We start from the raw sequence: 72,089 nt of genomic DNA, 5'->3' as shown, positions 1-72,089 counted from the left end.
TCATCTGCAAATTTGCTAATGTTACTTTGAATCCCTTCATCCAAATCATTGATGTATATTGTAAATAGCTGCGGTCCCAGCACCGAGCCTTGCAGTGCCTGCCATTCTGAAAGGGACCTGTTAATCCCTACTCTTTGTTTCCTGTGTGCCAACTAATTTTCTATCCATGTCAGCACTCTACTCCCAATACCATGTGCCCTAATTTTGCCCACTAATCTCCTATGTGGGACCTTATCAAATGCTTTCTGAAAGTCCCGGTACACTACATCTACTGGCTCTCCCTTGTCCATTTTCCTAGTAACATCCCCAATAAATTCCAGAAGATTAGTCAAGCATGATTTCCCCTTTGTAAATCCATGCTGACTAGGACCGATCCTGTTACTGCTATCCAAATGTGCGGCTTTTTCATCTTTTATAATTGACTCCAGCATCTTCCCCACCACCCATGTCAGGCTAACTGGTGTATAATTCCCTGTTTTCTCTCTCCCACCTTTCTTAAAAAGTGGGATAACATCAGCTCTGTGAGGTCCCATTTTATAAGTTTCCACACATTGTTTGCAGTGAATGCAGGTAGTCATGACCATTGTACTGGCACCTGCTTTTGGGTAAAGCCCTCCAATTGTTCCTCATCTTCCTTACCCAATAGTTCTACAATTTCATATTTTCAGCATCCATTGTTTAGCTATCTGTTAATTTTCTTATGTGTCCTTGTCACAACACTCGGTACATTTAAAACTAAATCTCTTTGTTATGCCTCTGTTTTTTGACAGTTTTCTGGCCCAATATCTTTGTTGGTTGTTTGGAATGAGCCCTGACCTGGACCTGTTGGCACATTGATCCATGGCTTTTCCCAATGTGAGAATGGATCGGGATAGTTGAGAGTGATAGTTACCATCCTAAGTTGTTTATTTCTGCCAGGGCTGACCACAGAGCAGATGCTGAGGAAGGACCTGAAAGCTGTGTTTGGCGGAGATGTTCGCTTGGCCATCAGTGCGGTCTTCTTGACTCTTGAGGTAGGTTATATGGGGCAGTAGAACACTTCAATGGACGTACGTACGGGTGCCAGTGAAGCAGGAGGGTGAGACAACGTACAGACCTCGGCATGGATTTATAGGCCTTGGCTGTTGCAGCTTTTTCCTGGGTTTAAATTAGGGAGCAGGTTGCAGCGGGGCAGTGGAGGTAGGCTGCAATACCCCAGTGTAGGAGATGGAGAATTTCAGAAAGTTCTGTTGGAGAGGAAGTGTCCTCTTGTTGCTTTGGGAATGGGAGGAGGGCAGTGCGGTATAGATCAGCATTTGAGTCATAGTCACGGAGTCAGACAGTTTGGAAAGCATCATCCACACCAACCAGGGACACACATTAATTGCATCTTCCAAATCCTAGCCCCTAGCCTTCTATATCTGTATGTTTCAAGTACTTGTCCACATATCAATTCAACTCTGCTTTCTCCACTCTCTCCGGCTGTGTGTTCTGGGTCCTTGCTACTCTTTGGGTGAAGGTCTTCCTCAGATCCCCTCTAAACCTCTTCTTCCTGGCCCCAAGTCTGTGTCCTCCATTTTTATCTTCCGTCGATAAGGGGAAGTGTTCTCTGTAGTTTATATGTATATTTTTACATGCTTCATTCATGTTCCCTCTCAACCTTCTGCCCCCGCGGGTTCTCTGGATGCTTTCAAGAGAGAGCTAGATAGGGCTCTTAATAATAGCGGAGTCAGGGGATATGGGAAGAAGGCAGGAACAGGGTACTGATGATCCATGTACAGCCAGGTACAGCCATGATCACATTGAATGGCGGTGCTGGTTCGAAGGGTCGAATGGCCTACTCCTGCACCTATTGTCTATTGTCAAATTGCATTATCTCCCATTTATCAAGATCACATTTCATCTCGCATTTTGCTATCATGTCAGCAAAGTCCACCCTCCACATTATCAACAATCTTTATCATCTCTGAATTTACTGATCACGCCTCCTACATCCACATCTAAATTGTTCATGTATATAATGAACAGCAAGGGACCCAGCACTGATCCTTGAAGAACACCACTAGTTACAGGCATCTGATCACAAAACGAGCCTCTTTCACCTATTGCCTAGCCAATTGTGGATCCAATTTGGTGACGATACCCACAAATACTTCACTAACAGTGATGCCCCCAGATGAATGCTGATCAAGCAGGTTTTCTAACAACCCACCCACACCTCAACTCCCAATCTCTTACAGAGGGAGATGAATTGGAATTGTTATTGGTGCGAGTGATGGTTTGTTGGGGACCACGAGATAAGGATGCTGGGAGGTGAGATGGAGTTAATATATAGATTGTACCATTGAATTGAGGAAGAGAATGGTCTTTTGTTTCTGTGTAACAAAATTGTCGCATGTTTGGCATGTCATTTGTAATGGGATGTACTCGTCCTCAGTGCCGATTAAATATATCATTAAGATTGAATTCTTAAGGTTATGAGTGAATCTGTAAGAAATCTGGGATCTGACGTACCTGCCATAGTTAGATTACCAGTTTATTCTGAGGTGGCAGTATTGGAGCTGTACTGCATGTCCCTACTTTGCTCCCACCCCCCTCCCTATGCAGTGAAGTGTACAGGGTTGATCTACAAAATGGACTTGACTGTACTTTCACCTTTTCCTGCAGGAATTTCTGGCCCGTCCCCGTGTGAAAGAGGAATTGGAAGATTTCTGTCGGACAAGAGGTTATGACGTTCTGGTTATCATGACCGTTTCCTTCAATGAGAAGAAGGAACCTTCTCGTCAGCTAGCTGTCTACAGCCCCTGCAGCCATTTCAAGGAATTGGTAAGGTGCATTGGCCTGTAGTCAGATGATATATGTCTGCTCTACAATAGTTTACCAGACACTGATCTGACAGATAGAACCAGTGCAAAGTCTGTTAGGCAACACAGAATTAGCCTAGGCAACATTAAGTGTAACGAGGTGGATGAACCTGATCCTAGGTTGTATCTGAAGTTTCAAGTCAAGTCAAGTCAAGTTTATTTGTCACATACACATACGAGATGTGCAGTGAAATGAAAGCTGTTAGTTACTGTGGGTGTGTGTAAATGATGAGGTCAACACACTTTCTCTGTAGTCTTCAGGGAGATGAGTGGCTGTAGATAATGGAGAAGCAGTTGGTGTTAATGGAATTGATCCTTTCAAGCTGTCATGGCATTGGCAAAGTTATGGAATGAGCCCAGGATGAGAAGGTTTTGTTCTGTTCAGTTCTGTGAGCACAGAGGTTGGGAGATGAGAATGGTCAGCATAGCTTGGTTAGGGTGGGAGCTGAGTGAATATTTCAAAAAAATAATTATATGCATTAATGTAATGGCCATTAGGAAGGTTTTTGACAAGATAAAACATGGAAGACTCATTCAAACGGTAAGAGCCCTTGGGATCCAAACCCGTTCAATAAATTGAAATTGAAATTGGATTGATGACAGCAGGATGCAGGTGGTGTGTTGTGTTTGTAAGTCTATATACAGTCGTGTCATGCAGAGACCTTTGTTAAGTACATTAACAACCTAATATCAAAGGTAAGAAGTATGATAAATTTTCCGATGACATGAGAGTTGGTGATAATAAGGAAAGTAGTGATCAGCTGCAGAATAGTGTCATCAGTAGTGTAAACTATTGTAGAGCAATAGTAGTGATCAGAAGGTCAGATGGCAGAGCAATGGACTTTATTTCAGAAAATGTGAGGTGATTACTACAGCGGGGATATAGAGTGAACGGAAGAAGCTGAAGATCAGGATACACACAAATGCTGGAGAAACTCAGTGGGTACAACAGCATCTATGGAGCGAATGAAATAGGCAACGTTTCGGGCCGAAACCCTTCTTCAGACTGATGGGGGATGGGGGGAGGTGGGGAGAAGAAAGGAAAAAGGAGGAGGAGCCCGAGGGCAGAGGGAGAGTTAGGAAGGGGAGGAGACAGCAAGGGCTAACAATTGTGAGAATTCAATGTTCACGCCACCAGGATGCAGACTCCCCAAGCGGAATATGAGGTGCTGTTCCTCCAATTTGCCTACTCTGAAGATCAGGATCCCTGAAGGCAGCAGCACAGAACAATAAGGTGATTAATAAGGCGTTCATTACAAGGGCATAGAATATGAGAACAAGGAGGTAAACCATGAAAATACCATGTAAGCCACTGGTGAAGTTACAGCTGGAGCACTGTGTGCACACAATAAGGGTGTAGCAAAATCAGTAATGCGATTAGAATGCAGGTAACTAAGGAGCATTGGTCTTGCCAGCAATCCCACACTGTTAAATATGGAAAGTCGTGGGATTATGGGTTGTGGATCGGCCTGAAAGGAGCAATTCTAGATTGTAACCTTCAGACTCTGCAATTGCAGGTGAGCTGTGCATTGGAGAAATCTGAGGCTCCTTCGCTGCAGCTGTTGCCAATGTATAGCCCGTCCTCAGAGATTGCTGCCTACTCCCAGGGCAACCGGTTGGCTTCTCGCAAGAAGGTGCTGCCCATCATTGAGATCTTGCTAAAGGCCCTGGAGACAAAAGGAGCAACAGCAATGCATGGGTGCCACGGATGGAAGGAAACCAGCAACATAGCCCAAATGGTGCCAACAAGTTGCGCAGACATCTGCCAGGACGAAGACTTGCAGCTGCCTCCTACTCCCATGAACAGCCTGGTGGACGGTTGCCCGCTCGATGGTGGCTTGCCCAAGCTGACACCAGAGGACATCCTGGAGAAGATTAATCAAATGCCTGGCAAGAGGTTGGCAGGCACACCTTGCTCTGACAGCCATTAACCCTGGATTTGTGTAGTCTGACTGATTGTCGTTCTGTTCTTTTGACACAGTAGGTAGGAGAAGCCATTTGAACCACTTGATGTGGCTGACCCTTGCCAATGCCTTTAGGCATAAGTTGTTGTGAGTAGGACAATGGAAATGTGAGCTGTAAGCCCCATCCCCGGCTGCTGCCAAACGGGCTTCCTGAATCTAGGGCTGGGGCCAATCATTGCTCTTCCACATAATCCGACAACTCACACATATCTTAACAACGTAGAAACAGAAACAGCCCATTTAACTTCAAGACCTGTTCTGCTATGCAATGCAATTAGGGTGATGTGTGCCCTGAATTACTCTCTTTTCCCCCACCCACCCACCCTCCCTTCCCATCCGACAGTAAAAGTTTATCAATCTCAGATTTAAAAGCAATAGCTGAGCATCAATTTCCATCAGCAAGCGAATTCCAAACTTCCATCATACATTATGTGCAAACAAGTTTCCTATCATTTCTTAAGGATTTAGTTCCCAATTTTACAATTTGCTGCATCCCAGGTACCCCAACCAACAAAAATTGTTCTCTCTATCCTGTCAGCTCCTCTTTGCTAGTACAGGTATCAACGTGTCAATAAAACTACTCAACCTTTTAAATTCTAGGTATACAACTATCTCTTCTTGCAGTCTAGGTATTCCAAAAACCTAGGTCTTTCCAATGCCAACATGTCTTTCGGTGATAAGCCATTCCTCTGTAATGGAACAAGAATCCATACGTTGATGGTTTTGGTTAAGAGACCTGTATATTATTCAAAGGAATGTGAGATAAGGCATGGGGTAAGTAAACTATCTCCCAGTACCCCCCCTTCCCCCAACACCAAGTTGCCCAGACTTTGAATGAAAAACCCAAGGGAGAAGTAGACCAGTTCTAAATTTGGCAGTGACCACTCGCTGTCTGGGAGGCAGCAGCTCCTGATATCTTCTACATATCAGCAGGTACTGAGATTTTAGGAATTAGGAAATCCATTCTGCTTAAATCCCAGAAGCTGGAATTGTGTAGTCGGACTGGATATGTTCAGAACGCCAAGAAAGACAGCTTGGCTATACTTGGAATATTGTGTGCAATTCTGGTCGCCCCATGCAGGAAGGCATGTGCAGACTTTGAAGAGCCTTGGGACTGATTACCAGAAGCAGCCAGCAGAAGGCAGGATACTCCACTCCACCAGTAAAACTATGTTGGAATGTCCCTGTAGTGGGAGGGGTGGAGTTTGGCTCCAGACCAGCACCAAAGATACAAAACAGGAAGAGCAGAACAGTAATGAGCAGAATTCAGGAAGCTGCTGCTTGTGTGTCGCAAAACAAACCTGCATGTGAAGAAACTGGCTTGAAGAAAAACTTCCTCTTCCACCACTGGGTCAAAGGTGGGGAAAATAACCAAGGCTGGAGCTTCATTAGAACTCACTGCAGCAGAAATTACTAACCGCAATAAAAAGCACAGGTGTTCAATGATTTGGCTATCAAAACCTGCCCATGTTTTTTGCCTGTAATGATGGTTGTCCTGAAATGCCATCACATTAAAGATTTGAGAGGTCTCCCATTCATATTGTATTGGTCGCATCCTGATATCTCAAACACTTCACTGCCCATGTGGTGCCTTTGATGAGGTACTTCTGCATGTTGGAGAGACTCTGTAGGTGAGGTGATAGAACGGACTTCTGTCAGCCCTTTCTCAATGGAACCAAATGTTCACACCAATAATTTGAAGACAAATACACAAGGTCACCGTGATGCTTCAGGTCGATAGCAATCCCTCAACTATCATCGCACATGAGAGTTAATGTAGTCATCTCTCACAGTCCACCTTGAAGCTTACAAACTCCACCTCACTGACTACAAAGGTGCCCTCATTGCTGCAAAATCTGCCTACCTCTCCTCCATATTCACCGATCCCTGCCTAAACCACAGAACCCTCTTCTCCACAGTGGCCAACCTCCTCAAGCCTCGAGCCAACACTCTCCCTACCTCTACTCCGGATCTCTGCAACTCATTCCTCCACTTTTTCGCTGATAAAATCAGCACCATCTATCAATCTTTATCCCCTGTACCCGACTCCCCAGCATCTACTCCACCACCTACCAAGGCCCCTCCTTTCAACATCTCCACTGACCTCCTTACCCCTCCTCCACACTGCTTCCTCTCCCAGTTTGACCTGGTCACCCCTATTGAAATCTCCAAACTCATCTGCTCTTCCAAACCCACTACCTGCTCCTTCGACCCTCTCCCCACTCCCCTGTTGAAGTCCTGCCTCCCCGTTCTCTGCCCCTACCTCACTAATCTCTTCAACTCCTCATTGTCCCAAGGAATTGTCCCCTCCGCTTTCAAAACTGCTGCTGTTACACCAATCTTAAAGAAACCTGGTCTTGATCCCTCCTCTCTCATTAACTACCGCCCAATCTCAAACCTCCCCTTTCTTTCAAAAACCCTGGAGCGTATCGTTGCGTCGCAACTTCATTCCCACCTCCTTGCGTATAACCTACTTGAACCCCTCCAATCTGGCTTTCGCCCCCTCTATAGCACAGAAACTGCTCTCCTCAAAGTCCTCAACGACCTCCTCACCTCTGCTGACACTGGTTCCCTCAACATCCTCATCCTCCTCAACCTGAGCGCAGCCTTCGATACAGTGAACCATAACATCCTGCTCACCAGACTCAAAGACCTCGGCATTGAAGGCTCTGCACTCAGCTGGCTCCATTCCTACCTTTCCAACAGATCCCACTTCATCTCTCTCCATAACCACACCTCTGCTACAGTCACTCAAGGCGTTCCCCAAGGCTCCGTACTCGGCCCCCTCCTCTTCATCATCTACATCCTCCCCCTTGGTCAGATACTCCGCCACTTCAACCTGGACTTCCATTGTTACGCTGATGACACCCAGATCTACCTTGGCACCAAACCCCCCCCACCCCCCCCCCCCCCCCCCCCCCCCCCCCCCCCCCCCCAACTGTCAGCTATAAAAACCTGGATGCAACATAATTTCCTCAAACTCAACAGCGATGGCAGAATTCCTCCTCATAGGCTCCAAAGCCACACTCAGCAAAATCAATAACCCCACTCTCACCATCGACGGCACCACTGTCTCCCCATCTCCCCAGGCCCGCAACCTTGGCGTGATCTTTGATTCCACCCTCTCCCTTGAGCCTCACATCCGCCATGTCATTAAAACCTCCTTCTTTTATCTCCGCAACATCGCCAAACTCAGACCCTCTTTCACACCGCCCGCTGCTGAAAGACTCATCCATGCCTTCATCTCCTCCCGACTGGACTATTGCAACTCACTTCTCCTTGGCATCAGCTCCACCTACATCAACCGACTCCAACTGGTCCAGAACGCAGCCGCCCGACTCATCACCCACACCAAATCCTGGCATCATATCACTCCAGTCCTCAAACAACTTCACTGGCTTCCCATCTCCCACCGGATCACCTACAAAATCCTGATCCTCACCTACAAAGCCCTCCACCATCTGGCCCCCCCATATCTCACTGACCTCCTCTCCCCTTACCAACCCTCACGGTCCCTCAGATCCACATCAGCCGGTCTCCTCTCCATCCACAAGTCCAACCTCCACAGTTTTGGGAACAGAGCCTTCTCCAGGGCAGCTCCCAGGCTCTGGAACTCCCTCCCCCAACTGATCCGCAATTCCGTGTCCCTCACCATCTTCCAGTCCCGCCTCAAGACCCATCTCTTCACCTCTGCCTATCCTTAGCCCCACGTCCCCCTCCCTTTTCATCTGTGCATTAATTGCCTTATTATTGTGTTTTGTATTGAATTATGTCTTTACTTTGTGTACTAGTCATGTCTCTACTATTTATTTCATTCCCCTTACATGTTTTTCCTCTACCTGCAAAATTTTTGTAAGGTGTCCTTGAGACTCTTGAAAGGCGCCCATAAATAACATTTATTATTATTATTATCACTTTCCATTTGAGGGATATTGTCGTGCATAAATTACTTGATGTAACCTTCAATAAAACAGCAACTTAATATTTCAGTGAATGACCCCCACACAATTTTATATAAATCAATCTTGTCTCTCACTCGTCCGTTCTGAAAATACAGACCTAGCCTCTCCATAATTGAAATGCTCTAACCCAGGCATTATCATAGTTCTCTCCTGTTTTCTCTTATTTCTGAGATTAATTTGTTAACCATTTGTTAGTATTTTATCAGCAGCAATTTTATTGAGGTTTTTGCCCCATTTTTGAGAATCATGGACTGATAGATGTCTTTGTGATTTGCTAGTCTGTGGCAGGGTTGTTGAATTAGTCCCATCCTTGTGATTTTTTTCCTTAATTGCTTTTTGGAAGTCTCAGGCTACACTTTCTCAAACACAGTGACATTGTATTGCATTCAATCTTTGGCCTCTGACCTGACTCTCCTGTCATTGGAAACAGATTCATCATTGTCATTACTGCTAACAATCTAATGGCTTCTGTACCCACAGTCACCTTGTGTAGCTATCCAATGGGTTCAAATCCAACCATCGGGAAATTTAAGGTAGACGCAAAATGCTGGAGTAACTCAGCGGGATAGGCAGCATCTCTGGAGAGAAGAAACGTCACCCATTCCTTCTCTCCAGAGATGCTGCATGTCCCGCTGAGCCTGCCTACCTTCCATTTAAACCTGCATCTGCAGTTCTTTCCTACACATCGGAACATTTAAATATGGTTAATTAAATAAAACAAATAGCAATAGTAATATGTCCTTAAAATAAATTCATGTAAACTCCCATGGAAATATGCCATAGCCAATCTGGCTACCTGTGACTCCAAACCCACAGTAATGTGGTTGAACTGGTTGAACAAGGCATTCAGGGTGTAAGTAGGGATGGACAGTAAATGTTCACATTTGTAGTGACATGTACATGCCACCAATATCACCTATCCTGGCAAGACCGTGCATCATAGAATCATAGACAGTTGTGACAGACCCACTTTATTGGCCAAATGGCAGTCACCAAATGTCCCAACACTCACCTCACAGTCATTGAAGCTACAGGTCTTCAAGTGGTTACTCAGGCTGGTACTAAAGAAGGTCTGTCTTGAGAACCCTTTCAGGCAGTGATTTCCAGATTCAACCCATCCTTTTCAGGTGAAAACCTCAATTCTCTGTTTCCATCTTAAATCTGAATAAGGCATCCTCTTAATCTCCTCTGCACTGGTTTATCCGATCCTTTCCTCAGTCCGTGCCCAGAGCTGTGCACATACTAATATCTAAGTGGAATGAACTCTAATCATTGTTTCATATAATGCTGCCATTGAGCTTCCTGTTGGTCTTCATAGCGAGAGGATTTGAGTACAGGAGGAAGGAGGTCCTACTGCAGTTGTACAGGGCCCTGGTGAGACCGCACCTGGAGTATTGTGTGCAATTTTGGTTTCCTAATTTGGGGGACGACATTCTTGCTATTGAGGGAGTGCAGCATTGGTTCACCAGGTTAATTCCCGGGATGGCGGGACTGTCATATGATGAAAGAATGGATCCACTGGGCTTGCATTCACTGGAATTTAGGATGGGAGGGGATCTTATAGAAACGTATAAAATTCTTATGGGATTGGACAGGCTATATGCAGGAAAAATGTTTGCTATGTTGGGGGAGTCCGGAACCAGGGGTCACAGATTAAGAATAAGTGGTAGGTCATCTAGGACTGAGATGGAGATGAGGAAACACTTTTTCACCCAGAGAGTTGTGAATCTGTGGAATTCTCTGCCACAGAAGGCAGTGGAGGCCAATTCACTGGATGTTTTCAAGAGAGAGTTAGATATAGCTCTTAGGGCTAACGGAATCAAGGGATATGGGGAGAAGCAGGAATAGGGTACTGATTTAAAATGATCAGCCATGATCGTATTGAATGGCCTACTCCTGCATCATTGGTTTCTATGCCATGCAGAATATGGCAAGTATCCTGGCTTCTTAACCACATTATTTATCTTTATGACCAATTGTACATGTATTCGTAATCACAGTTCGTTACATTTCCTGACTGAATTCCATTTGCTGCTTATGTCTGTTGATTATATATTTCTTCCTCACCGTAAGTAATTTATAATCAATTATATTATTAATTATTGTAATAAACATATAATTAAAGCCATAGATTTATAGAGCATGGAAACAGGCCCTTCGGCTCTTCGGCCCTACTTGCCCATGCCAACAAAGATGCCTCATCTACACTATTCCCATCTATCTGCATTAAAGTAAAACTCCATTAACCATTCCTCAGCCCACTTGCCCAACTGATCAAGATCCTGCTGTAATTTTTGATAACCATCTTTGCGATCTACAATATCACCCACTTTAGCGTCATTTGTAATCTTACTATTCATGCCTTGTACATTCTTATTAATATGATTATATGTTTAATATAATAATTAAAATATATCGGCTGCCTACTCTCAATTCTATCCTCAGGGGCAGAGGTCAGTGCACCTGACCAGGTCTCCATGTTGTTGGAGATTAAGGGTGAAGAGTTTCAGTCACAGAGTACAGAAAGGGAGCAGGGACAGGAATCTCTACATACGTGAGTCTCAATGTGTGTCTGGTCACCAGAATTACTCTAATGAAGGACTTCTTTCATGTCCAGGCTGAGAATTTGCTACTGTTCTAGAAACATAGAAAATATGTGCAGGAGGAAGCCATTCGGCCAGCACCGCCATTCATTGTGATCATGGCTGATTCAATAACCCGTGTCTGCCTTCTCCCCATATCCCTTGATTCCACTAGCCCCTAGAGCTCTATCTAACTCTCTCTTAAATCCATCCAGTGACTTGGCCTCCACTGCCCTCTGTGGCAGTGAATTCCACAAATTCACAACTCCCTTTAATATTAAAGTAAAAGACAAAGGAAGCATGAACATTATTGATGGTGTATATGGGGATCTGTTTCCTCAGGGGCAGAGGGGTTAGTGTCCGGACGATAAGACCTAAGATATTTGACAAAGGACCACTAGAAGAAAAATGTGCTTTTGAACACAGTTACGTAATAATATGGACTGTAAAGGCTGAATTACGGGGGAACCAGTCAATAGAAACATTTATTTCAAATGGAAAAGTTGCAACTTTGGGTGGAATGAGCAGCGATGGACTAATTAGACTGCTCCTGCGAGGTCGACAGGGCAGAGTTGCTTGGGTGGCTAACTTCCTGCGCTGCCAATTCTGCGATTATATCACGGTTATACAAAGAACAGCTTGTATCCTCCACATTTACTTGGCTACTGGTAGGAGTGTGCTGACAACACAACAGAATGTGAACTGCTATCTGTGGTGGTAATTCTCTGGTTTATTGAATGGAGAACCAGAGTCCCTGCCCCTCCTTATTACAAAGCTAGTAAAAGTGTGATTGTCGCGAGGAAACAGACACAGCCGCGACACCTATAACCAAAGATCTTTGCCTACAACAGCCAAACCATAGCGAAATAAACTGGAACAACGTGCCAGGCAGCGTTTGGGTAGGGGAATGAAAAGACAATGTTTCGGGTCTGGACCTTGCTAATCTACGCATGAGAACTGGTCAGTGCAATGAAGTTATGATTGGTATAAAGGCATGAAAACGGCAGCAGAAGAGAAAAATAAACGATGATACCTGCTTTTAAACAGCATTCGAATGCGTTGACAAACGTAATATTAACTTACAACCTTACGCCCGTTTTTATATGAATAACTGAAATAATTAATTTCACGTTAATGCCAAAATTCTTCATTTCCCTCCAAATGACACTGATCGAAATTTAGATTGGGATGTCCTGGGAATATATTAATATTTACAGACAGGCTCCTCCTGTCCAGATCAAACTCGACGGCGCTAGGACCCAGTCAGCGATGTTTTGAACGCGTTGTTCAATGAAGTGACGGAGTAAAAAGGGTGTCTGCTGACAATGTGGTTTCTCATTCTGATCCTTCGTCACTGGGGGAGGGCAAGGGGAAGAGGAAGAGGAGAGGTGGGGTGGGGGGGAAGAGAAACAGGGCTGGCAAAAATAAGGCAATCAGAGAAACAGGCGAGCCCGGATCACGAACGATCCAAAGTTTGTTTCAAAATAAGTTAGTAACAAATGTCATGAATTCGCCGCTAGTGGTAAATAACGCTGAAGAGAAACAGGACAAGCGACATAAAGGGAAAGGAGACACAGCGGAACAGAATGGGAGGTGAGTGCGAAGGAAGGTGTTTTTTTTTCCTCCGCTTAAATGAGCAAGTTTCGAGGGAATTCGAGCTAAAATTGACACGTCAGGTGGCAGGAGGAGTGTGTCAACACTCCCCCCTCCCCTCCAACGTTTTATTGGCCTGACAACTCGACCAGGTACTAATTATTAAATATGTTCCATGCCTTTAAATTATTTTTGTTAAAGGTCCGTTTGATGTTTAGATTTTATAACTGTTTTGTACATAGTTGGTGACCGTTTTTTTTAGCAATGTTTGTTTCCGTGGAGTGAGTAGCTCCTGGGCCTCCCTGTTTCTGGAAAGGCCATGGCCTGTTTGAGTAGTGTTTTCATCCTCGCCTCTGAGAACGTAACCTGTCATTTGCCTCGGCGACAACAGCTTTCCATGTGTAGTCGAGAGAAAAACGTTTGTATTTCTCTGACGACGTTAAGACGTTTAAATGCTGGAATCTTGAACAAAGTGCTGGAGGGACTCAACAGGTCATGTAACATCTGTGAAAGGAAATTGTTCAGACGACGTTTCGGACTGAAGAAGGGTCCAATCCGAAACGTGTTCTGTCCATTTCCCTCCACTCATACTGCTTGGCCCGCTGACTTCCCTTGCCTTGAACTTTGTTTGTTTTGCATTCTATGGCGCTTGGATCCCTCAACGCTTTTCATATAATAGTTATCTTGAGTCGTCATTGTGCGACGCAGGAAATAATGCCAACCAATATACACGCAGTAAACTTCCTTACAATAATCACTTAACTTAAGTTACAACCTTACGCCCATTTTTATATGAATCACTGAAATTAATTTCACGTAAAAATCGCTGATGCTTTTAAGGATTTGCACAGATTCTCCAATGTAGAGACCACGTCTGTGAACACTCAAACCCCACACTAAACGAGAAAAAGGTGGGGATTCTAAACTCGAATCGCTATTTTACCTGGATGCAGTGAACATAAGAGGAACAGGACCAGGCCAATTGACCGTTCTCCTGCTTCCACACACATAACGTGATCCACCTTTTGGAAGATCCAAGCTTGTCTAATCTGACCCACAACAATACTTTTCCAACCTCCGACTCCCTTTGTAGTTTCAATGTCTCAACCTCTGCCTTGAATGTGTTCAATAATGTTATTTCCACTGCTCCCTCTTGGGGTAGGCAATTTCTGAGATTCAATACCCATTTAGAGAAAAGCATAATTTTAAAGAGGTGGTCTCAAAATATGAAACTGACCCCAATGCTTGATGCCCCCCACCATGTTCTCTCAGCATCCACTCTGGCAATACTCATTGGAATTGTGCATGTTTTAGAACAATCACCTCTCATTCTTCTGCAATCCTCTGCATGGTGGCTTAACCTTCTTATTAAACCTTTCATCCCAAGATTCAAGTTAGCAAACATTTTTCTGCATTGCCTCTGTTGCAAGCACACCCTTCCTCAAACACTGAGACCAAAACCATGTATAGTTCTCCAAGTGTGTGTTCCCATCAACAAAGTTCCTATTTTTATCCCACAGAATAAAGGCCAACATTCCATGAACTTCCCTAATTCATTGTTTTATCAGTTGGGGTATGGTGCTGCCAAAGTGGATAAATTACCAGACTAATAATTCAGACACCTAGACTAATCACAGCACAGTGGCGCAACAGTAGAGTTGCTGCCTTGCAGCACCAGAGACCTGGGTTTGATCCTGATTACGGGTGCCGTGTGTACAGGGTTTTTATGTACTCCCTATAACTGCGAGTGTTTTCTCTGGATCAGTTTCCTCCTACATTCCAAAGACGTACAGGTTTGGAGGTTAATTGGCTTTCGTTAAAAAAGAATGGTCCCTAGCATGTGCAGGATAGTGCTACTGTACAGGGTGATCGCTGGTCGACACAGACTCAGGCCAGACTTGGTCGGCAGCAAATAATGAGTGAACCAATACGATGTACAATGGAGACACAAGAGATTGCAGATGTTGGAATCTGTAGCAAAAGGAGAGCAGCTGGGGGAACTCAGTGAGTCAGGCAGCTGTGGAGGGAAATGGAGGTATAGACTGAAAGAGTAGAGGGTATAAAGAAGTGCTAGGACAGGAGCTGATCGTGATGCTGACCTATGCTAATCTCTGTCTGCTTTAGGCCTGAATCTCTCTATCACTTTCCTATACAAGTACTTGTCAAAACACCTTTTAAACATTGTATTGGAAGGAACTGCAAATGCTGATTTAAACCAAAGATAGACACAAAAAGCTGGAGAAACTCAGCGGGACAAGCAGCATCTCTGGAGAGAAGGAATGGGTGACCTATAATTGTTTCTGCCTCCATTACCTCCTCTGACAGCTCATTCCAGATATTCAACGCCCCTCAGATCTCCTTTAGATTTCTTCCCACATACCTTAAACCCCTTTAATCTTGTGTGCTGTATTTCTAGACTCCCTGCATTGGGAAAACAATGCCCCCATTTTATGGACCTATAAGATCACCCGTCATCCTCCCAAATTCCAATGAGAATAAACCCAGCTTATAAAATCTGACTGGTCCTCCATTCCTGGTGAATCTTGTCTTCATTCTCTCACTACCACCACATCCTCTCTGTAGTCTGGTGACCAATACTTTATGCACCATTTAATCTAATTATTACATCTCTTAAAAACTCTAGAAAATGTTTCAAACATGGCTTGGGTCCCTGAATTATCTGAAAGGAAGATGCTGAGGGAGATGAAAGAGTAAATCAAGATGTCAAGAAGTGAACTGACTTTTCAGAAAGGGGAGTGCGAGGAAGATTTTACTCCAAATGCAGCAGAAATGATATATATTGATCCATTGAATCTGGAAGCTGGTGGGATGTAAGATGAAAAGGGACATATTCATTCTCTGGATAGGAATACAGAGGATGAGAGCAGAGTTATGGAAAATGTAGTCGTTGAGAGTGCTGTCAACTACGGAGGAGGGAAGCCTGAGTTGAGGAGAAAGAAAGACATAACGGAAACACTACTGTAGAAGACGTCATCAACAGAAAATATATAAAGCAGCTATAAAAACTTAGGAGCATGTACATCCACAAAGATGGAGCAGGTAGGATATATCATTACATTTAAAAGGATGAAAGGCAATCTTTGGAGACGCAAGGTTCTGATAGGGTAGAAATTCATCTGGAAATCTAGGTCATGGGGCATAGCTTTAAAATAAAGGATTGCCTTTTTAATACAAGGTGGAATTTCTGCTCTGGGGATCATGAATCTTTCAAATTCTCTATCCCAGACAGATGTATTAAAGGCTGGGATAGGTCATTGGTTTAGTTGGGAATTGTGCGCTTTGGGGAACAAACAGGAGGAAGCTGAAGCAGAGTCCAGCATCAGATCAAACACAATCTCGTTGAATGGCGGTCAGTTTTGATGAGCCAAATTACCAACGCCTACTGCTATTCATTGAAAGGATGGATGAAAACGGCAGGTGGTAGTTTCACGATTGCTAGCCTTTTAATTACAAATAGTTGAATGAACTGAATTGAATTTAAATTCACCAGCTACCATGTATCCAATTCATACTTCAGCCTTCAGATTACATATCTAGTTTCCATGCGGTATATCTAAAAACTAAAAAAAGCAAACTTAAACATTATGCTCAGGAGTCAAATGGGAACCACAATTTCTTGGAACATTGAGGAGGGGAATGTCCTTGTTTTGGAGTACAGTGGTTTCTGTTGCTTTTATATCACTGAACAAATCTCTTGGCAAGTTAAAAAGTGAGTGCCAATGAGTCATGCCTTGTCTTATTTAAATTTCCTGTCCTATTGGTTGTGTGAGTCGGTAAGTCTTGGCTAAAAATGACCTGACCATTTTAATATAACTCCAAATTCCAAATGGGATTCCATTGTGCGTGACTGAGTGGGATGGCAAGTGAGTGTGGAGAGGAGATATTTTAGATTTGCATCATGTCTGAACACTTGCCAATCGTGCCATGATGATGAAGATGGGGAAACGGGTGCTGTGCATCAGCCTTTGAGGTATTGTTCTCCATGCATAATCATGAAAGGATAAGTGAACCAATGTCAATGTCTTGTCCCAGGCCAATGTTGCCAGCCATCACTGAGGTCCTAATTAAAACAAGTCGGAAACATTTGGAAGGAATGTTATTATTATGTCTCACTCCAACCTCCCAGAACAGAGCTCTGTCGTGAGAAGAAGGTGACGGAAGAAAGGGTTCAAGTAGGTGCTCAAATCCTCCTTGAACTAATGCAACATCACTGATTTCTGGAAACCTCTGGTACTTACGATGGAAAATGGAGGAGCATTTCGAATGATATTAAGAACCTTGAGGCCATGTATCAAGAGCACACTACAGCTTTGCATTAACAGTAGAAAGAGAACACCACCTCTACAACTATCCACTAGTTGTCCTCATTAACTACCCCAACCCCACTAAATGAATGGAAGAAGTCACCCTCGGCTCAAGGGATTGCCAAGGAAGAAGAAAATTCTGAAGAAGTATTGCGAAATATTAAGATAGGTATTCGCATGTGCAAAATGTCCAAGTGGGAGCGAAATAGAAAGATAAATGAATTTGCATCAATGATGAATCATTTGTCTTGCAAATTTAGAATGCATAGCCTTATGTGTTTATGGTAGATGCTTACGGAAAGTTTCACATCAGAACGTAACGTAGATCCCCACAGTCTTCAAATAGTTAAAGAGCAGACAAGCTCCCTGTATGGAACTGAGCAAAGTACAGGAGGCAGCCTTGTTTACAATCTGCAATTGAGAGAAACAATTCTATTTTAAGTTTCCAGACCGGCGTTTGTTTTATGGAATAGGCCTTCCCATTTAACCATTTGAGGATTGCTCTTGCATTCCTGTTGTTCCCATCATGTTCTTCTTGGACTTTCTTATAGGTTTATTCTCCGTTATAATATTCAATTTTGGTTTATTTTGATCCCTTTCATTTCCTTACATCAACATCCTCCCTCCTCCTTCCTTATCTTGTATAAGTTACACATAAATTCTGCAAGACAGTGAGAGGAAAAGGACTGTACAAAAAATAAGACATTAGTTATTAGTGTTAGATTAAAAATATTGATCTCTATTCAACCTCTCTTTAATGTTTTATACTGTAAAATCATGAATCACATGATCTCTAACCTCTCAGCAAAATTGAAGTTCCTCTTCACTATTAAAACTTCTCTGCCTCTTGTTTGAAGGCCAGGATTGGGACCAGCTTGTTCTTTTGTTACATGGATGACACCATCAGGCAGCTAAAAAATAAGACAAAGGGTAATAGCTACAAGACGTTGCGCAGGGCAGCTAAAGGCTACATTCACACAAGATTAAGGTATGAAATTTTTGAAACTTGTTCAGAAAGTCAACAAGATCACCATGATATTATGATTGAACTATATCTGAATTCCCTCTACCCACATTGTTTCAGGAATTTTGTGGTTTTAATAATTATTGTTTTTCTTTATTGAAATTTACAATTACAGCCTTGATTGCTTTTTGGGCTGTCGAGACTTGCATACTTTCCAATATGCTTTGTGTGAGGAAATGTCATTCCTGAAATGTCTAATTTTAGGTTTTTGCCCCTTTTTCTTTTCAACCCCACTGTCCCTTCATCAAAGAAAAGAGTTTCTCTTTATTCTCCCTGTGAAAATTGTATTGGTGTTGATGCCAGAGAAAGAGTAGTTGCTTCTTTTGCCTTTCATTCTGTGTCATCAGCGGCAGATAAAGGAGGATTGCGTATTAGGTTGCCAGGTAACTGAGGTTGATGGGTGTGACTGAGTACATTCATAGGGCCCAGGTGAAATGCGATGATGTAAACAGTCTGTGGTCTATTCTGTAGCATATAGTGAGGCTGCCTTTATGTTCATGACGAGATAGTAAGCATTTTGTGCTCCATTAAGCCTACTGATTACACAAGAAGGTAATCGAAGTTAAACCCGGTAAGTACAATATAAAATTACATGAGTTGTGTTTGGATGTATGACAACTTCTGTACTTTTGACAGACCGGTTTGTTTTTTTTTGGTGGAGCCACCGGGGTGTAGTAAGTTAGGCATCAAATTACATTTCATAGTGACGTTCAAAAAATAAAAGCCGAATGCAATCGTTGCTTGTTGCGTTTTGCATGTCATTTCACTCTTTTATTTAACATTTCATCCTTCAGATAGTTTCCCTTCTCTTCCTACTCCTGGAGTTCACGGTTTGTGTTGTTAGGACAGGTCTAGTGCGTGTTTCATTGTAGACATTCCCTGAGATCCTGAGCAACCTCTGCAAGAGCATATTGATGAATAGTAACGTGCAAAAACATGTCCTGCAGAGAACAAGAGACATCCCTGTCTTCTGCAGAAAATCCATACCACAGTAATGAATCACTTCAGAAACAAAATCTTGTGTTTGACTCTCTTCCAGTCTATATATGGATAGTGAACTGTTTGTAGTTAACATTTCTAAGGACAATTTTGAATCTTTAATTCAGTCATGTAGTTTTCACATGTCGGGCAACATTTTGTATGGTCAAGTTCCACTCCAGACACTCGAGTATGTAATCCCAGTCCATACTCAACTCTATAATGAGAGAGTACTGCATTCTTTGATGCACTCCCTTGCATGGTAAACTCAAATGAAGTTATTGGGCCTGAAAGAACTTGGCTTGTTAATCTTCCAATTAATAGCACTTAAAAACAGATGACCTTCTCATAATTACATTCATGCTTGAGGGAAAATTTTGTGTGTAAATTGGCTACTGCATTCCATGTAATACCATGATTACTTCACTTCAAAAATACTTGTGTAGGAATTAACTGCAGGTGCTGGTTTAAACCAAAGATAGACACAAAATGCTGGACTACCTCAGTGGGACAGACGGCATCTTTGGAGAGAAGGTTTGAAGTTTTGACCCTTCTTCAAACTTCAAAAGTACTTCAATGATCTTGCTGTTCTGAGGTGCTATATAAATGCAAGCCTTTGTTTGTAACATAAATGTAAAATGCTATGAACTTCAGTTTAATACTGCAATGTGCAATGGCTCGTTAGAGTATTAGGTGTTGGGTGTCAGTGTTGGGCTTGTGGTGGAATATCCTCCCGTAAAGGACATTAGGGAACCAGCTGGATTTTATGATAGGTTAATGACCACCATTACTGATACTTACCTTTTCTTATATTTATGCAATCACTTGGCTCTAAATTCCCCATTTGATGGAAATTAAACTTGTGTCTCCAAAAGTAATTTCAGGCTCCAGATACTGGTGCTATAATCAATCAAGTTGCAAATGTTAAAAAGGATTTATGCTGATGTCTAGTGCAGGTTTACACATGTTTATGCAATGCAATCTGTTTGTTGAAATGTTCTTGTAGTGAGGTTATTGTGGTGAGGTTAGTAGAAGGTGCAGCCCGGAGAAAAGCCGCCTCTCCAACCAGGTAGGGACCCTGAGAAGCAGTTTTCCCCTTCTCCCCACCCCCACCCCCACATAAAAAAGACTAGAACTCCGAAAAATAAAAACTCAACTAAAAATTTTAAAAAGAGATGAAAAAACGGACTGCTGCAGGCTGGGCAGCCATACCCATACAGGACGGCGGTCCGATTTTTAAGAACCCAATCTAGCTCTCTCTTGAAAGCATCCAGAGAACCTGCCTCCACCGCCCTCTGAGGCAGAGAATTCCACAGACTCACCACTCTCAGTGAGTAAAAGTGTTTCCTTGGCTCTGTTCTAAATGGGTACTCCTTATTCTTAAACTGTGGCCCCTGGTTCTGGACTCTTCTAACATCGGAACATGTTTCCTGCCTCTAGTGTGTCAACAATCTTTCCTTGAAATGCTGGAGACTGAGGGGTGGTCTTATAGAGGTGTATAAAATAATGTGGGGAATATATAGGGTGAATGCTGTCTTTTACCCAGAGTAAGGGAATCAAGAAGCAAAGAACATGGGTTTAAGGTGAGAGGGAGAAAATTAAATAGGAACCTGAGAGGATTTTATTTTCCACACAGAGAGTGATAGGTAAATGGAACGAGCTTACAGAGGAGGTAATTGAGGCATGTATTATAAGAACATTTAAAAGACATTTGGATGGTACATGGAAAGGAAAGGTTTAGAGGGATATGGCCAAACGTGGGTAACTGGGACTAGCGTAGATGGAGTATCCAGGTTGTCAGGGACAAGTTGAGCCAAGGGCCTGCTACTGTGCTGTATGACTCTCTGCTCCTTCAAGAGAGTTTTCTCCAGAGACTTGACCAAAATCATCCCACAATCAGAATCAATTAAACAGATTATCCAGTCATCTATCTTGCTCAGTATTGAATGCTGCATTTGCCTACATAACAATGGTATCTTCTTGCTCAATTTGACTCTGACCATTTTACTGTCTAGAACTTCATTCATGAGTGATTTTCATCCATCTCCCCTCCAGCATGATGCAACTGGAAAACGACCTGAGTAAAACATTATTAGAATCATTTCCTGGTTGTTTCCTGACAATCAGGAAGTCGGACTAGGCCTTTCATGGTGCAAATCGTTTCAGGCACCTGATATGATTTTAGTGACAGATGCTCATAAAATGAAACTATTTCTCTTGTGGAGTCCAAAACAGGTCTGGTAGGTTGGGTGGCACAGTGGCATAGTCAAGAGTGTTTTATTGTCGTATGTCCCAGATCGGACAATGAAATTCTTACTTGTTGCAGCACAACAGAATATGTAAATATAGTACATAACAGGAGAAAAAAAGTTCAGTGAGTGTATATATACACATGCACAAATACTCAATAAATAAACAAATATAGTGCAATAATAATAATAATAGTCTGTTGTAGGTCAGAGATGATATGAGGTTGTAGTGTTTAATAGCCTGATGGCTGTAGGGAAGCTGTTCCTGAACCGGGACATTAGTTTTTGGGCTCCTGTACCTTCATCCCAATGGCAATGGTGAAATGAGTGTGTGGCCAGAATGGTGTGGGTCTTTGATGTTGTTGGCTGCCTTTTTGAGGCAGTGACTTTGATAGATGCCATCGATGGTGGGGAGGTCAGAGCCGGTGATGGACTGGGCAGTGGTCACAACTTTTTGCAGTCTTTTCCGCTCCTTGACTTTCAGTTTGCCGAACCAGGCCATGATGAGAATGCTCTTCGACATACCGATTTCCGTAATCTTCTCAGGAAGTAGAGGCGCAGATGTGCCTTCTTTATAATTCCATCAGTGTGCTGGGTCCAGGAAAGATCTTTGCAAATATGCACACCCAGGAATTTGACATTTTTGACCCTCTCCACCATCGTCCCATTGATATAAACAGGATTTTGCATCCTCATCCTTCCTCTTCCAAAGTCCACAATCAGTTACTTGGTTTTTGTGCAGTTGTGTTGGCACCATTTGGTCAATTGGTCGATCAGTTGTTGTGCTGGCACCATTTGGTCAATCGATCGATCTCACCTATACTCTGACTCATCACCATCTGTAATTCATCCAACAACAGTGGTGTTGTCGGTGAACTTGATGATGGAGTTCGTACTATGTCCGCTAAACAGTCATGGCTAGTAGAACTACTGCCACACAGCGTCCAGAAACTCGGATTTAAACCTGACGTCCGTTGCTGTTTGTGTGTAGTTTGCTCTCTGTGATTGCGTGGGTTTTCTCTGAGTGCTGGCCAGTCCCACCCCCTCCACATGTCTAAGATGTGCAGCTGAGAGAGAAAGTTGATGATAATGTAGCAAGAATAAAATATTTTTTGTGTAAATGGGTGTTTGATGGGCCAAAGAGCCTGTTTCCATGCTCTCGATGACTATTTAACACAGAAGTACAAATTTCTTGCTCCAATTGTATATGGCTATGTTGAGACTGTATCTAAAATAGACTGTATATGCCTGGTCTACCTTCCAATAGAAGGGGATTGGTGAAGGTTCACTACAATGATGTCTGGGATGGAGGATTTGAAACGAGGTTGGTTTCAGCATATTAGATCAGCAATGGCTTGAGCTTAAATGAATTTTAATGAAATGTACAACATTTTTACAGTGCTTAACATAATAAATGCAAAGTTGTTTTTTTCTCCTGGCTCAGATATGTAGAATCAGTAGTCAGTGTCTCAAAATGAGGATAGGTTGTTCTGGACCAAGATGGGAAGAAATGTCTTTACCCAGAACATGATAAAAGTTCAGAATTTTCTACCTGACAGGGCTGTGGCGGCTCAGCTGTGGAGTTAATTTAAGTTGGGAGATTGGTAGATATTTCGACAGATAGCACAATGGGCTAAGAGTTCGGCTGGCGACCGGAAGGTAGCCGGTTCAAATCCCGCTTGCAGTGCATACTGTCGTTGTGTCCTTGGGCAAGACACTTCACCCACCTTTGCCTGTAATGGAATGTTACGGCGGCAGGCGCGGGCACACCGCGACGCCCTGTGTCTCCCTTTCAAGGGAGATGCTAAAAATGCATTTCGTTGTCTCTGTACTGTACACTGACAATGACAATAAATTGAATCATTTCATTTCATTTCAATCATTTCATTTCATTTCATTTCATATTTGATTAGCTAGTGAATTCAGGGATAAGGTGTTAGTGCAGGAAACTGGCAGAGGTAAAAGCATGATCTCGCTGAATGGTGGAGCAGGCATAAGTGACTAAATAAAATACTCCTGTTTGTTTTATGTTGTTACAGCTTTGAAATTATTTGAAGTACATTGTGAAAATTCATAGGAACAAGGGGGTGGGACAACATAGTGGCAAATTGCAGGTACAAACATACAACAAATCTCAGTGAGAATCCTGTTAGTGACTCGTCATTTTGTAGTCTAGCCAAAAGAGATCAAACTTGAGGTGCTGATATACTCCTCTCCCTTCCATTGATCTATGGGTTAGCAAACTTCTGTCTCACAGCAAACCTTTACTTTTCCAGTCTGCAGAAGGAACAGTTGGAGTCCCCAAACTCTGCAGAGATACAGATTGAGGACATGGAACTCCGAGAAGAGTGGCAGGATGAGGAGTTTCCAAAGTAAGATGCTGATTAAAAATATTTATATTCTGTGAGCACCTTGAAGGCTGGATTTTTTAATCCATACATAAGCATTGAATGGGTACTTAGCTGGTGTAGTAGATAGGAAGAACCCATTTCACTTAACAGAGGATCAAAACACAGGGGGTAAACATTTACATAATTGGTTGAAGAAATAGAGAGAAGTATTTTTTTTACACCAAGTGAGTTTCAGCATGGTTCTCCCTGCATATGTAGACCAGAACTGTACGCTATATTCCACATGTAATCTCACCTGGTCACTATATAATGCCCCACTTAAGTATTTAATCCTCTTGCAGTAAACGTCAAGGCACCTGCATTTTCACTTCCAGTGATTCATGTACAAAACACCAACACCTTTCAGTCTTCCACCCTTCAAAAAAACACATCTATTTTGTCCTACCAAACGGTAGACAAATGTTTAATAAGCAAGTGGGTGAAACGTTGCCATGGGCGGGTGGAAATGATCATAAATGATCTTTTTAAATAGCGCATTGGGCCTGAGAGTTCAAGTGACTGATTCATGCTCCTAATTTTAATGTTTCTTAAATGTCAGCTTTCCAACTACTGATGTCAGACTCATTGGTTTTGACTTCCCTCTTTCTCCTTTCTGTTCCTGTATGCTATCCAGGCTGATACAAAACATGAGAACAATAATTAGTGCAAAAGAGAAAACTAACTGTTCAGAATATAATTTTATATCTTTAGAGAAAGTACAGAATAAAAAGAAGTGTAAAGGTCATGATGTGAGGCAGAGTAGAAGAACCTGGGGAGTTATTAACTCCACCAATTTGAATTTTGTTTTACTGAAGCTAGTCTTTTTTGAGCTATTCATTTACTAAAGTCACAGTAAGTTTTCTGCATTCATAAAAACTGATAAAATATTTATTATTTTTTGCTCATACTCCAATATAATTTCTTCATGTAATATTTTGTTTGGCACCAAATACACCACGTCTAACCAAATCTCTCCATCTGACAATTCTTCTGATACATTTCTCAGTATCCCACATTGCCTTTTTCCTCATATTGTTTGCTATCCCCAAATCTATTATCTTACTTCTGCAGATTGATTCTGCAGATCCCAATCCTACATTTGTGCCCTTCTTTCCATTCCATTGATACCTTCTTTCAGTCTCCAACTTTTTCACAGTTTCAATCTCAAGGACATTTTAGTAGAATGATTGATCAAACAGCCATAATTTGTGTGCTATCTTTAATTGGTTCTTTCCACTTGGGACTCTTCATTTTTATATTTACAGACCTCTTCCTGAAGACAATGATGCCCTAATAGAGGATGATCTAAATGCCAATGCAGAAGTCAACAGACCTGGTAATTAATATGGGAATGGGAAATCCTAAATTGGGAATTTTCAATCAAGAAAATCCCCAGTTGCAAGAATGTGACCATGAGACAAATACATCCACTGTGCCTTTGGTTCAATAGGCTGTTTGGCCTATAGTCCTGATCTCATTTCATCTCCCCAGCCTTATTCCCATCTAAAAGACCTGTAGTTCCTTTGCTAAACCAGTAGCTTTGACTTGGTCCTAAGCTGGAATGCAACTGCAGAAGTAATTTTACATAATATAAAATGATACGAAAATGGCAATTGATGAATGCTTATTCTATTCTTTCTGATTGTGTTCTAAATAATTAGGAAGAATATTAAGTAGGTCTGTGGGAACTACAGCAAACAGAATTCATGATCAGAAATACACCAAAGGTTGCGCAAAAAGACAGTATTGATTATTCAACAAAGGAAATGAGTGGAGGATAGATGCATCATTTCTGGGTTTTAAAAAACCCCATTGGTGCTGAATGGTTCCATATATGTTTGATTAAAGAGCTGTTCATTGCAATCAGGATTTTGTGCAGCCTGTTAATATTGTTAGATTACTGTCTGGGGGATAAAATATCAAGAAATTTCTCCTGATCTCTTAATTTTATGGGGCTTTTTTATTGTTAGCTAACATGAAAGTTGTGATAACCTAAATAACCTCACTAACCCTCTTCAAATACCCCTCCCCGCTTCAAATACTCAGGTGACCCCTGAGTCTGCTTGATGTCGGTAGGTTTTTGCAAGCATGTTCCACTTCCCAATAAAGACTAAGTTAGGATCATATAAAACAGTATAACTCAGAAGGAGGTTGTTAGCCTAATGAGTCTGCAATGGCTTGTCTGAGCTGACAATTTGAATTTCTCAGAACATCAAAGAGTCAGACAGCATTGAAACAGGCCATTCAACATTTTATGTTCTCACTGATCAATGGGCACCCATCTACATTAATCTCATCAACCAACTCCAGCTCATAACCCTCAACGCCGAGGCAATTCAAGTGCCTTTTAAATGCTGATAGGATTCTGCTTCCGCCACCTCTTTGGCAGAACTTTCCAGGTATTTTCTATTCACTGGGTTTAAAAGAACCCCTCATATTGCCTATGAAACTCTTGCCCCTTACCACAAATTTATTTCCCCCAGTATGAATCATCTTTGATAAGATGTAGTCTACCATATCCATTACACTCATAATTTTATATACCTCAATCATGTCCCCTCTTAACTCACTCAGCTTGAGATCAAACAGACCCAACTGCTCCAGTCACTCCTCATGACTGAAACATTCCATCTCAAGCAACATCCTGATGAATCTCCTCTAAAACACGGTTAATTTTTACATTTTTACACATGTTGCTACAGTGTTTTTCCATTGGGAGTATATATTCAACTGCTTCTCGAATGCTCATGATGAAGCTGTTTTCCTTGCTTTATCAGGCAGGAAATTCCAAATCCCAAACACTCATTACATAATTACATTTTACTTGGGGTTGCATTTAGTTGTTTGCTACCCACTCTCAATCTGTTCTTCTGGTTAATGGTCTTCCATTGAAAATTATTCATCATCAATCCTGAACCTGGTGCCTATCAAACATTCTCTTGAATGCCTCTGTTCTAAGGGGGAATAAACCGCAACATCTCTTTTAAAAGAATAACTTTTTTTAATCCTTTGCTCAGACTGCTTCATTTTATTTTCTCTTCAGTGGCACCAAAATCTCTACAGCTCTATGGGAACAAGAAACGACTCCTTGCACCAGCAATCAGTTTGAACTTGGAAGGTAACGAGGAGGTGACACGCTCTGAAGAGAGGACACCAGATGAATTGGAGGGGGATTCCTGCGATATAAATGTAGATGACTTAGAAACTCCTTCAGACAGTGAATCCTTTGAGTTGCCGGAGAATGGTAATGATTTTGAATGGGAAGGTAAATGAACCAATCAATGCCTAATCAATTCTTGTAATCATGATCTCTGTATGGTTTTCTGCTTTCACCATTATCTCTTCCCCACACTGATGTTTGTTAAGCTTATTTAGTGATGTAGTAGGCATAGTGGCCAAAGATAAATTTTTAGTTCATGTCCTGGAACAGTCCTTAACAGGTAAGCTCTGGTTGTTGAATAAGGGTGCACATTTCTTTGTGTAAAAAAAAAACTTTCCCTGCACTTATATTTTTACCCTCTCACCTTAAAGCTATGCCCTCTAATCGTTAACATTTCCAAGCTGGGGAATAAATTCAGACTGAAGATAGACACAAAAAGCTGGAGTAAATCAATGGGACAGGCAGCATCTCTGGAGAGAAGGAATAGGTGGCGTTTCGGGTTGAGACCCTTCTTCAGACCGGAAACGTCACCCATTCCTACTCTCCAGAGATGCTGCCCTGCCCTGATGCAGCTTTTTGTGTCTATCTTCAGTTTAAATCAGCATCTACAGTTCCTTCCTGCATAATAAGTTCAGACTGTCTATTTTATTTATGCCATTCCTAATAATGTTCTCTAAATAAAACCTAAGGTGATGAGGGTCACATTTGGAGTTCTTTAGCCGAGAGAACTCTGTATGCAGAGTCACAGAGTATATTAAAGACCGCAAATGACAAATTACTGAGCACCAAAGGATTTGGGAACCAGGCACAATGTGGAACTGAGGAAGAAGATAGCCATAATGAAGAATGGTGGCGCAGGCTCAAGGGACCATATGATTTATTCCTCACGTTCTTCCTAATCAATATAATCCAGTATTGGGCTAGGTCATGCATTTACCTGTGAGACTGGGGATAATAATTGCAGTTTTGTAATAATGATGAATAAGCAAGGAATATTGAAGATTTTTTGCTTCATAGTATGTTGTAGACGTGAATCAATCTCCATCAAGATATGATCCATGGAAACGGATCTCATAATTTTTGTTAAAGCTCAGCCAACATAAATCCCCAAAATGGACATCACAAAAATGAGTTGTTTCATTTGCAGTTTGTGGAAGTTTGTCAATATTGTTGTTTTCTATACTTCTCTTAATAGTTAATTGCCCATAAAGCATTTTGGGACATCTCGAGAATGTGGAAGGTGTTAAATAGATGTCAGTACTTTCTTTCTCAGTTGTACGCAAGCTACAGTGCAAGTGATTATCAGCTAGCATCATCCAACTGAAGTTTGATATTAAAGCAAAGTAGGGCGTGCAATGGAGATAATAAAGGAGTGGTGTTTGGGGATTAAAAACTGGTGAGATGCATGTATAAACTTCCCATTCTGATATATTTTGAGAATGGATAAAGATACTGTGCCAGTTTAATACAGATTCAGATGTGTTGATTATGAACTGATTTATTATTTTAAATGTGATTTAAATTATTTTAAGTGTGATTTAAATTATTTTAAATGTGAAACACTGATTTCTTGCATGCACTACCAATCAAATGCATTTTTGCGTGTATGAACTTGCACTGATCAATCAATAATATTCATGCACACCTCACTGATTAATAAATGCTGTGTGTGATGACTGATTATTTCTAGCTATCCAAGTGATGTTAGTAAAACCTGAAATTTATTTTGATTCTTATTTTAAGAGTAGTTATTTTCTGACTTTAAAGTAACTATGTAAGTTTAAAAAAAACTTTTTTCCTTCGAATACACTTGGTATAGTAGTAATAAAAAACGCAAAACGTGTATGCTGAAAATCTCAACCAAAAGAACATAGAACAGGCCCTATGTTCCACAATGTCTATGCTGAATATTATGCCAACATCAGATCTTATCTGCCAGCACATAAACCACATCCTTCCACTCCCTGCATATCCATTTGTCTATCCAAAATTTCTTACATGCCACTACTGAGTGACAGTTCTAATTTTGAACTGACAATGGCTGTATTTTCACCACTTTTAATAAGTATTTTCATCTACATTATCGATGCTTATAATTAAACTGGAAGGATTTTTCTGTGAGTCAAAACGGATAGTCAAAATGCCATGTCAAAGAGAGCAGTGGAACCTAGGGCAGAAATAACTCCAAGGATCAGAAAAACATTTCTAGCTGTGCCAGCATCGCAATGGTAATACAAAAGAAGGAAAAAAGTACTTTAAACTTGCTCAAGTTGTTAGAAATTGTGGTTGTATTTGTAACATTTTGGGCCGAGAAAGACTTGATCACACATTGTCAAACAATGACAAGCCCTACAAATCTTCTAAATCTTTTTAACTCAATGTTGTTGTTATCGTTTCCTCTCCGACCAGATGATCTGCCACGGGTGTTTCGCTCATTATCTGACACAGATAGTTTCCAGGGCCACGTGACAGATGAAGAGACGGAAGATGGCAAGTTGTGGAGGGTCTTCCATATTGGGGAGCAGGAATATCGAGTGGACATGGCCGTTGTGGATCCATACAAGGCAGTAATTTCTCATGGAGGTGAATCTCCTGGTTTTAACATGGGTTAATTTTATCTATTTATCATTTGAAAACCATTTTAAACTTTGGCTGAAGGCTGCGTTACGGAAGTGAGCAGAAATCACATTTTTAATCTAATTCTATGTTTTCACAAGATAGTGATATGTGATTGGGCAAAGTGGTGGGGTTGAGGCAATAGATCAGTGAAAGGTGAAACCAGGGTCTGAGGATAAACAAGCTGCTCTTGCTATTTTAAATATTTTCCCTATCCTATTTATTCTCTGGTTATTATCTGTATAGTCATGAGGGTCTGAACATTTTAGGTGGTCACTGTTTGGAAACATAGAAAATGGGTGCAGGAGGAGGCCATTCGGCCCTTCGAGCTAGCACCGCCATTCATTGTGATCATGGCGGATCGTCCCAAATCAATAACCCATGCCTGCCTTCTCCCCATATCCCTTAATTCCACTAGCCCCTAAATTATTGAAAGTCTAACAGTAGAAGGCATTTTATGTTTTCGGTTTAAACCAGTTCCTTCCTACACATTTTTTTTTCTCCTCCATATTCTGCATGTTTATATTTTCTAGCAAAATTTTGTGACTAACACATCAGATCTTTTTCCAATCATTTTAAATCTACAGTAAATGGTTTCTGACCCGTGGCAAAATTCATCAAAATCTCTTAGCATCCTGAAACCATTTTGCAACCCTCAGGAGCCTTAACATTTCCAACCTCTTTACACGGATAAAATCCAGAGCCACAGCAACATGCAAAAGCAGAAACTGTTTAAATGGAAAACAGTTGTGCATAGTTTTACTGAAAATACAACTTCATATGATTGCTTTGAAGAATATAAAGATAATGTTTATAAATTGTAAAATTACAGCGTTCACTGCTGCTCTAGGAGCTCTGAACGGTAATGTTAGATTGAGGCAAGGTTGTTGCAGTCATATGATCCACACATGTTAGTTGTGAATTCTGTCCCCATTCCTTTCACACCCCAACCCACCATCCCCAGTAATTTTCCACTCCACCATCTCAACTTGGGTTTCCCACCTTCCTTGATTCTAGTTTCCTCTAACCTCTGATCGTCAGCTTGCCACCCTCTCCATTCTTTAACCTTTTATAAAATGTGTTGCTTGGAACTGCCCACTGTACTTCAGCTGATGCCAGTTACATCACCAGTGATGGAAAGGGAGAAGAGAGGGATGTATGCAAATAGATAAAGCCTTTCTTTCTTTCAGGTTGCTTTGGAGAGAACCTAACGGCAATCATTTTGTTTTCTTCCTGCTATTTGCCTGAAAGCAGTCGTCCTGACTATGAGAATGTAATGGAAAATCTCTTTAGGTAAGGGCCAGAATCTATTATCAGGATCTTTAAAATATATTTTTTTTCTTCAGTTTTAATTCTTTTTCTGTAGTTTGGTTCACAATTGCATGGTTTTGCACACGGAAAATTTGTGCTCACTTGTATAGATAATGATAACTCTGCTTTAATAGTAAGATCATGGCTGACCTTTGACTTAACCTCATACACCTGCCTTATTTTGCCTGTATTCATTAGTTCATTTTGGTTAACATAAATCTGTAATCTCAAATTTAAAACTTGCTATTGGGATGCAACAGTTAACATTTGTGGAAGATTTTTAATATCCTCCAAGCATTTATGTACATTACATTATTTTGGAAACTCATTACTCTGGCACTTTTGGAGCTCTGCGTTCTCTATCCATATTCCTGCAAGGTTTAGACAATCCCCATTGCTCCTTGTGAGCGAAAAAAAAGCAAAGATTACAGCGTGGCTGTGTTTGGCCAGCAATGGGCTTTCCTGTAAATCAGTGGAAGGACAAGTAGGAGCATATTAACATTACGAGTTGGATCCTCTATGGCTAGATGTAAATTATTTATATTACCAACAGAAATTCCCCAGACTTTGCTGCCTTGTTGAACTCCTTGTGTCATTTAAGCCTTTCAGTAAGATTTTGGCTGACCTCTGTCTTCTTCTGGACCATCAGGACCAGTTTCCCTCTACATTCAAGTCTTTTCAACTCGCTTAAATCTCCCTTCCTTTCTTACCCTCTCTTCCTGGTGCAGAAGAAACTACTGAGGCAAGTAGAGAGACCACTTTTCCTTTAAATCAATAAATGTATAAACATCAAACGTTCATGTTGCAAATCGGAAACAATAAATCTCTAGTTCCTTGGCATCCCTGACTTGTTCAATACAAAGATTCATTGTGGAGGTAATGCCAGTGTTGTATCTCCACAGGTATGTTATCGGAACTCTGGAATTGCTGGTGGCTGAAAATTATATTATTGTGTATCTAAATGGTGCCACGACACGTAACCGGGTGCCATCAATCAGCTGGCTGAAGCAGTGTTACCAGACTATTGACAGGAGGTAAGCTTTTTAGAACAACATTAGCTTAAGAATAATATGAGCAGTAAAAAAAACTAAAAGGGCGTACAGGGCAAACATTTCCATGGTTTGAGAAGCAGGAACGTCACCATGTACTTGGAGACAGAGGATAAGTAATTGCTGACTTTGCAATGACACTGCATCCTGTGACTGAATTAAAAAACAAAAGATAAATTTATAGTAGAGAACCCGGTTAAAGGCTTTGGTAGACTCGGCTATAATCATTAATCAGTGACCCAAAAGTGGAAAAATGTCAGTACCTGTTATTACCTGTACCAGTACAAATGTAGTATGCTGTTCTGATTTTATTTGTAAGTTTATAATTAATTAATTGAAAGATACAGCATGAAAACAAGGCCCATGTCCCGAGTCCACGCTAACTTTTGATGACTAATTACGCTACTTCTATGTAATTCCATTTTTGCATCCAGTCTCTATACCATAAGAACAATTTACAGAGATCAATTAATCTAGAAATCTACACAAATTTGAGATGTGGGAGGAAACTCAAATGGTCACTGGCAAAATGTGCAAACCCCATACAGACAGCACCCAAGGTCAGGATCGAACCCGGGTCTCTAGCACTGTGAGGTAGCACCTGTGGAATTGGGGTTAACCATTAATCAGAAAATGGTTGATATTTAAAAGATTGAATGAGATCTCAACGAAGGAAGATTAAATGTTATGAATGGTCGGATATTTTTATTGACTATGAATTGGTTGATAATTCCCTAATTATTTATTTTCCCCAAAAGGTTACGTAAGAACCTGAAATCTCTCATTGTTGTCCATCCATCCTGGTTCATTAAGGTGATATTAGCCATTACCCGGCCATTTATAAGGTAAGACCTTACTTCTACTTTTTTTTTTCTTTTTGCAAGGGTGTCAACAATGGGATTGTTTAATTTGCATAGCAAAAAATGTCTATATTCAACCAGAGAGCATCTAACCTCTGAAAGTGACATTCAAAGGCATTATCATAATTGAGTTCCCCATCATTAACATTCTGGGGATCACCATTGACTAGAAATACAATTGAAGCAGCTACATAACTACCATGGTTACATGAACATGCCAGAAGTCAGATATCCTGTGGCAAGTAACTCACTTCCTCACACCCCAAGGTCTTTCTACCATCTACAAATTACAATTCAATAATATAATGGATACTCTGCATTTTGTCTGGATGAGTGGTGCAGCAACACTCCAGAAGCTGGACACCATCTCGGACAAAGCAGTTTACTTGATGAACACTCCATAACCAACCTAAACATACATTCATTCACTATTGGCATGTCGGCCGTAACATCAGTGTTTACATCTGTAAAAGTGCACTGAGTGTTTCATTAATTAACATTCTACTATGCATTGGAAAGAGAGCAGCTTCCTTACTTGGTCAACACTCCACAACTTACCTATAACTACAATTCATTCAAGCACCTTCGGCCATAACTCACATGGTTACCATCTGCAAAGTGCACCTCTGGTCCCCCTTTCACAATATAGTCCACTGGTCATCAAGTGTCAGGTCTATAATCCACTGGTGCTCTAACCTACATGAGTCCACAAGTTCATTCACTGGACTACACTTCTTCACTCTCATCTAACCAAAGTGGTGCAAAAGGCAAACACTCCATCCAACATGGCACACCATCTCAACAAATCAGTTTACAATGAACAGCATACTAAACAACATTAACCAGGCAATAACATCATTCTACACACCAACACCTGTACCATTACCAAAGTTACTGTAACCAGGGTTCCTTTCTCACTCACAATTCAAAGCTAATATAATGGGTTCCATTACCAAGAAGGATAAGTGCAAGTGCAAAAGAACCATCTCAGGTCCCAGTCCAAGCTCCATAAACTCCCAGTCATTCAGGCAAAAATGACATGTCGGGTATCCCATCCCAAGTGCAAGTTACTTGCCTAGCCATTCCAACAGCATCTCCCACAACTATTTTACCAAGAAGGATAAGTGCAAGTGCAAAAGAACCTTCAGGTCCCCCTCCAAGTCACAGAAACTCCCAGGTCCCAGGCAAAATGACCTCGGGTCCCCCTCCAACCCACGGAAATATATCCACTGGTCATTCATTCTGTCTGGGTCTAAATCCTCAAACTGCCAACCTAACTTCATGTGCCGATCTAAAAGCTTCTTAAATGGCACTATTCATATCTGCCACCACCACCACTGGCAATACATTCCAGGCCCCCACCACACTATTTGTAAAAAAAAAAAAAAAGGTGCCCCGCACATCTCCATTAAACTTTCCCCCTCTTACCTAAAAGCTATGCACTCTGGTGTTGGACACTTCCACCCAGAGAAAAGGGTTCTGACTATATACCCTATGTATGCACCTTCTAATTTTATATACTTCTATCAACTTGTATCTTATTGAATAGTTGAGGACATGGGGAGCCTCATGATCTTATTATGTGCTAACACACTGTTACTTCTCTTTCTTGAACAGTACAAAGTTTAGTAGAAAAGTTCGGTTTGTCAGTAGCCTCCAAGAACTTTCAAAGTTAATTCCCATGCAACATGTACATATCCCAGAATGCATAAAAGAGTAAGTACAACTGACATTATAATTCTATTTCATTTTAGAATGATGTTCATAGTTGAATATTATACTGAAACCATTTGGAATTGTTATTGAGCAAAGAATAATAATATTAATGTTGCTGCTGTTCAACTTTCACTGAAAAATAGAAAACAGAATGTTTTAAACATTCAGTCTGTTGTGTACATGCCAGGTTGTGGGAGGAAATAAAATGTGAGACTGATTGAAATGGGAATGTCCAAATTTAAAGGATCACATACAGGATGGAAAGCCATGTTGCTACTGAAAATGGATGTGTAGTTTTCAAGGCTGAATGGACTCTGCTGTGCTGCACCCATTCTATGATATCCCACCTATTTTGGGTTTTAGTGGAGTCAATAAAATGAAAATCAAAAAAGAACTGCAGCTGTGAAAAGTCTGGGGTAAAAACAGAAATACAGGAAATACTCAGCAGGTCAGGCAGATTCTTCAGTGAGAAAAACACGGTTATGCTTCAGGTCGTGACCCTTCACTGTGACCAAGCTGGGTATTTTTAAACACTATTTTAATACCATTTTTATTCTCTCTTGTAATCACTTCATTCATTTTTTCCTTTTCTTTAAACAATAATATCATGTTAATAGTCCTACAATCTTCTGGCACTTTTTTTTGGTTGGTTATGATCACTCTTGGGATGGCATGTCTTGGAATATTAACAAGATTAATGTTGGGAAAAGAGGTAAAAAAACGGGTGTGCCTTCTATGTTTTCACATGCAGATGGCGAGGGATGGGAAAAATTGTTGAAGGTGTTGTTGGAGGAATTAGCACCTTGATATACTGAAAAGGGTTTGATGGCAAGATTACACTCCCTTTGGAAATGATAGAAGCTCAACCAATGGATAGGAAAGCTAGCGAAAAGGAAGCTGAAGATAAGGAAATCGCTATGAGAGGGAAACAGAAGTAATAAGATCAGACATGCAGGAATTACAACAGGACAGTGAGGATCAGGGGCATCAGTTGAGGACATTCAGATGAGGAAAAATAAATCACATTAGAAACGCCGGTATGGAGGGTGCCATCTTTGGACTAAAATGGATTAATAATATGTAATGGTTAAGCATGATGTAATGGTTAAGCATGATGAAATAAGTCTGTTAAATATTGCATAGAAACATAGGTGCATGAGTAGGCCATTTGGCACTTCGAGCCAGCACCGGCCATTCAATATGAACATGGCTGATCATCTAAAATCCGTACCCCATTCCTGCTTTTCCCCCCATATCCCTTAATTCCTTTCGCCCTAAGAGCTAAATCAAACTCTCTCTTTGCCATGGGGTATGCTGGATATAGTGGATATTGATCAATTTAATGGCAGTGAACTAGAGCCATTGATAGTCATGCTACAGAAAGCCCAATGACCTTGAATTTTTCTTCTTATTTATAACTTTTCCTTTCTTAACAGGCTGGATGAAGAGTTAAATGGAAATTCAGAAACCTAGAGAATCTGATTTTTCGTCTTTGGTGGAAATCTACTGGATTGCTTTATATCAAATGTGGAAAAGATACTTTTTGAATAATAAGCACATGTAAGCAAACAATGTAAAAAAAAAAATCAAGAATAGTGTTGGGGAATATGGACTCTTTCAAGTAAATTTCCTCCCAGCACACTCTTAACAGTGGTCTATAACCATTGGAATAACCATCATAATTTTATAAAGCCTGGAGACCAAAGGTGGTGGGTTCAATTTCTAATACCTGCTGTGCTAGCTGTGTTCTGCAAAGGTGTTATAGTAAGACAAGGCACCTCGGGGTTGTGGAAGAAATACATTGACTTGGGTTCTTACTCTGCACCACCAACCAGCAATTACCTGCAGAAAAATGCTTATTTGTGGAAAGTGGGTGAAGGGAGGATTAAAAACTTGCACAGATCCTGAGAATTGGTGTGTGAGAATGGGCATGAAGAATGGTGAATTGGGTGTAAGAAGCAGATATGGCCAATAGTTATGCCAATATCAATTACCTCCTGCTATTTTCAATTAACAACAGCCAAGGTCAAATATACAAACAATATCAGCATAAACACACAGAGTGTGCCTTCTGGTAAGATATTTGAGATGGTTCTTTCTCGTATGATCCCAAATTAATTGAATGCACGTGTTCTTTTATCTATTTTGTTGATTGCTTATTAAGTGGAGAGTAAAGAAAACCGCTCTAATTCTAAATGAAGCCAGAAGACTGGTTAAGCTACTTTTTTTTGTAACATATTGGAGAAGAAATAGAATCTACTACATGTGGGTTTCACATTTCTTAAATGCATCACAAATTAAACTAATTCTGACACCCATAGTTTTCATTAAATGGCAAATTGTAAGTACCTCTTTTTGGGTTTGAACCACTAATAATTATAACTGCAACAAGCAATTTCAGTTTTGAGATTGAAAGAGATGACTAGTTTGTTGACTGAATGGTAATTCTACAATTTCTAGTATAGTCCTTGAGTCAGAGGTTGAACACAAGCTATCTGCTTACTCTCAGAAAATACCCCACTTCCAGTAAGTCAAAAATATCTTGCCTCTGTATATTGATCCAGGGCAAATGTATTCATGCCATTAGTGTTGGCAGAAACTGGAATTGAGCCCCATGTCAATCCTCTAGCCGACACAGGGAAAACGTCCATATTTTTATGATAAACCTCAGGAAAGAGTCTCATTAATACATACATGTGGTATGGAATGTCTACGAGAATTTTATAATATTTGTACTTATCTGTTTTATTTTAAACAAAAATCTGTTTTAAAATACTAATCTTTTCGAAAATTCCATTTTCTCACCTCTTGAACAGAAAAAAAAGTGAACAGGAAGTTGAAATAAAAACCCATCCAAGTAAGAGCAAGGTTGATGAGAAAGAGAAAAGATAATCTCTAACCCCTGTACAATCAGAGAAGGTTTCAATTCAGTCTCTCTAATTTGATACACCATTCAGTGTTATTGTGGCTGATGTGAAGCTGACTTAGTTTACTTCTCCGATCTTGAGTTCTTGCATCTCATCTCTTGAGTTGTCTCTCTCATAATCTGTAGGTGGAAACCCCTTGAAATCCATTTCATAACTCCCCAAATCCAGGAAAAGAGGTTAAGAGGATAGATTGATAAAAAGAAGATATCAGGGGAATGTAAAAAATACAAGATTCTCTACCGTAACCTTTCTATACTTTTAAGTATTCAGCTATGGGAACATGCATACAATTCAAGGGTTATTGATTGTGTAATTATTTCACTACTACCAGCTAATAGATTTAGAGTACATTGTGATTTTAAAATAACCATTTTTTGTTATTGAGGCATTTTTCACTTCAACACTGCACTGAGTTAGAAAGAACTGTCATTGTAAAACCGTTGGTGATAGATTCTCAATATTTTGATGGAATTAAGGATTCTTAAATTTGGAGTGTCAATCCTTCTGTGTGAATGTACCACTGTGCTCCCACAAGTCTTATTTGTTCGTGCCAATGTATTGTAATATACAAGACAATTCTACTTGTCTGCCATTATGCTTCAGTGTTTTTTGGAACATTTTCGTGTTTATGTTCTGAGCACGATGTTCTTGCACAATTTGGAATTGAGGTTGTGTCTTGTTGGAATTGGCTTGAATAAGTTTGTGGGAAATAGACGGGGACTGTGCCTGGTGCACAGATCTTTCTGCAATGCAGAGACAGAAATAGGATGGTTTTCATGTTGATAGAGCTGAGTGGAGGAAACAACCTAGGAGCTGGGGTTACATTTTGGAATAAGCGGCTGACTAAACTTGTCAAACAATACAAGGCACATTATTGCATGCTAGCTGGACCTTTGCACATGGATTGTCATGAACTGGGCTTGTGTGTTTCAATTGTTCAATTTTCCTCCAGTCACTGGAGGTTTGTGTTTGGACCATAACTGTAGATGTTCATATTTATATCACCTGTAGGAGAAGTATTAAAATACTATTGTATAAATGGCAATCGAGTTCAAGATACATTTCAGTTTTGCAAATGTTGTCTTTTCTTGTATGCTTATTTTCTATGCTAGTTATGATAAATTGGAACTTATGAAAGTACTGTAGTACCGCAGATTTATATCATTGCCTTTTTCCAGCACCATTCAATTCTCTGCCACCGTCAGAAACCATTAAATAATCTGTGGAGAACCAGATTTATCAAGGCATCTTCTTGGAGATGTATGAAAGCATGGGTAGAGTATTGCACATGTCAAATTACAAGATGACATAGGAATAATATACTGAGCATATCTAAAATCTAAAGACTGGACTGGACTGCATAAGGTTAGTAATGAGGAGATTTTAGATATGCTCAGTAGATCAATAGAAATTACAAATGCTGGAAATCTGAAGGAAATACTGGAAACAGCCAGCAGGACATGCAGCATCTATGGGGAAAAAGGAACAGTTATTATTTCAAATCCAAGACTATTAGAAATTGGAAAGAGAGAAAATAAGTTTGTTTCAGGCTCGGAGAAGATGGGAGGCCAATAACAGCAGAAAAGGAAATCTGTCGCAGACCATAGGGGTTGGTGTGGTAGTTGGAGATAAATTATGCTGATTTGTCTACGTTATGTGCTGACAATTCAGGATTGTTGTGCATGTACTAATGGAGAGAGAGAAAAATAAGCCAAAATCACAGATGGGTGACTAGTAAAAATAACCAGTTCTGATGCAGACAGAATGTAAGAGCGAGTCACCAAACATTGAAGAATTTGGTACGGAATACAGCAGGATTTGAACCGAGCTGTGATCTTGCTTGGGTGAATTTGAGATTAAATTCATGCTTCTGAGTTAGAAGTAGAGACATTTGCATTAAAAAAACATGGAGAAATGGCCATGAAATTGAGTTTTGGGTGAAGATCTTACTGATAACTGAGAGCCTTCTGATGCAATATTTTGCCACATGCACTGGCTATTTTCTACTAGACACCATCTGTGATTTTGGTTCAATTTTTCCACTCCATAAGTACAGTCTGAGCTGGTATCACATTCTAGTGCTGGCAATACGTAACATAGAAGCAGCATAATCTGACACTAATGGCAACATTAACCCACTTGGTCTTGCCTTATCAAAGAAATTCCCTTTGTCCTATCCATACCTCATTCTCCTCTGTAACCAAAACTGAACACATTTTCTTTCTTTCCTCGTGTCTCAAAACTGAAACATTAACTTTATTTCTCTTTCCACAGATGCTGCCTGACCTCAGCATTTACAGTAGCTTCTCCTTTTATTCTGGATTCTCAGTGTTTTCTTTGGAAAAGAGAAGGCTAAAATATAAATTGCAATATATAAATAAACTAATTGAAAAGATGAATTCCTATTTCTCATGGTACAGATGGAGCATGATTTAAGCTAACTGGTAGAAGGATGAAAGGGTAGAAGAGATTTGTTTTACTCGGAGGTGAATGAGAATACAGATCTCATTGTCAATCTGAAGAAGGGTTTCGGCCCGAAACGTCGCCTATTTTCTTCGCTACATAGATGCTGCTGCACCCGCTGAGTTTCTCCAGCAATTTTGTGTACCTTCTCATTGTCAATGCTGGCTGCAGAAATCTCGAACATATTTAAAAGTACCTGGATGAGTATGTTGTCACATGGCCTGACTGTGCCCTAAATTTAGGGCCTTCCTGTGCCTTACATTTCTATAATTCAGGAGCAATGATTTTTGTTGTAATGAGAGGAAAGGCTTTGACATTTTTTATTTTTTTTTTTTTTTTTTTTATTTTATTAGAAGTTAATACAGCACAAAACAGTACAGTGGCACCTAATTTTAGGTGCCAACTATGTAATACCGTAATCCATTCTATGTACAACCTCTAGTTTTATGTTATAAGAAGGAAGTAAGCAGGACAAGAAAAAGAAAACAATAGAAAGGGGAAAAAGTGGAAAAATAGATGGTAGAGAGTAGAAAAACGTGAAGTGTGTATATAAAAAATAAAAAAAGGAAGAGAGAAAGTGGAAAGTAGAAATAGAAGAGAAGGCCCCTTAAAAGATAATTTTTCAAATCTGTATTCGGAGATGTAGCTCTATCCGCGTCATGAACTGAAATCAGCAATCTTTACGGTACCGCTGCATCACATGATTCCAAAAAGTCGATGAAAGGAGACCAACTCCTTAAGAATTGGTCATATTTATCTATTAGTCAGAGTCTCATTTCTTCAAGGCGTGCTATGTCCATCATATTCCTGATCCACATTTTAACAGTTGGTGTGGTTGTATTTTTCCAAAATTTAAGTATCAATTTCTTTCCAATTATTAACCCATAATTAAAAAAAACCTTTTGATCTTTATTTAAATTGGTATCTTCTCCTATTATTCCAAATATAATCCATTCCGTTTTGGGTTCTATTCTTGACTTGAAAATCTTTGTAAATATATCAAATATATCACTCCAAAATTTATTCAACTTTGTACATCCAACAAATGAGTGTGTTATATTAGCGTTTTGAAACAAACATTTATCGCATCTGGGAGAGACGTTTGGATAAAATTTATTCAACCTCGTGAAGATATCTCAGTGGTCACGTTGGATGCAGAGAAGGCATTTGATCAAGTAGAATGGCAGTATTTATACAAGGTACTCCGAAAATTTAATATGGGAGATAATTTTATTAGATGGATTAAACTACTTTATGATAGACCTACGGCAAGAATATTAACTAACAATACGCTATCTCCAAAATTTTACTTATCAAGGGGTAATAGGCAAGGGTGTGCCTTATCACCATTGCTATTTGCCCTTATGATAGAACCGCTGGCCGAAAGGATTAGAAATCACCCGAATATTCACGGATATAACAGCAAGGACTCAAAGAATAAAATTTAATTATACGCTGATGGTATCCTTTTATATATTACTAATATACAAACGAGTATACCCACCTTATTAACACTAATTGAGGAATTCGGCTCTTTTTCAGGATATAGAATAAATTGGAATAAAAGCGAAATTATGTCTTTAAAATCACAGGATTTGAGACACTTACTAAAATTCCCCTTCAAAATTGCAACAGAAAAATTCAAGTACCTGGGTATTCAAATTACGAGAAAACACAAATCATTATTTAGTGCCAATTTTATACCACTATTAAATAAACTGAATGATACGATTAAATTTTGGAAAACGCTTCCACTCTCATTGATAGGTAGAATTAACGCTATAAAAATGACTTTCTTACCACAATTAATATATTTGTTTCAAGCGATCCCAATATATATTCCAAAATATTTTTTCAAAAAATTAGATTCCACTATCACTAATTTTATATGGGACTACAGAACACATAGAATTCAACGAAAGCATTTGTGCAAATCTAAAGAAGTTGGGGGTTTATCATTACCTAACTTTATATATTACTACTGGGCAGTACATATTAAGAACATAATATACTGGCTGGATAGTTCCACTCAGCAGTTGGAGTGGATAAGAATGGAGAAAGAGGAGTGCTATCCGCACGATATAGGAACGATCCTGCTCTCACCGATAAAATTGAATAGTATAATATATAAGAAGAACCCAATTATTCACAATATAATAAGAATTTGGAAACAAATAAAAGTATCCTTGAAATTAAATAATTTATCAGTACTAACCCCACTATTGAACAACCCCGCATTCAAACCTTCTCTCATCGACAACACATATCAACAATGGGATAGACTGGGGATTAGGAAAGTAGGGGATATGTATGAAGTGGGCAAACTGTTATCATTTCAACAATTAAAATTAAAATTTAAATTGAAGGATAATCAATATTTTAAATATATACAGGTATGTGACTTTATGAAGAAATATACACATAGATTTCAAACTATATTTTTAGATCCTTTAGAAGAAGCAATGAATATTAAGGCTGATTCACAAAAATTAATATCATACTTTTATAATAATATATTAAATAGAGAATCACCCTCAACAGAAGCATTAAGGGAAGATTGGGAACAAGAGCTAATGATAAAGATCTCGAAGGATAGATGGGAAAAGTATTTGATGAATACACATAACTGTTCTATTAATGCAAGACATCATTTAATTCAATTCAAATTATTACATAGACTATATTAGGCTTTGACATTTTGAAGGACAAATTTTACAAATTGTAGCAGGTGGAAACAGTTTGGAGAAGTTCAATTAGCTCTAATACCAATATAATATAAATAGGCACATTAGCATGGCGGTTATGTTTTAAACCAGAGACACACAATTCTGAATCTCATCTGGTGATGTTAAATTCAAGTAATTAACTAAATCTGGCATTCAATCTGGATACAGAAGGCATAAATCGATTGGATTGAAGTACAAGATCACGAAGTTCCCTAACGTCCATGAGGGAAGGAAATCTGATGTCCTTAACTCATCTAGCTTTGAGTCATAGAACTATATAACATGGAAACATGACCTTCAGCCCAAACTGTCCATGTGGACCAAGTTGGTATCCTCGGGTCCTCCCATTTGGCTCTCTAAATCCTTATCCATGTAGATATCCAAATGCAAGCATGCCAAAGGCCTTCTTCACCACCCTGTCCTCCAGAACTGCAAAACGACACGACTCCAGACCCATAAGTGGGATGGACTCTTAAACTGCCTGTTAAATTAGAGATAGCAATAGCCACACTCCCTGAATGTTTAATATGTATTTGAATCGTACAGCACTGGAGACCATTCAATCACTATATGCCAGCCCTATGAATGACTCGCACTCTGCTTTCACACATGATTTACAAATCCAATTTCCTGTTTGAAAGTTGAATCATTGATCAATTAACTTTCAGACAGTCCATTCTGGATCAGCAATAAAATCCTTCTTCACTCTCCTGGCCTTTTATTTGGGTTTTTTTTTCACCTGGATCCTCTGCTTTGCAACTTTCCTGCCAGCATAAATAGTTACCTGAGCCAGTTGTTTGATGGAAGATCAGAAACTTTTAGATGCCCCTATCATTTGGAGATGCAGCCTCTGTAGTCCGTAGCTACAGGATGGATGTGGTGTTGGAAAAGCCAATCTGAGCCATCCCACTGCCTGGCAGTTCTGTACATGACGATGGTGGCTCCTGGTTTTTTGCAGCTTTTTGAATAACCATGCTGAAGAAATTACACCTCCACAAGAGTCTAGCATGGCATTGTCTTGGCATTTGTAACCCATTGACTCCCATGATGGGGTTTCTCTTTATTTGTGCAGGTGGTGAATTAGTCTTTGCAGGTGGCAGGTTACTATGATTAGCGACTAGGATCACATCTTGGTTCTTGGTCCTCCAAAATATTCCAAATAGAATTTAAACTGGAGGTTTAAACTCCAAAGGCATCAGCCACCTGAGCACTAGGTAGCCATGTCACCTTGACCAAAGATCCAGTTCTCACAGTGGCCATACTTTGCATTATTGTACTTTCTTTACCCTTTGTGGCCAGAGGTAACCGCATCACATGAAGAGATCAAACACAACCGACGATATTTTAAGAACGTGTAGACGGTAATTGTTGAAAAGAGTAAGGTCGGGATTGTCCAGAATGATGACGGCGTTGGGCTGGCGAGCGGACAACTCGGTGTTTGGGCGGGAAGCCGCGCGATTGGTCAGGGTGTGAGCACGAGGTACGTGACGGCAGAAAGGGCGCCCTTGGATACGCGCGCGCCGCCGGCAACCGTCGCTGCCGCTAATGGCCGCCATGATGGTCGGTGCAACCCACGTCTTACCGCCTGAGGACACAAGCGACAGCTATGCGACTAGCGACCTTAGTCTTGTTGCTTGTGCAGCCGATGCTGCTCGGGGCCACGCTGACTGCCGTGCGGGAACAGACGAAGGTGAAGCTGGTTGAGGAGGTGAAGGCGCCGAGTAACAGTGCGCAGTCGCTGCTTATCACGACCACCGGCAGCACCCAGGCCGCAGGCGTCCAGCCCGTCATCGCCCTGCCCGCCATTGCCTCGAACGGTAGCGCCCTGCCCGCTATTGCCTCGAACGGTAGCGCCCTGCCCAATGCCACCTCGACCATGGTGTCCATCATCGAGGCCAGTGACCAGGCTACCGTGGTGGTTGCCATAGCGAGCAGCAGTAGCAGCAACCACTCCACTGGTCGCCAGCCCACTAGTACCCAGCCTAGCAGTTCTGAGTACACCTTGCTTGAGGCCTCGGCCCATGTTGTTCTTTCTAACTCCACCCGTATTGCGACGGGGACCCTGAATGACATGGCAGCCCTCCAGACTGATGTCCCAGTGCCAGTGAATAGTGGCGCAGAGATTGTGATCATCAATTCAAACGGGACGGAGACTGAGAGTAGGATGCCCATTGTGCTAAGAGTTGGCGACGAGATCATCATTGCCCATTCAGAAACAGGGGGCAATGATACGTCGATGCCCATCGTGCTGGGCGGTGGTGGTGGTGGGGCCGAGATCATCATCACCAACTCCAAGGAATCTGAAAACTCCAGTTTAACTCCAATTATCTTAAATAAAGGCGATGAAATAATTGTTGCCACCTCAAATGGGACCAATACTGATAGTGCTTCATCCCTCGTAATCGGCAATAGGTCAGAAATTAAGATTACCAGGTCTGAAAACAGTAACAACTCTGTCATTTTAACCAATGGCAGAGAAATCATAACCAAACATTATTCAGATACAAATGCATTAGATGAGCGTGTGGTCACTGCGGGGAATGAAAATACTGATAATGTGACAGTCACCACCCCAACCACCCCAAGTAAAATAACTGAAAATATTGTTGTGGCCAAAATAGAGGAACATAAATTTAGCATTGTGCCTGACAAACACGTGACCCAAACGGTGGGGGGAAATATAGAAATCACAAAATCACCTGAGCCACAGACTATTGTGATCTCCCTGGACAGCTCTTCCTACAGCTGGGCTAGGTGGAGCGCTTGGTACTGCAACTGTCTGAATAGCAGCATGTCCCGTATTCGGGGCATCATGGACACAAAGACTGGCATCACTCTGCATTCCAATGACTACCAGCCCAGCAATTTCCAAAGGAAACCATGCAATTACAAGGTGTGTAACTGCAGCAGACTGGACAAGCAGTGCCATCTCAATAATGTAACGTGTTTGGACTCAAACCCGTACACCTGTGTGCTGAGTGACATTGCCTATCAGGAGGTCATGGACTCCAAAGATTACTGGAAAAAATTGAAGAAGGGGGTCCAGGCCCTCTATCATAAAATCAAGACTTTCCTACAGAGAAACACAAAGGATGAGACTTAAGTCAATGAGGTAAGGCACCTGCAGAGTGAGAAGTGAAATGTGCAGTCTGTTTCAAAACTGAATTTGATGTGGATGGTTTTCAATGTGTTGTTGGGTACAACATGGAGGTTATCAACAGTGGTAATTTTCAGTTAAAGGACATTTCGACCAAACCTTATACACTTCCTCTAACCACATCTACTGCATTCGATCCTCCTGCTGCGGCCTCCTTTACACCAGCAAGACCAGGCTTAGACAAGGAGAATGTTTCGCTGAATACTTTGACTTGGTCAGCCTAGGCTTGCTGGATCTCCTGGTTGCTAACCATTCAAATTCCCCTTCCCATGCAGACCTTTGTCTGGGCTCCTTCATTGCCAGAGAAGTCAAGAGGATTTAAGTTGAGGAACAGAACTATTACATTCTTACTTTTTGCAGCTTTAAAGGCCCATTAATATAATAACACAAATGTACAATAATCAAGTACCCTCCCCGGGTACTTTCCCCTGCAACCTCAGGAAATGCAACACCTGTCCCTTTACCTCGACTCCATCCAAGGACCCAAACAGTCTTTCCATGTGAGACAGAGGTTCACTTGCACCTCGCCTCCTCCAATCTCATCTACTGTATCCGCTGTTCCAGGTGTCAACTTCCCTGCATTGGCGAGACCAAGCGCAGGCTCAGCAATCATTTTGCTGAACACCTCCACTCAGTCCGTCGTAACCTACCTGATCTCTTGTTTGCTCAGCACTTTAACTCCCCCTCCCATTCCCAGTCTGACCTTTCTGACCTGGGCTCCTCCTCCATTGTCAGAGTGAGGCCTAGTGCAAATTGGAGGAACGGCACCTAATATTTCGCTTGGGTAGTTTGCACCCCAGCCGTATGAACGTTGACTTCTCTAACTTCAGATAGCCTTTGCTTTCTCTCCTTCCCCTCCCCCTTCCCAGTTCTCCTACTGTCTCTGCCTACATTCTATCTTTGTCTTGCCACCCCCCCCCGACATCAGTCTGAAGAAGGGTCTAGACCGAAACGTCACCCATTACTTCTCTCCATAGATGCTGCCTCACCCGCTGAGTTACTCCAGCATTTGTGTCTACCTTCAGGATGACGTGTTGCCTTCCTGGTGCCAAGCTCAGGGATGTCGTGATAATATTAAACTAATCTATGCAGATCCTCACAAAATGACTGTTCCATTAAAGCCTGACTGTTATTTGCTGCTAACGATGACAGGCCTGAAAAAATCACTTCCTTACCTGTACACAAACTTTTAAGCTGCACTGCTACCCTTATTCTGCTTCTGCTAAGCCTGTTGGGCCTGAGAAGTAAAGATGATAATTGAGTGAAAAAGCTGGAAATACTTAGTAGGCCGCCAGTAGACCAAAAGAATATTTCATGCATGATTCTTCTATTACTTGAAAGCTCAACAACCTGAACTTTGTTCGCCATCAAAGTTACTTGATCTGCTGAATTCTTCCATTGTTAGTCACATATTATAGCAGATTATTTTTCAGAATAGAGGTCTGTGACCAGACCTACATGGTGTATTGCAGAAATTACAAAACACAATGGGAATTGGGGCCCCAGTGTGTGGAAAGGGAGCGTTAGGATTGCAAGGGGGGGGGGGAGAGTGGGAACCTAGATGGGTGATGGACGGGGTTGAAGATCATTTTGCAGAGGAGCACTGTTATCAGGGCCCTGACCTTGGCCTGTGGGAAAGAAGTCAAGAGGATTTAATTTGAGGAACAGAACAATTACATTCTTACTTTTTGCAGCTTTAAAGGCCCATTAATATAATAACACAAATGTACACTAATCAATAATACAATAAAAGAATAATCATTAATGCTGACCGTAAATAAAATATGTAGATGTTTGAGTTACCGAACCAGGGCGTGATGCAATCAATCAGTATGCTTCCTACCCCTAGAAGTTCGATAAAGTCTTCAGCAACATACTAAATATTTTCAAACTTCTGAGGAAGTGGACATGGTGATGAGCTTTCTTTGTGGAAATTAGGACCGAGGCAAAATTGAAAGGAAGCACAGGAATTATTACCTCTGTTTATTAACATGCGTTTTATTCTGGTCCTGGTAACAGTTGTTATGAATGCAGAAAATCTGTTCAAATTGCATATTGCCATAGGGATATAATTTATTACGGTTATTTTGTTACCAGTGAACTGTTAAGTTGCCAACTTTAAGGCAAATAAGATTTTTAAAATAAATGAATAAGAATATTGTGAAACTGATTATTTACTGCGAAGAAAAAATGCCAGAGAAACACTGTGCCGCAAAGCTGTGAGAAAATGTATAATTGTGTAACAAGCTAGTATGCCCTCTACTGTTAAATAAGTAACCAACATTGTGTTGAAGTTCAGACATATTGAATATTACAAATAATCGAGACTCTAGCATGGGGTAAACGGGGAATTGAATAGGATAACTTTATAGTAATGCACTGGTTCTAATACTGTACTTTGCATTCACAAACCATGGGATAAAATTGTGCAATCTTATTCTTGTTATTTTGGTTAATATGCTCAGAAAGTGTTGATGATCCCCAGTTTAAATGCTGCTTGAGCCATTGCTTTATTTTTCTTATCTCAATTTTCCCAACAGGAGCAGTGGGCAACTAACCTCAATATCAATAAAGAGAGAATGGTTTGGACTGCCACAAATATTCTGCAGAATTTTACTGCTGTGTATCACAGAGTGATTCTCTGCACGATCTGTATAAATTAAACACAATATAACTTAACTTTGTGTTTGTGATCATTATTCTGGTCACCATTTGAAAATGAAACCTTTATGGAATGAAAATGATGATTTGTTAGATGTGATGGTCTCTATTGCCTCTTTGGCACAAATTTCTCACCTCCCTCATTTTATGTATGTCATTGTTGAGGGTAATGGATGACTGGAACATGATCAGCCTTTTCATTCTGGCTCAGAATCACTGCAGCCACAACACAACAAGGGGCAGTGGGTAGGAGGAGGGGGGGGGGGGGGGGGGGGGGGAAGAGAAGAGGAAGAGGGTCAAGAATAGGGGGAGATATGGAAATATGCAAGGAAGGGATATATAAGTAAAAGGTTGAGGAATGGTGTGAGATAAAGGGTGAGGATGTAGTGGGGAAGAGGAAAGCACAGAACTTGAGATGGTTTGAGAGCACGTAGAGGGAAGGGCAGGGGTGGGAACACATCAAAAAGAAGAATGGAATTGTAACCTATAATTGTGAGCACAGGATTACTGCTGGTTTGTGTAAAATAATTGAAAATTATTTATATTTTCTCAAATAAAATCCGTTTGTCATACAGAAGCAGCGGAGTTACCCAAAAGAATAACGTGTGAGACATCCTAAAGTGTAAAGCTCATGCAGACAAAGAGAATCTGTAATATGCTGTCATCTGATGGAATTATTTGTTCCATGGCCACTGTGCAGCATTAGTGCAGCAAGGAGTCAGTTTTAGACACATTGGCAAAACACGAGGAGCCCCCTTCGGCCTTACCCATTTAATTTCCATACTTAAACCCATTACACTTATTGTTGACGTGGTTACAAATCATTCCACAACAATGTGGAGGGGAATTATCCTGTGAAATCCACAGAACCATTTGTGGTGTGCATTTACAAAGCTAATGTTAACCAAAACAGCAGCGAAGACACTGCAATTGGATTTAGCAATGCCGAGCCGAAATCGGTCATTGTTCGTCAGCCTGTAACCAGTGTGACGCAAATCTACTTGAATATCAGGAGAACAAGGCTAAGTTTAAGATGAACTGAAAATTCCTCTGAGAATGCATTAATCAAAAGAGAGACCCTTTGGAAAGAACTTTATAAAATCATCCTTATCTTATTTCACAGAACACCGAGAGAAAAGATTTCCTGATAATGTGGACCATCAGTGAGTATCAAGATATGGCTTGCATTCATACAATGGTGGCAATATTTACAAAAAGCAATTTCACCACATCACATTCAATAGGACAGAAAAAGGTTGTGATATAGTTACAGCTAAATAAGAAAGATTAAAACTGTAATGTGTAATACAGCAAGTCCACTTGCAAGCTCAGAAATAATCAACATTTATTTCAAGTGACATTTTCTACACTTTCATCTTAAAGTGATCCGGTAATTAATCTATTATTCGGTTGAACACCAGCTATTTCATACACGCCAAGCTTTTTAAAGGCAATTTTTCCAATCAGATTTCCCTGCTATCTATATAGCATCAGCAATAACAGTGTAGAATTCAATCCCGTTGGCAGTTCTAAACTAAAGAGACCTTTGTATTTAGGCAATTACCATATATATAAAAATGTATCATTGATATCTTATGCTTTATCATTGATGATTGGGCCAAGAAATTAGACTACTAGTCACAGACAAGAAATAGCCCAGCTATTTGTCAGTGTACACAAAAAATGATTTTGCTGTTTGTTTTTTAATTTGAGCAGCCCAGCTGTCAACAACATACAAACTTTGAGAAGTGACATAATTGTTTTAGTTGGTCAAAATAGTAAAGCCAGTATCATTAGAATATAGTCCAAACTAGCCCACCTCCCAACAGTTTGGTTTAGGTAGCTTCAGTACTTTGTCCCATTATTTGAGTATCTGCCAGTTTCCCCAGCATAAGGAAGTGCGTAGACCAGGTTTTCCATTTAAGTAATAGGCGGACAGCTTCTCCTTGGTGATTCATTGGGAGAAAAATAGCCTGTAACTGACCCAGGTTACATTTCCAGTTTGTGTTAAAACAGTCAGGGATGATTGCAAGGGAGCTAACTTGGCACATCTTGAAGGAAAATCAAAAAGAGAGTCAGATCACTGGTCTTTCTGATCATTATCCAATGATTCCTGACGAGTGTTTGGGCGAGGCAGTGATTGAGAAATAGGACTTGGTTTAGCTCAATCCAACTCCCTCTCCTCCTTAGGGCAAAACACATGCCTGAGTGTCCACAGGAGGGCAGCCCAATTCCTGGAAAGATCAACTGCCAGGAACCAGAAACTTGGTGAAACAAAATATTACAAAATGTACATTAAAAAAATACAAATAGCGTGCTCTTTCCATGTACACCAGTGAAAAGAGATCAGGGACAAAGTCAGCACTCACCCTTGCCGAATTGCACAGATACCATTCAGCACTATATGACAAAGGCAGAGTCTATCCAAAGAGTAATCAGCCTTTATTACCAACAGTAGCCAATCTACTCAGCATGCAGTGCAAAATGGAGATTTCAAAGGACCAACCCCACATTGGCAACTCAATCTCATCTGCACAGAACTAGCATGTTTTTGTACTTCAATTCCAGTAAAGTAGCAGGTGGCTGGGATCCTGATAATAGCAGGAATAGTGATACAATATGCTTACTTGTAAGTGCATAGCAAGGCCTTCTCCAGTAGCAGGAAATATTGTGACCTAATGTACAGGATGGTTGGATTCCACAATTGATCAAGATGGGTTGAATAACTTTATCTTGTGATCTTGAACAGATTGAGATATTTTGCAAACTCGTTTAATCATAAAATGTGTGGTTGAACAACCATCAATCGCACAACATCTTTGGGTATCGCCAAACTCATTAACTGTGGTCACGGCTCATTTGTCTATCAATTAGTTCTGGCACAGAGATAGATTTAATTTTCTCAAACTGTAATTTTTTCATCATTTTAGACCTAATAAATTTGATACAAATAACCCTGGAGTTTGATGTTCACCTGGAAACAAGCCAAATCTATTTTTCAACACCATGAGAATGTATGAGGAAGAGAGTAAGCATATAGTTCAGAAACAGAACACATCCAACATTCATGATTACAGTACTAGGGTTAAAATAACTTGGGAAGCTATTCTGTAGCAAAGCAGTCCTGTGGGGGTGCACATTTAGCTAGCTACTACTTAAGCTGCATAATCAATACTCCATTTTGTGTCATTAATTGAGACAGTAACAAAAAAACAAGACTATTACATAAGGGTCACCTTAAATGTACTGGTAATGATTTGAGGTCAGATTGAACCAGAAATGAAGGTTCTTCAGTTAGTCTTGGAAACATTCCTAACATACAGTTCTATAGTTCTTGACAGAATGAAGCATCCCAATTTATAATCCAACAATCATATGCATTTTAAACAAGTTTCATCAATACAGTAAATGCTAAAATTGTTTTCTGCCACATTGGGTTTGAAATGTAGGACTGTTCTAACCAAGTTACTGATTGGAATGCTGTTACTGGAAAATAACATTGCTCTCTGGTACAAAGAGATGATGGTGGAGTGGTGGGATGTGGGTTTCAAGACTTTAAAGTCTTACTCTGCAATTTGCATGTGCAAACAGTTTTCATTAATGCAGGAGGAAGAATTATAGAAGAAATTGCCAACAGAATAAATTGATTAGATTAGGGTGAGAAAAAAAACTGATAAAGAGCACAACGATCAGGATGGATCAGTTGGGCTGCTTAATTGATTGCAAATCCTATTTATTAAATCAGTTTATCCCAGTTTCTGCAAACCTGTTGGGCTGTGAGACACAGATCAAAGAGTTTGTCAAGCATTGCACAAATGAATCAAGAACTCCGATTGATAGGAACTGCACTGGAACCAAAGGAAACAACAGTTCATGAGGATTTCATGTGAAAATAATGCAAAATATTTCTTATTAAAATTAATTCCCATGTATTCATTGCTAAAATGGTGGATTACTAGCAGAATATCAATTGGGAGGTTCTATAAGGCGAGAAAAAATGCTTTGTAAACCAATAGAAAATGCCCTGTAGTTAATCATGGATGAGAAAAGTGGATAATGAACATGTTTTCAGAAAGTGCCATGGTTTGACCAATAGTCTTTGGCCTAAGCCTGCATTGTAACTGTGCAATACATACACAGGTGTGCGCTATATTAGATGGGAAAGGGAAATATGGTCATGTTGCAAAAAAAACTATTGCTGATCTGCATTAGACATTATTGTACAAATGTATGCAAATCACTCTTGCCAAAATGTCCAACCACATGTGGAGAATTGTTTGATGCCCTGTGAAATTGATTGACTGAAAACACATATGCTTGCAACTTGTGACTTTTACCCAACAATCATTTTACATGCAAGACAACACAGAAGCTATCATATCAGGACATTCACTGTTCAAGATCGTTAGTAGATAAGCAGTTCTTACTTCATCCCCCCTCCATAGCAATCAGAACTGGATTTCTTTCTTCCTCGTTCATCCTGAAGGGAGATGTCCCGAGGCTAACTTTGGCCAAGATCAGCATCTTTGCTCTGCAATAAATCTGACCGTCATGGAAACTAGATGTGATTGTGGTGCGCTTTCCACACCACCAGAAAAGTGCAAATCTGAATGCTGAAAATCTAACTATATTTCTTCCTCCCTCCACCTCAGCTTTGAAAGCGCAAAGTGCTTGTATGCAAAAAGCACCAGTAGATGTTCTCTTGAAAACTAGAAATATAAGGAACACTTAGCTTTTTTTCCCCCATTAGGAACTTGTGACAGATACTGGAGTCATAATGCAAAGCTGATAGTTTGAGAAATTTCTCTGTGGAGAAATTGCAGTTAGCAAGATCCTTCTGCTTAATTTGGTCGAATTTGCATCAGAGTGACGAGGATATCATTGGGAGCCATCTGTTTTTCCAATGGGAAAATTTCCAGAAGTTTCCAAATGTAAGCAAGTTGTCAATTATTAAATTGGTTCAAACATTTTTTAAGCTTCTAGGTCATCAACCCCGATCTAATGTACCCCCCCACCCACCCAACTTCACCAACAATACCACTATCCCAATTTAGTTAGTATTTACTTTAAGCAGCAGAAACTCTCTCCATCCTCAGGCAAAAATCATCCAACAAAATACTGTTTTACACTTTCAATATACAGCATATCTAGCAACATGACCTGGAGTCCAAGGAGAAATATAAAGAAACAGATTTAGAAAATTTCTGGAAAGCATTCGAAGAGATTCAGCAGATCAATGTCCCTTCCTTGTTTAGAAAATTGTAGCATTTAAGTTCAAAAGGACAAAGAACCATCAGTGCTGATTTCTTGAGCAGGATGAAGAACAGATGTCCCAAGTATAAATTAGTCCAAACCATCAGAAGGCAACTTCTTGTAAGAGGTCATAAGTTCTAGGAGCAGTCAAGGAAGTTCATCTCGATCCATTAGCAGGTCATTACCTGGAAAATTAATGATTGGAAAAAGCCATTTAGACTTTTAGCATGTCAGCACCAAGTTCAACTCAGATCAACATATACAAACTTCAATATTGGAGATATTTTCTATCAATATATTTAATAAACATAAATTTTACTGGACATTCTGGGGATAATTCCATCTCCAGAGAGAAGTATGTGGAATATGTGGAAGTCATCTCAAGGGGCTAAGGCAAAAATATTTCATAATACCTTTTACGGAGAGATGGCAGTAGAATGGGGTTAGGAGGGAGAGATAGATCAGCTATGAGGCAGAGTAGACTTGATGGGCAGAATGGCCTCATTCTGCTCCTAGAACTTATGACCCATGGACACGAGAGAGAGTAGATAGTAGGAGGCTAGGGTGGGAGGAAACTCATAAGGAGATGATGCAGGGGTGGATGGAGACTCGCGTGGAGCAGGACACCAGCCTGCATGCTAACAATGCATATTCCATCATTTCTGCATTAGCTCATCCATGAGCATTTATCAACATGGAAGTGGCCATTACCACCAGTTGGATCTATCCACATCTGACATCCAAATATGTACAGTGCCCTCAATAATGTTTGGGAAAAAGACCCATCATTTATTTATTTGCCTCTACTCCACAATTTGAGATTTGTAATAGAAAAAAAAAATCACGTGGTTAAAATGCACATTGTCAGATTTTAATAAAGGCCATTTATATACATTTTAGTTTCACCATGTAGAAATTACAAAGAGTGTTTATACATAGTCCCCCCATTTCAGGGCACCATAATGTTTGGGACACAAGCAATGTAATGTAAATGAAAGTAGTCATGTTTAGTATTTTGTTGCATATCCTTTGCATGCAATGACTGCTTGAAGTCTGCGATTTATGGACATCACCAGTTGCTGGGTGTCTACTCTGGTGATACTCTGCTAGGCCTGTATTGTAGCCATCTTTAGTTTATGCTTGTTTTGGGGCTAGTCCCCTTCAGTTTTTTCTTCAGCATATAAAATGCTCTATTGGGTTCAGATCAGGTGACTCAAGAATTTACCATTTTTTAGCTTTGAAAAACTCCTTATGATTTTCTCTGCCCACATATTCAATACTGCATTAATCAAAGCTCTTCAGGTCCAAGTCAAATTTTAACATTAGGCAGCTCTCAAAAACTACAGCTCAAGTTTCTATTCAGAGGATTACATCGACTCATACAGCACAGAAAAAGGCCCTTCAGCCCAGCTCGACTATGCCAACCAAGATGCCCCATCTAAGGTTATTCCATTTGCCAGTATTTGGCCCATATCCCTCTAAGCCTTTCTTATCCTTGTACCTGTCCAAAGGCCTTTTAAATAACCTGCCTCAACTCCAAACCTAACTTAACGTGTTATAATACTTGACAATTTCCCTGTAAAAGCCAGGGCTGCACGGAGTTGCCGCCTTACAGCGTCAGAGACCCGGGTTCGATCCCGACTACAGCTGCTTGTCTGTACGGAGTTTGTACGGTCTCCCCGTGATCTGCGTGGGTTTTCTCCGAGCTTCGGTTTCCTCCCACAGTCCGAAGATGTACAGGGTATTTCTAAACTTTAAAAAAACTATACACTCTTTCTGAGGGGGGAAATAAGATACTCTTTCAACACTTAAGCATCTAGACAAACATTTGAATTGACAAAATAAGCAAACCATGGGCCAAAAGTGGATAAGAAGGACTAGTATAAGGCAAGTGTGATGGTTAGCGTGGACTTGGTGGGCCAAACGGCCTGTTTCTGTGCTGTGTAGGAAGGAAGTGCAGTTGCTGGTTTCAACTGTAGACACAAAAAGCTGGAGTAACTCAGCAGGACAGGCAACATCGCTGGAGAGAAGGAATGGGTGACATTTCAGGTTAATACCCTTCTTCAGAAGATGGGTCTCGACCCGAAATGTCACCCGTTCCTTCTCTCCAAAGGCGCTGCCTGTCCCGCTGAGTTACTCCAGCATTTTGTGTTTATCTTCTGTTTCTGTACTGTACGAATCTATGCCACTATTAGAAAGTGCCTAATTGAAGCTCTGATCTCAAGTATCCCTCCCTCAATGAATCTTGTACCTCCAATATTCTAACTCTCCCACTCATATTCACCTCAGTATCTGGTTTTCTAGCTTGGTAATCAATTGTATGCCTTGTATATTCAACATTGATTTTCATGGCTTGTGTTTATGACTGTTAGTTCAACTATAACTCTACCCTAGTTGAAAGGTTTAATATATTTTATATTTCATCAAGACTTTCTCCACAATACACCTTCAATGCTTTCCAAAGCAGTTGCCAGCAAATGCAGTACCTTTGAATTGTAGTGAATATTGTGACCAACAGTTTGTCTCCAAGCTCTGAGGTCTAAGCATTAGACTTACTTGCCGCAATGACACCTTGGACTTTGCTATGGTCGTTTTGTGTCGGTAGCAGAATTTGTGACTAGTCCACTTTTGGACTTCATCCGTTCCTGAACAGATCCCGACTGCAGAGAAAAATAAAATAAAAGTGAAAACAAATTCTCCTGCATCATCAGGACCAAATATCAGAGCACAACAAGCACCTCTCATTTATTTGGCACCTTTCAAATCAATTCACAAACAAGGGAAATGCAGTTATGTCGCAAGGATGAGCAGCAGCCAAATTGGACATAACAAAATTACATCAACTGAAAAACTAGACAACCAGATAACACTTTGGCAATGTTATGTGCTCTCAAACAGCTATTTCCATGGACAAGAAATGGATTGTCGTTCCCTGTCAACCATCCATAAGAAGCGGCAGTGTGCCTGAACACAAGTTGTTAATGGCCAATATGCAGGTGTAACAAGTACAAGGAGAGCTGAATACAAGAATGACAAATTCTTATTGCAATTGTACAACACTTTGTGCAGGACAGCTGGCATATCATGTCCATTTTTCAGAATTCTATAACCCAGGTGGCTCTGCAGGATCAATCATGTATTCATTCCAAATATATTTAACTTGATTTCCGAACATTTCTGAGAAAATGGCAATGATTGAAATGAATAGTAAAGCAGACTCTAAGGACCAGATAGCCTGCTGCTGCTGATGTTCCCATTTCTCAGGTCCTTACAATTGCTTTCAATGCATGAGCATCTTTCCATAACTAAGGACTGTACATAGAGGATGTAGTCTCAAGAATAGCCAGTATAACTCAGCATAAACCTCCCACCCAGGCACACCCACCTTAGCATCCAAATCCTCAAGTAAGCAACAACATTGTTACCTCTGCTAATTATTTGTTGTACCTAGATATTAACGTTTTGTAAATTATGTATTGGGATACCACGATCCCTTTGTAATTACTTATGATTTAGCTCATTTCATTGTATTTTTCTACCAATATTTCCACATTATATCTTCACTAATCACTGTTGCCTCTTTAGACCTTCTCACAATTTGGTTTCCCATCTACTTTTGTGTCACCAGTGAAGTTAGAAAACCATAACTTTAGTGTATTCATCATTGATATGAACTGAAAAATGTTGAGGCAGCCTACACTGGTCCCTGTGGTACAATGCATTGCACATTGCCAATCAGAACAAGATCTATTTATGTCTCATGTTTCACTCAATCTTCTATCCACACCAGTACATTAATTCTCATTATTTGCAATAACATTTTATGCACCCTTTATCAAAGTGCCTCATCTCAATAAATAGGAGGATCTCACCCTAAAACACCATGATGCCTCATCTCTCAAAATCTATCCATGCTCTCTGGAAATCACTGGCATAACATTGTTAATAATAGCTATTAACTTTTCCTTCATGCAAATTTCATGCACCAGATAAGGTATATTTCTGATGAAATTACACAATCTTGCTTTTATCTATGCAAAGGCTTTTAAAAAATGTCATAACTTCCTCCCTTCTATCGTCATCCAGCCTACATCTGGCTGCCATTACAAGCCATGTGTCAAGAGCAGCAGTGTATGTGCCAATATAACTGACAGTATCTGGCTATTGCCACACCCATCATGGAAGGAGCTTCAATCCAAAGCATGTGTACTGATCATTTCCAAATCTGTCCCAACCTCATCTGACATTTAGTCATGTAATTTAATTTAACAACTCCAACCACAGAATGCACAAACCCTTGCTGCAGATTATAATGAGTTTTGAATGTTTCTTCATTCCAACTACCATTTCGCTGTGTAAACACTCAATTTTATCTAAATCTACCTCTCTCCCCAAATTTCAACTTTTGCAATCTGTCTTAACAATGTCTAACAGTACCCCAAACTTCAAGCAGACCAGTTATTGTATCAAAGCAGAAAGTTGTCTGGTTTAATTAAGGTTCAGAAAATACATCATCTATTATTGAGTATTAATTGGTTGGCTGGTAGATGCCTTTGCTCATTATAATGGATTCATTCTTGCTACATGTCAATCACTAGCAGAACAATTAGGGACAATCACTTCAAAGATATAGAGGTTGCATTAATACATGATGTCAGGCTGCTCAATGGATTTCAGTTACAATGTAGGATATTTAAAGTGTAGCCTTGTAGAAATGTAGTAGTTTGGGGGCATTGTAAGCTCACACATCAGAAATAAATTGCTACTTAATCTGTTTGCGAAGTTGAGGGATAATATGATGTATGACACAGGGAAACTCAACTGTGCCAATTAATGCGGGGTTTGGGAACATCTATCAATCTTTTTTAATAAAATGGCAAATGACAATGCATCGATTCTTAAGGTAGGCTTAGAATTTGTCTGTGGAATGGAAAATGAAATTACAACTTAACAACTGAGTATGATGCAGTGAAACAAGCAAATTGGCAACTAATAGTAATAGATTGTGAATTATTTGTAACTTTTGAAACAGCAGGCCTGATTAGCCATGATAACATCGAGTGGCAGGGCTGGCAGGCTTCAGGGTGGCCTCCTTTTGCGCTTATTTCAAACTGTTCTGGTGTTCTCCATCTCTCATGTCTTCAATTCAAATTAACATGCTTCACCAATAACACAAACTGAAGAGTTCTCGCCTGAAATGTCACCTACTCCTTTTCTCCAGAGATGCTGCTTGACTTGCTGAGTTACTCCAGCTGTGTGTTTATCCATGAGCTGTTATCGTGTACAACCACTGTTTATGTGGCACTTCATTTAAAGCTTTCTGGAAATCAAAGCAATGCATCTACTGGTCCCTATCTATTAACTCTGTTTGTTAAATCCTCAAGAGTTCTATTGTATTTGTCAAACATGATTTTCCTTTTATAGAACCATGCTGACAGTTTATTTGAATCATGCTTCTCTAAATAAAAAACTACGTATTCCTTGATACTTAAACCACGCAGCAAGTCCAACATTAGCACATGCTCAGTACTGCACTGGTGATGTGAGCCTGTATTTCATTTGGATTGGGACTGGAACTGCAGTGAATTAAAGGGAAGTGTAACTCTTATTAAATTTCTCTAAAGGCTTTGAATGCGTTTCAGTCAAGTTATCTGGTGCATATGAATTGATCCAGTGAGCATCAATTTATGAAACGGGGGACGTCATGTCATTTCAGAACCACATCTCACCTTTGAAAATCCTTGGCTTGCCATATCTCCTGAACCAACGTGTGTCAAATGTACAAAGTTCATGGGCTCACCAATCATGCTTCTGTCGATCCGTTTCCGCTTTTTCTGCAACACATGAACACAGATTAACAGTGAACTGCACGATGACTTCCATCTACAGAAACCCAACTCACTGGTATTCAATTAAATCCTCACCAATTTAAGAAGAGTGTGTTCCTATTGCAGTATCTTTCTCGAGTTCCAACCCTTTACTCCAACTATAGTCTTTAACCCCTGATTTCTAATTCTGTCCTTGCACGCGCACATTTTCCATTGTTCCACCGTTGGTACTATTAGACAATAGGTGCAGGAGTAGGCCATTTGGCCTTTCGAGCCAGCACCGCCATTCAATGTGATCATGGCTGATAGTCCTTCATCTGCCTGGGCCCTGAGTTCCAGAAGATCCTTCCTGGAGTCGTTGATGGGAAATATCAAGAGACATCTTCCTCTGGTGTGGAACAAGGGATTGACATTTAGGATTAGGGAATAAGAAACTTCTTCCTGCAGTAGGTTGTGAATGTTTGGAATATTTTAGTAGCTCATTCCTGAAGAACACCTTGGACCATATCACAGCATTGTAATAATTATATTAACTCAGGTTACTTATTGTTCTCCAAACATTCTGTGGTTGCATTTCATAGCATTGGAAACACAGCGCAGCTGTGCATAATCATCTTCCACAAATAGCAATGATTAGTTCATATGGTTTGTTAAATTATCTCAACCAAGGGTAAACATTGGTCCGGGTTACTAGGGCAGTCGTCAAAATGCTACATTCAACTTCTATCCAAGGGGGCCTGGTGGAGTTTTGGTTTCCCAAATGGAGCCCAGCATGGGACCCATCAGCCTGCATTTTGTACGTAGATGGAATGAAATTTCACATTCTGGTTAACTATTTTTAGGCCACAGACAAAGATTTAGATCAAAAACAGTGCCAAAGATACTATTCCTCAGTAAATAAAGAAATGAAAATAGAGAGCACAGGTTCATCCTCAATCCTTCATTATTTCCCCAAATAAATCTTGAATGCATCAAGTGGATTCTCAAGGTGGAAGAATCTCTTCAATAATTTAACCCCTTCGGGATATTTTAACCTCCAGAACTCTCCTTCCCTGTGGAGTTTCTGAAAGCACAACAAGTACTCCAATGAGCTTGAATTTAGTGTAATGTGTAGCGAGGTACAGTGAAAAGCTTTTGTTGCGTGCTAACCAGTCAGCAGAAGGACAACACATGATTACAATGGAGCCATCCACAGTGGACAGGTACATGATAAAGGGAACAAAGGGAATGCATTAAAGGTATCTGTGAGGTGTCACTGAAGTTGGAGTGGCATGATTGCATATCACCCCATCGTCGATTGAAGGAGTTATGTAGCACAGTTACCCTTTGAAAAGCATCTTCCACGGATCATTCTCTGTGTCTCCCGCCTCCTACAATGTAATGCTACTTGCCTTTCAGCATTGCAGAGGGAACATACCTTCCACCGCTCCCTGCTTCATTCTGTCTATCTCCACCAACATGCACTTCCTTTCTTATTACACACTCTGTACAACCACAGAAGAGCCAACTCCTGCCCATTTCTTGCTTTCTTACACATCATCCAATGACCCAATCAATACACCAAGGTGAAACAGTTGTTCACGTACAGTCCTTTAGTTCAAAACTCGGGAAGAAATTCTATCCATGAAATATTCATGGAAAGGCCTGGGAACTACATGAGCCCATCATCATTGGTGAGCAGGTTATTAGAGGGGATTCAGAAAAGGCAGGATCTACATGTGTTTGGAAAGACAAGAACTGATTAGGGATAGTGAGCATGGAAGTGCGCAAGGGAAATAATCTCACAAAGTTGATTGTTTTTTTCACTAACAAGATTAATGAGGACATTGTCTACATGGGATTTAGCAAGGCCTTTGTCAGGGTACAATATGGTAGGCATGTCTGGAAGGTTAGATTACTTGGGATCCATGGTGAGCTAACCAATTGGATACAACACTGGCTTGAAGGCAGAGACAGAAGGTGGTGGTATAGGATTGTTTTTCAGACTGGAGGATTGGAGAGAGTTGTGTGCCACGGGAATCAGTGCTGGGACCACTGCTGTTCATTATTAATGGTAATGATTTGCATGTGAATGTAGGTAGCAAGGTTAGCAACTTTTGCAGATCATATTCAAATTAGTGGGAAGCATAAGATTTGGAAGGGACATGAAAGATGACTTTTTCCACACAGAGGGTGGTGTGTGCATGGAATATGCTGCCAAATGAAGTGGTTGAGGTGGTTACAACATTTATAAAAGTACTTGGACAGATACATGGATTGGTATGGCACAGGCAAGTAGGATTTAAACAACTTGGTCGGCATGGATGAGTTGGTCCGAAGAGCACGTTTCATTGTGTGATTCTACAACTATACATGAAACTCAACCAACTCAGATAAACAACTTTTTTGATTTGAGGTCTGGACAGTTATCATCGAACAATCACCAACAGTAATTGTTCTCTCTCCCTCTCCCCACAAATGCTGAATTTTAAGTATATCTGCATTATTTAAGATTTCCAGCAACTGCAGTGCCAGTATCTTTCAGTGCCAGCATTGTTTTCCTTCCCTCTTTTTGTTCTCATTCATATTCTTCTACTTGTATCTCCTCCAGACAGAACAACTGTCTTTATTATCCCCTCTCAGCTGACAACACCACCATTGTGTAATTTAATCAGTCTTGGTCTCAGGCACAGACAATCCCAATCAGACATTCCCTTTACTATCTCCACCCCACACCCTTCTCTGCAACTTACAATGTGACGGTTTACTAACTTATCTTTATAGGAACCAGACTAGAATGTGAACCATTTCCCTCTCCAGAGAGGCCACCTGGTCTTCCGTTTACACACTTACAGAAAACAAACCCCTTTCCATTATTTTAGTCTCATGTAAACCTCAAACACTCTCCCACCCCCCACCCCAAAAAGACGCACACCCTAAGCTATTTCACCCAGCGGCAGGAGCTGATCCAGTAACACCCAGTTTAATTGTAGGCTTGCCTTCAAAATACGTAATATGTAATACGCCGGCACTGCTCATTTGTGGTTAATTTCATCCCCCCCCCCCCCCACCACCCTGCAATCATCACCGAGTCTATTGCTGGGGGCTCTGCCTAGAGATAAAGATCCACATGGTACCTAGTCCCACACACCCTGATGATACTAAGTGCTTAGTATTCATATGGAGTATTAGCAGAGCCTATTGTTTTATGCGGCAAATGCATTGAAATCCCCGTAACATAGGTAGTTCTCCATTCAGCTCATCACTCACACTGGCTCAAAGTGCTGTAGTGACACAGGGAATTAGACAGCATCTCAGAGAACATGGATAGGTAACTTTTCCCAGTCGGGACCGTTCTCCAAGCTGGAAGAGGTGAGGACAGGAAAAACTCAACAAGTGATAATGGAAGTTCCTCTCCATCATTTACCCCAGACCCAAGCTGAAACTGCCCCTTAGGTGGCCATTAAAATGTCCATGAGTTATATTCCCTGGTGACCTGGGCAAATAATTATCCTTCAAACACTTTAAAATAAAGTTATTTTATCATCTCATATTTTTCCAGCAGTTTGGGAGAATTATTTTGGGATGTTCATGGACTCTTTGTCTATAGATCATACCATAAAATAAATAGAAAACAATGTTTTCATGTTTGGCTTACCGGCTGGGCCTTCTCCACTTCCGAACAGCCAAAACACAACCAAAATTCGCTCATTTCGCCAAAAGATTCCCCCAAACAAAATCAGATGACCCAGTGAATCTTTTCTCACAAGAAATAGGTCCAGGAGGCAGAGGTTGACCACGAGGTTCACCCCCCTCTACCCACACTGAAGTAAGGGGGGCTGCTTTCAATGTGGGCGGAAGTCCACAATTGGTGAATGTCAACGTTAGGGTAGGCAGTTCCCTGGAACATCAAATTTCCCCTTCACACCTGGATCGAAACCTGCTTTGAGGAGAAGACGATTAGTAATTCAATTTCAGGATCAATTCTGGGTAGGAAACAACAAAGAATTCTCTCTAATGCCCAGAGACATTTAGCTCTTACAGAAATGGATAATTCATTGCAGCCCAGAATTAAATCACTCTTTCTCCCTTCTTCACCTGGCATCCTCTCTCCCAAGCATTGATTTGTGGAACACCAGAACCCTTCCTTCCCCTGTGTCAAGACCTCTAATTTAATCAGCCAATCTTGATAACAAGTCTCAACCGAGCATTGGACTAGTCAGCTAAACTTCTGAGAATGCAGGCATGCCAGTCGAGTGATGATCTAAACATGAAACATTTTACAAGAACCTGTGAAACACCAAGAATGTTTTACTGCTAGAAGTGCAATGTTTCCAGTGTCATGCAAATTCCAGTGCTTCTTTTGAAGAGAAGGGATGAAAGATAATATTCCTCCCATGCAGTGAATCTCCTGGACTACTGAGACCACCAAAGTTAATTTCAACTGATTTGTGAAGGGATTTTAATCTTTGTATACGATCCAATTTTAAATTAATCCAGGCATGCCGAGACCAAACTCCTCTCGTACATCTGATTGGGCTTTTACAACTAGACTAGTGACAACCAGATTATTTTGGGTTTGGAAAGCTATCAAAATTAAAGAGTTTTAGCCTTATGGTTTATTACTGTCATGTGTATGTAGATGGCGAAAAAGTTGTCTTTGTTAGTCAGATCATACCATATACGAGCGAGTACAATCAAACCGCACACAAGTACAATCGGCAGTGCGAACTGAGAAAAATAAACAGTGCAGAATATATTGTTACACATTGGAGAAGGAAGGATAAAAAAAATAGTTTATGTTTATTATTGTAATGTGTACCGAGGTACAGTGAAAAGCTTTGCTTTGCATGCTATCGAAACAGATCAGTAGCCACTGATAGACACAAAGTGCTGGAGTAAATCAGCGGGTCAGGCAACATCTCCGGAGAAAAAGGATAGACAATGTTTCAGGTCGGGACCTTTCTTCACACCATGCATTAATGTTGGAGGTGGGGGGGGGGGGGGGGGGGGGGGGGGGGGGGGGGGGGAGATAGGTGACAGCCTCAGGATATGTTGGCACAGTCAGTTATACTCAAGGATGAGAAGTGAGACCCAGCCAGATGAATCTTGGAATAGCAGAACACTCTAACCATTCAGCAGTCTGATACCAGAGTTAGAAGCTGTTCCTGAGCCCATTTACCAGCACAGTCTGTAGCCTATTATGTCTTGGCAACTATTCAAGTGCTCATTCAGATGCTTCTTAAATGATGAGAGTACCCGTTTCCACCACCTTCTCAAGGAATGCTTTCCAGATTCCATCCACCTCTGGGTGAAGAAATTCTTCTCCAGAAGATCTCTTCCAAATCTACTCGTCATCTTAAATCTCTGGGATATACTTGGGGAAGAAATCTACCCTATGAAGAATTCTTATAATATTGCATTATTCTAACTGGTCTCCCTCTAACCTCCTCTGCTCCAGGGTAAACAAGTCCAGACTAGTTCAGTCTCTCCTCGCAACTGAAAATTCCATCCCAGGCAACATCCATGTGAATGCTGTCTGCACCCTCTCCTACCCCAATCACATCCTTCCTATGGTGCGGTGTTCACAATCCCACACAGTATTCCATCTGTGGCCTAATAAATGTTTTATAAAGTGTAGACACAATGAACTGTAGATAGTGGTTTACATAAAGGTGAAGTGCTAGAGTAACTCAGCAGGTCAGGCAGCATATCTGGAGAACATGGACAGCATCCTGTATGCCTTTGTCACAACCCTGTGCTGCTATGTTCAGAGATCTTTACTTCTACACCATGGTCCCTTTCTTCCTCAATACACCCAAGTTCCCAATCATTCATGGTATATTTCCTACCTTTATTAAATATACCCTACCCCCTCCTGCCCAAATCCCCAAATGTATCACCTCATACTTACCAGGATTAAGCTCCATCTGCAATTACCCTGCACAATTTACCAGCTGATCAATCTTTAGTTTAAAAGAACCCTCCTCTCTGGAATTCTCTGCCACAGAAGGCAGTGAAGGTCAATCCACTGGATGTTTTCAAGAGAGAGTTAGATATAGCTCTTGGGGCTAAAGGAAGCAAGGGATATGGGGGGAAAAAAGCAGGAACGTAGTACTGATTTTAGATGATCAGCCATGATCATATTGAATGATGGTGCTGGCTCAAAGGGCCAAATGGCCTAGTCCTGCACCTATTTGTCTATGTTTCTATCAACATCAATGTTCATCTTACTAATCATACCTGCTACTTTCACATCCAAGAGTCAGTAATCATGGGTTCAATGCCCACTGCAGTCACTCAAGCATAAATTCAGCAGTGCCAGAGGACTAGTGTTGGTGAAGCAATGCACTACTCTTGGACGGACCGTCCATAACAGAAAACTTGAAACAAAAGCTTCATCTACTCGCTCAGCCAGCTGTAAAAGTATCTCCTGCTCTTTGTTTCAAAGCGATGGAGGTTCACCCAGTCCCCAGGGCCAACATTTATCAATCAAATAACACTAACAGTGCGAAAGTTGGTCTATGCTTACATTGCTTTGTGCAAGAGTTTTCTATGCACAGATTGCCTGCTGTAATTCATACAGCATAGCAATAACTGCAATTTGTTACAAAGCTTGTGGGATCCACAGAGACAACTAGATGACACTAAGTCTTTGCACTTTCTGCCAGTTGTCACATCCTTAGGAGGTGCAAAAGCACATTACATCTAACAAAGGCCAATTCTGAATGTTTAAGGAAGAACTGCAGATGCTGGAAAAATCAAATGTAGACACAAAATGCTGGAGAAACTCAGCGGGTGAGGCAGCATCTAAGGAGAGAAGGAACAGGCAACGTTTTGGGTCGAGACCCTTCTTCAGACTGATGTCGGGGGGCGGGATAGAAAGGAAGTCTACTGTCTGCCTCTTCCTTTCTCTCTCTCTCTCCCCCCCCCCCCCCCCCTCCTCGACATCAGTCTGAAGCAGGGTCTCGGCCCGAAAAGTTGCTTATTCCTTCTCTCCATAGATGCTGCCTCACCCGCTGAGTTTCTCCAGATCTTGTGTCTACCAAAGACAATTCAGAGGTGTGTAACTTTTGTTATGCAGGATTCGTGACAGCTTGTTTGTATTGCAAGATCCCACAACAGCAGTCGAGGCACACCAGCAAATTGTAGTGGTGAACAGATGTTAGACCAGGCCAAAAAAAACCCAAGATCTTTGAGACATTATTGGTGGATGGCGATAAATTTTGATACCACACCCAAAGGGAAAGAGGTCAGACTGGTTTGCTGGTTAAAGGACAAATTAAATCAAGGAGAGAGAAATCTGATTATACTGCAGCCTTACACTGGTACCGTCTGAATGTTTCCACAACCTATAGGCTTGCCTAATGTCTTCAGATAGCTAGTATCCCAGTCTAGCATCCTGAAGAATACGAGGTCAATGAAGGACTTGATCGATAGATGCAGGGTTAACATTTCTCTGAGCAGACTGTCTACAACTTGCAGCCAAGACTGTCAAAATAAAGGATCCACTCTTTACAACAAATAAATGTTGTTACGCTGTGGAGAGCAAACCTTTTAAATTCTCTCCTCAAGAGGACAATAGAGACTCGATCGCTGTGTGTATTCATGATAGGGAGAGCGAGATTCAGGAACTCAGTGCGGATGGGGTTATGCAGAACTAGACAAACAGCCATGATCGCGTTGGATGGTCAGTCAGACGCAAGGGACTGAACCGTTTACTTCTGCTTCTATTTAAAATATATTTACAATGCAATGGTGGAACAAGTTTTCAGGGTTTGAAATAAATTTTGATCTCTACCTCAAAACTCACATGGGATAAGGAGTTCAATGTAATTTGCAATTCTCCATTTTGAAAGAATGAAAAAGCAATTTAATGAGATTTAATCTAATGAAATGAGACCACAATATACTGTAACCTGGGAGTTCTCCTACCTGATGCACAGAGGGGGGGCATCAGGTACAGCAGGTCTTTATTACAAGGGGCATGGAGTATAAAAGTGGGGGAATGTTGATGCGACTTCACACCTGGAGTACTGCATACCCAGCCCTATGTTAAAGTTAATCTTAGAGGGATTAGAGGAATGAGTAGCGATTTTATGCAACATAAAAAATAAGTGAGATTGACAGGGTAGATGCCAAGAAGATATTTTCTCTTGTGGGGTCATCTACAATTAGGGTGGGCCTAATTTCAGAGGCTTAGTTGTGGCAGCTGCAGAGGCTGAACCACTGGATATTTTAAAGACAAAATCTGATAGATATTTAAATAACAAGAGTGTGGGAGAGTCATATTGAAGGCAAGCCATGATCTTATTGAATGCTGGAGAATTTCTCAATGTGGATAATTGACCTGCTCCTAAGATGGGGTTAAGGAAAGAGCATTCATGTTGCGGCCCTGTTTCCACCACCACGCACAAGAAGCAACAAGACAGACACCATTGTATGTAGATTGCGAGACGTGTGTTTCAGCTCTGGCTGAACAACTTCTAATCTTGTGTGTGGACTCGATCTGCCTAAAATAGACACAAAATTTTGAAGTAACTCAGTGGGACAGGGATCATCTCTGGGTTGAAGGAATGGGTGACGTTTCGGGTTGAGGCCCTTCAGACATTCTTCAAGTCTGAAGAAGGGTCTCGACCGAAAATGTCACCCATCCCTATCCAGAGATGCTGTCTATCCCACTGAGTTACTTCAACATTTTGTGTCTATCTTTGTCTCTTTGGTTTAAACCAGCATCTGCAGTTCCTTCCTACTCCCGTTTGTTTGTATTCTGATGAAATCCTCACTGCCAGTTGACCTATTGATACACTTTAGCTTGGCCGATCAAAACCATTAGAACAACTGAACATTGTGTGTGTGTTTTACCTTGTGCATGTCAGATGGAAGAACAGGCACTGGGCGTTTTGGGTTCTACATTATTGGCTGGCAATCGTGTCTGCAGGAGCCTCAAACTTCTACGTTTGCGGTTACAGCAGGAGCACCAAATAAGGCAGGCACTTCAACTTTTAAGAGACACATGGACAAATACATGGTTATGAAACGTTGAGGGTGATATGGCAGGTAGTTGGACTGGTGTCGGTGGGCATCTTGGTAGGCGTGGACAGGTCGGGCTGAAGGGCCTGTTTATGCGCTGTGTGACTGAAGTTGGTAATTGGCTCTCGAACGTCCTTGGAGAACATGTAAATCAGTCTGGTGAAAGAGAAATGTCTGAACACCCAGCGCTGAGAGGCAATGAAATGTACAATAAACTGCCCACATCATCGGAAATAACAGATTCAACCTGTGGAGCTCTACTTGTGAAGAGAATGTCGGCGGCACTGTGTTAAACCCAGACTCGTCGACATAAAGGTGACGGTGTGTAAACTAAGCGAACTGCTGGGAGCGGCCCAGGGGAATAATGCTTCCATTTCACAGGCACTCAATTTTGGGAAAAAATGCGTTGGGATTTCCTGGCGTGGCGAACGGCGCTAGAGAAATGTAAGTGTTGCTTTCGCTTGCGAAGGAAGGAAGGGGACATAGACCCAGGGGTAGTCGCGAATGCCTGGGATAGAACAGGTCAGAGGAGCCAAGTTGACAAGATTGAGTAACCAACCAACCAGAGTCTACGGGCGGGCAAAGAGGAAGTGTGGCGAGGGAGGTAGCGAGACTAGTCTTACAACACGGCCGTTGCTCAGCCGCTGCCCGTGGCATCCATTGCACCAACAAGACAGGCACTTTCAACCTTTGCTCAATCGCATTCCACTGGAAGCGAAGTGCCCGCCCGCTCGCCAGTGTGTCGCCTTCGGCGTGGGAAACCCAACGCCCCCCTCCCCCTCTCTCTCCCCCTCTCCCCCTGACTCACACACGGGTTTCAGTGAAAATTCATTTTCGAAATAAAACAGAGAAATGGTGCGGCCGCCGCCAAATCCACAGCCCGTGTGTGTAAAAACCACGGCCCTTCAGGAAGTGACTCCAACCCGCATAAAACCTAACCAAAGATGGAAACTTTTTCCAGTCCCTGCCTCTCTTGTTCACCTCCGTCTACTCGCCTGTGTGGAGAAGCAGGTCTGGGCGCCGGCAGTCCCACTCAACCAGTCGCTACAAGAGTTCCGACGACAGGAACACTTGGCTTCGCGTTTCGATACAGGAAATGAAAGGGGATTTCAACTTTTACTCTTGACTTACCCTTCACCGGCGGCTCCAGCTCCAAACGGCTGAAAGTCAAGGTCGTCTCAACAGAAATATCAACAAATACGAAGAGAGGCCATTCCTTGTTCCTCGGCCGGATCCTGCCCTGCCCTGCGCTGTGAGGTGTGGCTTAACCCTCGCCCAGTGTGGGAGAGAGAGAGTCAGTGCGGCCTCTCTCGCCCTTTCCCACGAGTGATTCAGACAGAGAGAGCGCCACCTCGGGGTATAGCGAGCGCACAGCCGCCGGAGAGGTGGGCCTTGGACAAGCCGTTAGCACCAGAATAAATGGCAAGCCTTTGTACAGATACCTCCATGACAAGACAAGACAAGACGCTGCATTCAGTGGTTTGGGACAAGCTGACACTCTGAAGAAGGGTCTTAACCCGAAACGTCATCCATTATTTCGCTCCAGAGATGTTGCCCGTCCCACTGTTACTCCAGCATTTTGTGTCTGTCTTCGGTCTAAACTCGCATCTGCAGTTCCTTTCTGCAACTCACACCCTCACCCTGACACCCCAACACCCACACCCTCACCCCAACACCCTCACCCCAACACCTACACCCTCACCCCAACACCTACACTCTCACCCCAACACCCACACCCTCACCCCAACACCCTCACCCCAACACCCTCACCTCAACACCAACACCCTCACCCCAACACCTACTCCCTCACCCCAACACCCTCCCACCTACACCCTCACACCTACACCCTCACACCTACACCCCAACACCTACACGCTCACCCCAACACCTACACCCTCACCCCAACACCTACACCATCACCCCAACAACACCTCACACCCTCACCCCAACACCCTCACCCCTACACCCCAACACCTACACCCTCACCCCAACACCTCACCCCAACACCTACACGCTCACCCAACAACACCTACACGCTCACCCCCAACACCCTCACCCCAACACCTACACCCTCACCCCAACACCTACACCCTCACCCCAACACCCTCACCCCAACAACACCCTCACCCCAACACCTACACCCTCACCCCAACACCTACACCCCAACACCTACACCCTCACCCCAACACCTACACTCTCACCCCAACACCCTCACCCCAACACCCTCACCCCAACACCTACACCCTCACCCCAACACCTCACACCCTCACCCCAACACCTACACCCCTCACCCCAACACCTACACCCTCACCCCAACACCCTCACCCCAACACCTACACCCTCACCCCTACACCCTCACCCCAACACCTACACCCTCACCTCACACCCTCACCCCAACACCTACACCCTCACCCTGACACCCTCACCTCACACCCTCACCCCAACACCTACACCCCAACCTCACACCCTCACCCCAACACCCTACACTCATCCTCACCCTGACACTGTCCTTTAAAGCGGTCAACAGAACTGCACACAATACTCTAAAAATGGCCTAAGCAAGGTTTTAGAACATTTATATTTATACTCAGCACCTTGCCAAATCAAGGCCAGCATGTAGCACACCTTCTGTACCAACCTATCCTCTTGTGTGACCACTTTAAGGGACTTGTGGACTTGCACCACAAGATCCCTCTGTACATCAATGCCTTTCAGAGGCCGGACATTTACTTTATAATTTCCTCTTACATTTGACCTCCCAAAGTACAACATCTGAAGAAGGATCACAACCCAAAACATCACCCATCCTTTTTTCCAGCGATGCTGCCTGACCCACTAAGTTGCTCCAGCACTATGTGTCTATCTTTGGTATAAACCGGCATCTGTGGATCTTTGTTTCTATCTGCCATTTGTCTGGATTAAACTCCAACTGCCATTTTTCTGTCATATTTCCTACTGATCTACTTCCAGCTGGATACTTGGTTATTCACTCCCTATATATAACTCTATTCCAATTTTTGTATCATCTGTAAACTTGCTAATCAATCATGTCATGTGATAGGAGCAGAATTAAGCCAGTAGGCCCATCAAGTCTACTCCATCATTCACCCATGGCTGATCTATTTCTCCCTCCTAACCCCATTCTCCTGCCTTCTACCCATAACCCCTGACACCTGTACTGATCAAGAATATAACTCTGCCTTAAAAATATCCACTGACTTGGCCTCCACAGCCGTCTGTGGCAAAGAATTTCACAGATTCGCCACCCTCTGACTAAAGAAATTCCTCCCCATCTCCTTCCTAAAGGAACATCCTTTACATTCTGATTCTTTGACCTCAAGTCCTAGACTCTCCCACTAGTGGAAACACCCTCTCCACATCCCCTCTATCCAGGCCTTTCACTATTCTGCATGTTTCAATGAGGTCCCCTCTCATTCTTC

The 72,089-nt window shown here is 41.3% G+C and overlaps 4 protein-coding genes across 9 annotated transcripts in view; 3 read left to right on the top strand and 1 right to left on the bottom strand.

The window, feature by feature from the left end:
- prune (prune exopolyphosphatase) overlaps nt 1-6,345 on the top strand; it is a 15,211-nt gene extending 8,866 nt beyond the window's left edge. For both annotated transcript variants that reach the window (XM_055631252.1, XM_055631253.1), the window contains exons 6-8: nt 919-1,013; nt 2,647-2,805; nt 4,361-6,345. In XM_055631252.1, coding sequence (XP_055487227.1) covers nt 919-1,013; nt 2,647-2,805; nt 4,361-4,774 — 668 coding nt within the window. In that variant the 3' untranslated portion in view covers nt 4,775-6,345. The remainder of the gene's footprint in view (nt 1-918; nt 1,014-2,646; nt 2,806-4,360) is intronic.
- A 6,385-nt stretch (nt 6,346-12,730) lies between these two features.
- bnipl (BCL2 interacting protein like) lies at nt 12,731-40,642 on the top strand. Of its 3 annotated transcripts, XR_008723010.1 has the most exons (12): nt 12,791-12,944; nt 18,127-18,257; nt 23,797-23,892; nt 25,176-25,246; nt 26,954-27,175; nt 29,480-29,653; nt 30,877-30,979; nt 31,900-32,031; nt 32,805-32,891; nt 34,524-34,622; nt 36,059-36,182; nt 39,824-40,642. XR_008723010.1 is itself a non-coding variant. In XM_055631257.1 (11 exons), the coding sequence occupies exons 2-11, from the start codon at nt 18,160-18,162 to the stop codon at nt 36,093-36,095; spliced, it is 1,119 nt and encodes a 372-aa protein (XP_055487232.1). In that variant the 5' UTR covers nt 12,791-12,944; nt 18,127-18,159; the 3' UTR covers nt 36,096-38,689. The 3 variants fall into 3 exon arrangements, 2 of the variants coding, with proteins under 2 accessions (XP_055487233.1, XP_055487232.1); XM_055631257.1 differs by lacking the exon at nt 39,824-40,642 and having other exon boundaries at nt 36,059-38,689; XM_055631258.1 differs by lacking the exons at nt 18,127-18,257; nt 39,824-40,642 and having other exon boundaries at nt 12,731-12,944; nt 36,059-38,689.
- Nucleotides 40,643-44,210: 3,568 nt separating this feature from the next.
- LOC129694529 (uncharacterized) lies at nt 44,211-49,715 on the top strand. Of its 2 annotated transcripts, none has more exons than XM_055631251.1 (2): nt 44,211-45,850; nt 49,680-49,715. In XM_055631251.1, exon 1 carries the CDS (start codon nt 44,345-44,347, stop codon nt 45,839-45,841), a length of 1,497 nt encoding a protein of 498 aa, XP_055487226.1. In that variant the 5' UTR covers nt 44,211-44,344; the 3' UTR covers nt 45,842-45,850; nt 49,680-49,715. The 2 variants fall into 2 exon arrangements, with proteins under 2 accessions (XP_055487226.1, XP_055487225.1); XM_055631250.1 differs by lacking the exon at nt 49,680-49,715 and adding an exon at nt 48,436-48,570.
- LOC129694535 (CDC42 small effector protein 1-B-like) lies at nt 49,633-70,113 on the bottom strand. Of its 2 annotated transcripts, none has more exons than XM_055631262.1 (5): nt 69,781-70,113; nt 63,275-63,559; nt 59,539-59,643; nt 56,366-56,469; nt 49,633-53,994 (listed from the first exon to the last, which is right to left on the bottom strand). In XM_055631262.1, the coding sequence occupies exons 2-4, from the start codon at nt 63,326-63,328 to the stop codon at nt 56,392-56,394; spliced, it is 237 nt and encodes a 78-aa protein (XP_055487237.1). In that variant the 5' UTR covers nt 63,329-63,559; nt 69,781-70,113; the 3' UTR covers nt 49,633-53,994; nt 56,366-56,391. The 2 variants fall into 2 exon arrangements, with proteins under 2 accessions (XP_055487237.1, XP_055487236.1); XM_055631261.1 differs by having other exon boundaries at nt 63,275-63,556.
- Nucleotides 70,114-72,089: the final 1,976 nt, after the last annotated feature.

The sequence above is a fragment of the Leucoraja erinacea genome, unplaced genomic scaffold (genome assembly GCF_028641065.1).
Source record: "Leucoraja erinacea ecotype New England unplaced genomic scaffold, Leri_hhj_1 Leri_69S, whole genome shotgun sequence".
Classification (NCBI taxonomy): Eukaryota; Metazoa; Chordata; class Chondrichthyes; order Rajiformes; family Rajidae; genus Leucoraja; species Leucoraja erinaceus.
Note: the sequence above shows the minus strand (reverse complement) of the source record. Positions and strands in the feature narration are given on the sequence as shown.

Excerpts from the sequence above, each read along its gene's own strand:
- bnipl (XM_055631257.1), top strand. The coding sequence starts at position 18,160 with ATGGATGACACCATCAGGCAGCTAAAAAATAAGACAAAGGGTAATAGC. Across the intron at positions 27,176-29,479 it reads TAATGATTTTGAATGGGAAG|ATGATCTGCCACGGGTGTTT; the intron begins GTAAATGAACCA and ends CTCTCCGACCAG. Across the intron at positions 32,032-32,804 it reads TACCAGACTATTGACAGGAG|GTTACGTAAGAACCTGAAAT; the intron begins GTAAGCTTTTTA and ends TTTCCCCAAAAG.
- LOC129694529 (XM_055631251.1), top strand. The coding sequence starts at position 44,345 with ATGCGACTAGCGACCTTAGTCTTGTTGCTTGTGCAGCCGATGCTGCTC.
- LOC129694535 (XM_055631262.1), bottom strand. The coding sequence starts at position 63,328 with ATGAGCGAATTTTGGTTGTGTTTTGGCTGTTCGGAAGTGGAGAAGGCC. Across the intron at positions 59,644-63,274 it reads AAGTGGAGAAGGCCCAGCCG|AAAAAGCGGAAACGGATCGA; the intron begins GTAAGCCAAACA and ends CATGTGTTGCAG. Across the intron at positions 56,470-59,538 it reads CAAGCCAAGGATTTTCAAAG|TCGGGATCTGTTCAGGAACG; the intron begins GTGAGATGTGGT and ends TTTTCTCTGCAG.